The sequence below is a fragment of the Mesoplodon mirus genome, assembly GCF_964341445.2.
Source record: "Mesoplodon mirus genome assembly, chromosome: 7".
In the NCBI taxonomy this organism is placed as follows: domain Eukaryota; kingdom Metazoa; phylum Chordata; class Mammalia; order Artiodactyla; family Ziphiidae; genus Mesoplodon; species Mesoplodon mirus.
Window position 1 is genome coordinate 9,153,351 of NC_138983.1, and position 71,244 is coordinate 9,224,594.

Sequence of the window (71,244 nt, forward strand, 5' to 3'; positions counted from 1 at the left end):
TGATTAAGAATCCGCCTGCCAGTGCAGGGGACACGGGTTTAAGCCCTGGTCCGGGAAGATCCCACATGCCACGGAGCAACTAAGCCCATGCACCACAACTACAGAACCCATGTGCCACAACTACTGAAGCCCACGTGCCTAGAGCCCATGCTCCACAACAAGAGAAGCCACCACAATGAGAAGCCCGCTCACCACAACCAAGAGTAGCCCCCGCTCGCCACAACTAGAGAAAGCCCACATGCAGCAGCAAAGACCCAACGCAGCCAAATAAATAAATAAATAAATAAATAAACCTTTTAAAAAATGCACATCAAACGCAATAGAATGGTTGACTTTGGCAAGGAGGGGATTAGGAGTGGGTAATGATAATAAAAGGAGTAAACAATTAAGGGGGGGAATAAGGGAGCCTTTCAAGGACAAATGATAATAGAGGGTGAGCGTCATGAACTGAGGGTTATGAGTAACTCAACCCTCAGCCTCTGAGGTCCAAAAAAAAGTAGAAAAAGAGGGCTTCCCTGGTGGCGCAGTGGTTGAGAGTCCACCTGCCGATGCAGGGGGCGCGGGTTCGTGCCCCGGTCCGGGAGGACCCCATATGCCGCGGAGCGGCTGGGCCCGTGAGCCATTGTCGCTGAGCCTGCACGTCCGGAGCCTGTGCTCTGCAACGAGAGAGGCCACAACAGTGAGAGGCCCACGTACTGCAAAAAAAAAAAAAAAAAAAAAAAAGTAGAAAAAGAGAGTGACTGTGTAGCTTTAGATAAGATGATCAGGGTAGGTCTCCTTGGTAAAGATCAAAGGCAAACACTAAGGAATAAATGAGGAAACAAAGGGATAGGGCACAAGATAAGAATTTGGTAGGCAGGGAGCAATCATGTAGGGATTTAGAAGGAGGTCAGATTTTATTCTAGCATGATGAGATATCACAGGATGTTTTTAAGCAGAGGGTGAAAATATCTGAGTTACAGTTTTAAAGATCACTTTGGCTTCCTCATGGAGAATAGGCTGGGGATAGAAGGGCCAAGAGTGAAAATGGGCAAACCAGTCAGGAGGCTACTGCAATAGTACTGTCAAGAGGTGAAAATGGGGACTTCCCTGGCAGTCCAATGGTTAATACTTCACCTTCCAATGCAGGGAGTGCGGGTTCGATCCCTAATCGGGGAGCTAAGATCCCACATGCCTCGTGGCCAGAAACAAAACAAAACATAGACCAGAAACAATATTGTAACAAATTCAATAAAAGACTTTAAAAAGGGTCCACATACGGGTGTCCCTGGTGTCCCTGGTGGCACAGTGGTTAAGAATCCGCCTGCCAACGCAGGGAGCACGGGTTCGAGCCCTGGTCTGGGAAGGTCTCACGTGCTGAGGAGCAACTAAGCCCGTGCGTTACAACTACTGAGCCTGGACTCTGGAGCCCGCGAACCACAACTACTGAAGCCCGCGCGCCTAGAGCCCGTGCTCCGCGACAAGAGAAGCCACCGCAATGAGAAGCCCACACACTGCAACGAAGAATAGCTCTGCTCGCCGCAACCAGAGAAAGCCCACGACCAGCAACAAAGACCCAACGCAGCCAAAAATAAATAAAAATTAAAAAAATAATTTTTTTTAAAAAATGGTCCACATCCAAAAAAAATCTTAAAAAAAAAAAAAGAGGTGAAAATGGCTTCGCATGAACTGGTTGGCAGTGGTTGTAGAGATGGAGAAAAGGAACTGATTCTGAATGTGTTCTGGAAGAAGAGCCAACCAAATTCATATTTTGGATGTGGGGAAATAAGGGAACAGGAGGTATCAGGGATAATTACAGATACTTGAGCTTGAGCAACTGGGTGGTTAGAAGTGCCCTGTGCCAGGATGGGGAAATCTGAGCAAAGAGCAGACTTGGAGGTAGAAACAAAAAGTTCTTGGCCATATAAAATTTGAGGGGCCTTTTGGACATCCAAATTAAGATATTAAGTAGGAAGTTAGATATAGCATCTGGAGCTTGGGGAAGAGGTTGGTTGGGAACTTGTTCAGTTATACAGCAGGTTCAAACTGGACCTGGAACCCAGGCTTCCTGGTTCCAAAACCATTTGCTTCCAACTTTCCTTTTAGCCAAGGTAAGTGCAAGCATTTGGCCCTGTACGGAATGTGAAAAAAGAAAACACCATTGGCAAGCAGAGTTAGGGCACCCACAAGCCTCACCGGCCTCCCCAAGGTGCTCTTCCTCTCCACAGGCAGAGAGGTCCGAGTGTGACAACCACCTTGGCCAACATAGGCAGCATTCTGAGCCCACTGGTGGGCATGACCTCTGAGCTCTACCCTTCCCTGCCTCTCTTCATCTATGGAGCAGTCCTTGTGGCTGCCTGCCCCAACACTGTTCTCCTGCCAGAGGCTCTGGGGCTGCCACTGCCCAACACACTGTAGGACCTGGAGAGAAGGTACGCTGCCCCCTCCCCTATCCTCCCTACACTCAGAGCTATCAGGCCCTCACAAATCCTTGATCCAGCCCCATTTAACAAAAAAAGGCCAGACCCAGGGGAGAGCAGGGACTTACCTGGGGTCATTCAGCTGGACTCTGGTGGAGCCAAAGCCAGAATCCAGGCCTCCTGCTTCCTTTGGCTCCTGGTCCTGTCCTCAGAGATAGGCTGAGTCCCCTAGAATCCTTTCTGGGACTCTTAGAAACAGTGGGAGATCTGGACATAAAACGGGACAGCTGAGCACAAACACCTAAAAAGGATCCGCCATCTCTACTCCCACACCCTGCTTCTCCTTCCCCCGTAGGTGGAAAGAGAAATCGGGGCACAAGCAGCAGAGCAGCAGATGGTCCCACTCCAGTCCTCCTGAGAACTGAGAAGGGGCAGAGAGTGGACGGAGCCCCTGCATCTCCCGTACGTCCACACCGAGTGGAGGAATGGAGAACTGGCAGCCAGCGGAAGATGGGCGGGACCTCTACTGGACCTGTGGTTCCAGAGAATACTTCCCCTGGGCCCCCCACTCCTAGCCAGACGCACCCTACCATTTCACTAAAAGTAGCTATGTTGGGCTTCCCTGGTGGCGCAGTGGTTGAGAGTCCGCCTGCCGATGCAGGGGACACGGGTTCGTGCCCCGGTCCGGGAAGATCCCACATGCTGCGGAGGGGCTGGGCCCGTGAGCCGTGGCCGCTGAGCCTGCGTGTCCGGAGCCTGTGCTCCACACGGGAGAGGCCACAACAGTGAGAGGCCCGCGTACCGCAAAAAAAAAAAAAAAAAAAAAAGTAGCTATGCACTGTTCCCACAGAGGCTGCTCCACTTCAGCTAACTCTCTGTCCAAAAACTCATGCAGCGATCGTCTATGTAGAAAATCCAATGGAATCTACACAAATGCTACCACAATGAAAACAAATTTAGCAAGATTGTGGGCTATCAGATCAATATTTTTAAAGAACTGTATTTCTAGGACTTCCCTGGTGGCACAGTGGTTAAGAATCCGCCTGCCAGTGCAGGGGACATGGGTTCAAGCCTTGGCCCTGGAAGATGCCACATGCCGGGGAGCAACTAAGCCCGTGCGCCACAACTACCGAGCCTGTGCTCTAGAGCCCGCAAGCCACAACTTCTGAGCTCGCGTGCCACAACTACTGAAGCCCGCGCTCCTAGAGCCTGTGCTCCGCAACAAGAGAAGCCACTGCAATGAGAAGTCCGCGCACCGCAACGAAGAGTAGCCCCCGCTCACCGTAACTAGAGAAAAGCCTGTGCTCAGCAGCAAAGATCCAATGCAGCCAAACATAAATAAATAAATTCATTTTTTTAAAAAAGAATTGTATTTCTATATACTAGCAATAAACAACTGGAATTTGAAATTTTAAAAAGAATACCATTTACAGTAGCATCAAAAATGTGAAATCTGGGGCTTCCCTGGTGGCACAGTGGTTAAGAGTCTGCCTGCCGCTGTGGGGGATGCGGGTTCGTGCCCCGGTCCGGGAAGATCTCACATGCCGCAGAGCAGCTGGGCCCGTGAGCCATGGCCGCTGAGCCTGTGCATCCGGAGCCTGTGCTCCGCAACAGGAGAGACCACAGCAGTGAGAGGCCCGCGTACCGCAAAAAAAAAAAAAAAAAGTGAAATCTATGAAGACAGTAAAAACATCAGTGGTTGCTCAAGGCTCAGAGGGAGGGAAGGATGAATAGGAGGGACACGGGGGATTTTTAGGGCAGGAAAACTATCCTATATGACACTATGATGTCATTATATGTGCCACAATGCTTGATAAGCTACAAGGTAAGTAGTAATATTATCCTTAGGCTGAGGAAGGTCGTGAGACACAGCTAAGAAACAACAGAGTCTCCACTTGAACTCAGTTGACTTGACAGCAGAATTCATGTATGTGTACACACACACACGCGCGCGCACACACACATGCGCGCACACACACACACACAGACGCACACTGCTCCCACGTTTCTCGCCAGTTTTCTCTGCTCCCTTCACGGCTTTCTTTTAGTTACACTGAAAACCTTTATGCATCTTGCTCCCCCACCTCCCTATTCAGTCTTTCCTGGAAGCAGAGAAGGGACTAAAATGAACGCAGCCAATCAGGAGGCTGTGAAACTCTTCCCCCTCCCTGAGGCAGATGCTAACATCTGGAAACAAAGGAGAAAAGAAGAAAGGGGAGAAGAATGCTGAAGCAGGCTAGTCTCAGCCCTCCAGGCCGATCCGGGCTGCTGGAGCAGTGTGCCACTTACACCTGGGCTCTTGTCCAGGAAGTTCAGCCTCCCAACTAATCCAAGCTTTCCTGCTGGACTCCAGGCTCTTCTCCTCTGCTTCTCCGCCTCCAGTGAGCCTTGGGTTGGCACTGATGAGGCCCAAGAAGGCAAAACACAGCAAGAGGAGTCACTGAGATCTGGTCTCATCCCTCCATCCCTCAGGACCTTCCTCCTCCTCAGCCTCTGCCTGCCTCTCCCGGGATGGCAGGAACCAGTACTGATGGCACTGGGAAGACCACGTGAAAGACGGATGGAGGATGGCATGATCTGCAGTCCAGAAGAGAACCCAGGATTCCTGGTCCTTGTACCCGTTCTGGGCTGGGGGTGGAGGTGATGAGGGGCTCTGGCAGCAGCTGCAGAGAGACAGGAGCGGGTGGACACAAGCTGTGGCTGCCCAGCCCGGAAAGCTAACAGTTAATCCATGCTCAGCTGCCTACCCAAGTCCTGCTCTGGCTCCTTCCTGAGCTAATGGGATTCTACACTGGCCCAGGAAGCCTGCCTCCTGCCGCATCCACAGACAGGCACCTATTGCCCCAGCCCCAGGGAGGGGCGGAGGAGGGCCCGTGCGACCTGTACCTGGCTCTGAAGCTGCTGGCGCAAGTGTGCAACCGCGCATCGAAACCGCAGGTACCCGCCAGAATCCCACTGGTCCTGGTCTCTGATTCTACAGACCCTTAGCCTTGGCCCTGCCCCGACCCTGGCTTCTGGCTCCGCCCCCTCATCCTACCAACCCAGCCTTCAGAGCCTCAGCTGCGTCTCTGAGCCTGGCCCGGCTCTCGGTCTTGGCGCTGCCCCTGAGACCTGGCCCCGGGTTCGAGCTTGAGGCCTCATCACCTGGTCCCACCTCTCAGGACTTTCACCTGCTGCACTCCTCCTTTCCTGGCCGGATGACTGGTTCGGGACCGTCCTCACCTGAGTGAGCCAGGTGAGTGCCCCTTCCCCCACGCAGCCCCGCCCCTGTGCCATGCCCCACCCCTCTCTGGCCTTTACCTGCCTCCCAACCCAACCTGCACCACCAGGAACGCAGGGTTTCTCTCCATTATCTCACTAATCCTACGGGGTTCCTTCGGGACAAGACCTGCTACCCGCATTTTACAAGCCAGGAAAGTCCTGTCCAGTCCCTGGGCCAGGTCTCTGCACCTCTTTTTCTCCCTGGGCCTTCCCAGTGGTATCCATGTCCAGTTCATCCTCCCAGAAGGATTTTGAGTCCAGGGCTGGGACTAGGATGGAAGGCACTTGGACTCACCTCTCCTGCCTCACCCTGCCCCTGTTTTCCCTTCAAAGTTTGCCATTTGGGGACTTCCCTGGTGACACAATGGTTAAGAATCTGCCTGCCAATGCAGGGGACACGGGTTCGAGCCCTGGTCCGGAAAGATCCCACATGCTGTGGAGCAACTAAGCCTGTGCGCCACAACTACTGAGCCTGCACTCTAGAGCCAGTGATCCACAACTACTGAGCCTGCGTGCCACAACTACTGAAGCCCATGCGCCTAGAGCCCGGGCTCCGCAACAAGAGAAGCCACCGCAATGAGAAGCCCACGCACCGTAACAAAGAGTAGCCCCCGCTTGCTGCAACTAGAGAAAGCCCGCGCGCAGCAACAAAGACCCGATGCAGCCAAAAATAAATAATTTTTTTTCAAGTTTGACATTTTGTTCATCGTAGAATTTTTTGCATTAATTTTGATTCTTTTAAATATTACATTAAAATATTACATATTTTGATTACTGAGCGTTTTGGCACCCCTGAGATTTTGCACCTGAGGGGAGTCCAGCCCTGCCCTGCACACACCACCTTCCTTGGCTGCCCACTGCTCGGGAGACATTCAGGGACATTCATGATCTGGCCCCTGCCAAGGTCTCTGGGTTCCCCTCTCTGTGCCCACTGCCCCAAGCCCTAGCCCTTTGTATGATCTCATTATCATCTTTATCTTGCAGAAACTTGATGGTTCGTTCACTATGACCAGGCAAAGGTAACAGTAGTGTGAAGTCATCTAGTAAGGAAAGTGCTTGGCATGTTCTGGGAATAACAAGGCCCATGTGGCTGGAGCAGAGTGGCAAGGAAGCAGTGGAAGGAAATTAGATCAAGGAGGGAGAAGAAGCTGATCACACAGGGGCCTTGCAGGTACTTATAAGGCCTGGAGCTTTACTCTGAAAAAGATAACTTGATAGAGCATCTCAAATGGTGGAGGGATATGATTTGACTTATATGTCAAAGGGAACCTTCTGAATGCTATGTTGAGGACAGACTGTACAATGAGTCAGAGTAGAAGCAGGAAGACCAGTGTGGAGGCAGTTATCCATGTGAGAGATGACGCTGGCCGAGACCACAGTGGCTGCACCCTGGATATATTTAAGGAAGGGACAACAGGATTTTCTAATGAATTAGATTCAGGATGTGAGAGAAAGAGTAAAGTCAAGAATGACTGCAAGGTTTGAGGCTTGAGCTACTGGAAGGGCAGGGTTGCCATCTACTGAGATAAGCAAGGCTGAAGATAGAGCAGTTTTGGGTTAGGGATGAGTCATGTCTGAGATGATTCTAGATATCCAAGTGGAGCTGGCAGGCAGCAGCAATGACAGCGATAACAATGATCATAGCCCCGGCGGTAGTACTGACCGAGGCAGGCACTCTTCCAACGCTTTATATGTCTTAACTCATTTAATCCTCATAACAACCCTGTGACGTTGAGCTATTATTATCCCCATTTTACAGATGAGGAAATACTGGATATACGAGTCTGGTGTTCAGAGGAGAGGCCGGGCTGGAGACATAAATGTGTAAGTTATCAGTGTGTGGGTGGCATGAGTCACCTGTGAAGTGCGTGTGAAGGTCCAAGGACTGAGCCCAGATACTCCAAAGTTGAGGCAGTGGGAGGATGAGGAAGATCAGCAAAGGAGTTTGAGGAACAACAGCCAGGGATGTAGCAGGAGAAAAAATGGGGGGGGGGTGTCCTCAGAGGCTCTGTACAGAAAATATTTCTAGAAGGAGGAAATGATGAAGAGAAAGCACTTTGGAAACTACAAATTGAGATCTCAAGACAAGGAGACAATGTGGGGTTAGTCACTAGCCACTGAATGGTTATATAGCCTACCACAAGTCACAGGGCATCAGCTCCCACATCTGGAAAATGTGGACCTGTGACTGGTCCTTATCCCCAGTCTCATCCCAGGACCACCTGCTGAGTTAGGCTTACCACCCTCATCCCTCTGCATTGACCTTCCCACCATCCCCCCACCCCTTGCCACTTGCCTCACTAGAATGTTCTAGTTCATAATCTATATTTTTGCCTCCAAGGTGTTCCTTCATCTTGAACCAGGCTTATGATGGGGCGAGGAGGGTAATTACTTTAAATGCTTGTAGGGTTCACCTCCCATCCTGCCTCTCCTCTGGGCCCTGGCTCTCCTTTGACCCTGGCTTGGGCCCAAAGACTCAAGAAATGCAGCTAGGGAGAGAGAAAGTGCTGCCTCAACTTCAACTCCTTAGAACCCAAAATCTCAGACATGGCTTTAGAGAGGAAGGCTGGGAGCCATGGGTGGGAAGTGGGACTAGGGCCGGGAGCTGAGGTTCAAGGTGCAGGGGTCTGAGGCTGGGAACCAGGAGACTTGGGGCCAGAGGCCTCATAGGAGGCTGGGGAATAAGGTCTCTTGACTGAGAACTAGAGGCTGGAGGCTGGGTGTGGGAAACTTGAGGCTGGGGCATGGGATTGGGAACCAGGAAAACACAACGTGGGGCCATGGGAAGCCATCACATTGAACCCTGCCAGGAGGGCCCAGACAGCACCCCTCAGGCCTCTGGGGACCAGGAAAGATGAGAGAAGAGGCAGCTGGATGGAGTTTGAGCTCTCCAGGGCTGAGCCAGGGAAAGTCACAGGAGGCCACGCACAAAGAAGGCCACACTAAGGTGAGTAGAACAAGGGCCCAGAGACGGAAGTGCCCAAGAAAGGCTGGGGCAAGGCAACAAGTCCTCAAAGGGCCAGGAGTCCAGGGGACTGAAAGATGGAGGGAATGCCTAAAATGATCACATACTGGGGCTGGAGGGTTTCTAGATAAGCTAGTCCAGAGTGAGTCAAGTATGTTCCTCAGATGCCAGTCCTAAAATATGCTCTACAGAAAAATGGTTCTGTGGTGAAGTACGTTTGGAAAACTGCATGTTCTCTCTGCCTCTCAGAGATTTTTAGTGTACATTTGCCACTTAAAGTTTCTGATAGGTTCCTACAGTAAAGAAAGCCTAATTAATTTTCTATTTTATCATGGAAGTCTTTTTTCTTATAACTTACACCTACTAATGTCCTACAACATAGACTTTGAGGAACAGTAGACTAGCCTCCCATTTGACTTCCAGGAAACCAAAGCTCAGAGGAGAGTACTGTGCCCAAGGTTTCATGACCAGGAGAGGCAGCGCTGAGTAAAACCCCAGGCGTCCCATTTTCAAAGAACATCCGAGCTGGGAAGATCCTCTGGGACCATCTAGTGCATCGAGTCCCTCTTTGCCTTTGCCCTCAGTTCCATTTATGGATAGGTAGACTGAGGCTGGGAGAGGGGCCATGACTATTTCTCTCCCACAAGGTCTAGATTGGGCCCCCAACCTGACTCAGTCTGGTACCCTGACAACTCTGGAACCAGATCATCCTCCCCAGCCAGGCCTACACTCGCCCCACTAGGGCCAGCTCCCACTGACCATCCCTCTACCTTTCTTCACCTTTTTTCCTATTCTTAGGAAGTTCATGGACTCTGATCTGTCCTGGTACCTTTCTCAGGATCATTTTATCTCCTCAGCTCATTCACCAACCCCACGGTTTCTGGGTTCTGGTTTCTCCTGTTCCCTCCCCAGTGTTGAACACAGTGCTGGGCATAGATTCCACACTGTTCCCTCAGGATGGGGCTGCATTATCAATCTGGAGGAAGTAGGATATGTTATAGGCTGCACTGTGTGGTTTTTAAACAGGGACTGCTGGTTGACAGCTCTGGAGGCCTATCCCTGGAATGTAGGGCAAGGGAGCAAAAGATCCCCAGGAGGAGGGCTGAACTGGAGTGGGCTTTTATTCCTGTCTTCCCCCCACCCCAGGTGGTTTTCAGAGTCAGCCCACTGGCTGTTGGCAGCAGGAAAGCTAGAGCAGGCTGAGCATGTGCTCAAGGAAGAGGTTCACATCCCTGGGAGAAAAACACAAAGATAAATACTCACCCCAGAAGTGAGGCAGCTTGCGGCCCAAGCAAGGCTGCTTCCCACCATCCAAAACCCAGACCCAGCCCGGCTTCCTCCCTCCCTCCCTGCACTGCCGCCATTTTCTGTTGGGAGGTCTCCCTTCAGACAAGGGCTTCCTTCCTCTGATATGCACCCGATCCCTCCCTTTCTGAGTCTCTGGTCCTCTGTGGGAAGGGCAAGAAGGGTGGGAAAGTTTGGTCCCCCACCGCTGAGGGCTGTGTGCTCCCTACCCCTGCTGGCTGGGCACATCCCTTTCTCCATCTCCCCAGGGGACTCCAGCTTCAAGCAAACCACCGATGTGCCCGAGGGAAAGGCAGCTCCAGCCAGCAGGCCCCTCCCCCACCCTGGCCTCAGCCCTGGAGCTACGGGCCCTAACTCGATTGTGCACCGTTAATCACAGCGTGTGCCGGCGGTGGAGTAAACAGGCGGCCTCCGAGGTCCACTCAAACTCATCAATCCCTGCCTTGGTCAGGCCTCCTTTGGCGCTGGGGCTGGCAGGAGGCGCCAAGGGGGCGGGGAAGGGGGGCCATGGAACCAGGGTCGTGTTAGACCCTGGCAGAAAGCCTGGTTGCCCCACAGTCCAGGGATATGGGTGAGGAGGAAAGGAGAGATGTGGGTACACCGACATTGACATTTGGGGGATCTTTAGGATAGGGGCAAAAGCAATGATCGGGAATCAACTGCCTAACTCTGGGACTTACTAGCCATTTGACCTTGACAGATTACAGAACCTCTCAGTGCCTCAGTTTCCTCATCTATAAAATGGGGGTAATAATTCTACCTACTTCCTCGGGTTGCTATGAAAATTAAATTAGTGAAAACATGTAAAACACTGAGAACGGTGCCCACACACAGTTGGGACTATGTGTTTGTTAAATAAATGGGACAACGGAATGAATGACTGGGAGAGACACTGGCTTAGCAAGTTCCGGCAATCCTCCTCTGCCTTATAAATGGCCTAAAGAGTTCTCATCTAGTTAGACTGCAAAACCTGCAAACTCTGGAGGAGCCAGGAGGGCAGAATGGGTTAACCTAACCTCTCTGGGCCTCAGTTTTCTGTCAAATGGAGATCATAACTGCGCCTATAGCATGGAGTTGTTACGAGGATTAAATGAGAAAGTTCCTGAAAGCGTTTTCGAATGCGGTAGCCAGTAGCAAGCGCTGCAAGGAAGCCAGCTCCTATTTCTTCCTAGAGCTGGATCTGCACCATCCTTTACCCACCCCTGCCAACGAAAGGCCCGCACTGTAGGCCATGAAGGATGAATATGTACTATCATTTCTCGCCCTGCGAAGGAAAAGGGGCGCTCAGCACCAGGCACACGCCAGCCCCTGGCACCCCGGCCTCTCGCTGCCCCTTTCCCGGGCACAGAGCTGGGCGGGCCGCTAGGGGGCGCTGCGGGAGGTGAGGAGCGTGGTGGGTACCGCTCGAGCGTCCCGGGCAGCCGGCCCTGAGGGGAGGACCCCGAGTCGAGCCTGGGTGGTCCGCGATGCGGCAGGCGGGAAGGGTGAGAGGCAGCCCCCTGCCCACCGACGGACGTGCTGCGCCCGCGCGGGGGCTAGGCTATCGCCGAGAGGTTGGTGGGAGAGTGAGCCGACGTCGTCTCCACTCGCCTGGCTCCGTCCCACTCCTCGCCTTCGTGGGCTTCGAGCTTCGGTCTCCGCCTCGGTGGGGAACTCGAAGACAAAGCGTACACGCCCACGGGAGTCGGAGGGAGGGGTGTTATCAAGAAAAGAAGCAAATTTAGCTGGGTCGGGGGCAGGGGACCCCAAAATCGGTCTGCCTTCCCCTGTCACTCCCTGGGCGCGCGGACTCAGCTACAGAGAGTTTGGGAGAAGCCTTGGGCATCCGGACCTCAGGGCCGGGATCCCGCCTGAAGTTTCCGCCCAAAGCTCCATACGATTTCTCTCCAGCAGCCTCATGTCGTCCTAGTGCTGGGCCAGGGCCCCTATACCATGTGGCGGGAAACATGGGTGCCCAATGTCCACTGACCAAGCGTAGCAAAGTGGACTCTGTTAATCAGATTTTTCGAGCTGTTTTTGGACATTGAGATTTGAGCGAGAAGCACGGGCCTCCACAGTGCGAGGAAAAGTGCGCCTTTCCTCCATCCGGGCTGCACGTCCACATTGCGTCCAACTCCTAGGCGGCAGCAAGTGACCTGGACTCCGAGGTCCTGTCCTCATAGGCAGGACAAAGAATGCTAACCGGCGCCCTGTGGGAACACAGTTCCTCCCCGCGGCCCAGTCCGGCTGGGATCCAGAGATTCGTCCAGGATGCTTTGCCTCGGTTCTCAGCGATCACCAACCACCGTCCGACCCCGGGCGTCCTGTTAACTCAGCCCCACCCACCATAAGGACTAGGCAGACCCCGCAGGTTCAGGCCGCGCGAGGAGCCTCTCTCCGGGCCGCCCGAACCCATCCTTTCTTCGGAAGCTGACCTCGAGGCTTCGGGGCTGGTGGAGCGGGGCTCTTGAGGGCTCTCCACGTGCCCCGAGGCTCCCAGCACAGAGCCAGGCCGGGGAGGTGAAGCGCCCGGGAGGGGAAGGGGAGATTGTTTCTAAGAGGCTTAACTTCGGAACTAGACTCGGAAAACTCCGATTTCCTGTTCAAGATGATGCCTTTGTTGTGGCCACTTTCGTCCCGGCCTTCGGGCAGCAGGGACTGCGGGGGTCCCTTTCTAGGCCTGCTCTATCCGCAGCCCCGCCCTGGATTTTAGTTTCTCCTTTTAAATCTGGGAATTAGTCCCTCCCGGAATCCCCGCCGTCGGGAAGATGAGACCGAGAGGGTAACGACACTGAGGGCCTAAAGCAATGGGGGCTGGGAGGTGGGGGGCGGGATGGGGGCGGATCAAGGAAGGGTGCCCTGAGGACAACGGGCTGCCTCCCTCCTGGGGTCGGAATGGAGGTCACTTCCCATCGCAAGTGAGACCACCAACCCAGGCCCATTCCAGAGGGCACTGTGGACCAACCAGCTCAGCTTCATAGGTCTGGTGGGGGCCAAGAGGATAGCCCACTCCCGCCTCCTTCTCCCAGAACAGAGGAAGCAGCACTGAGAAGCGGCAAGTTTATCTGGGTTTGAGGTCCTAAAGTGAGTTCAAGCCGAGGGGAAGGGTTAAATTGAGGGGCTGCGAGCGCGCAGCATGAGCGCGCTCACTTCCTTTCCCCACCCCCGCGCGGCATTCAGACGGGATCCCCGACCTTTTAAAAATGCGGTCACAGGTTTCTGGCATCCCTGAAACTGCAGCCTCCACGCTCCCACCCCGACCCCAGTCCCAGGATGCCCCCAGGCACACTGACCGCACCCCACACGAAACCCCCGGGGGATGCGCGCCGCTTATACATCTATTCATCTGTAAAATGGGAATAATAATAGAACCTCCCCCAGAGAGCTGTTGTGAGAAACAAACTAGTTAATGAATTAAGAGCCCTTAGCAGCGCCTGGCACGTAGTAAGTGCTCAATACGAGTTATGAATAACGATGATAATGGTTTTCACTTGTAGCAAACGCCAGTGCCAAGTTTAACCTGCAGCTAATGATCAAACAGCGCTGTCAGGAAAGTAGTTCTAAGTGCCGTCACTGATAAAACAGTCGTAGAGAGGGGCACCAACTTGCTCTGAGCGGTTCCACTGGGAAGAGGCAAACCTGGATTCGCACCCAAGGCAGCTTCTCTCTTCCCCCACGTGAGGAAGCTGAGAGAGGGGTCCAGCCATGCGGGGCGACCCCGTGTTCCCTCGGTGGCCTGGAGGAGTGACCCCCTCCGCCCAGCGACCAAAAACAGCAGCCGACAGGAGCCGATGCCCAGGGGTCCTGTACCAACCGGGGTCCCACGCGGCCGGAGAGAAAAGAGAACTGGCTGGGGTCAGGCCGGGCCGCGCGAGGGCGGCTGGGGGGCGCGCGGGGGCGCGGCTGGACCCCCACGTGCGCCGCCTGCCGCTGCTTAGCCGAGCCCTTTGTCGGGAGCAGCCGCGTTCGTGCAGCACTCGGTGGCTTAAAATAAAGACAATGTTCCCAGCCTCCCTGCGGCTAAATCCGGCGCGGGTGCGGGGGCGGTGAGAGAGCCGGGTGGGAGAGCTTCTCCCGGCCCTACCTCCCTTCTCCCTTCCTGCCTCAGTTTCCCCATCTGGTAAGGGGACCCAGCCAAGCCTGGGCCTTCAACAGCCATGCAATCAGGGGTGAGGCGGGGGGCGTCATCCCCCTGCCTCCGCGGCTGCACGGACTTAAAGCGCAAAAACCCTCTTGGGACAAGAGGGGCGCTAAGGAGGAGGCAAGGGAAAGCTGGACACTCTCCTCTCCCGCCTACAAAATAAGTGTTTTTATTTCTAAAGGGACGTGTGCAGAGGCGGTGGGAGAAGAGAAGGGAGACCAAGGAGACTGGGGGGAGGGGGCAAGGAGAGAGCCTGATTCAGACTCGGAAATGGATGTTGAGCGTGGAGGCCTAACACCCACACACTCAGCCACGTGTACGCGCACAAGTACACGCAGCCCCACCGCGCGCACAAGCCGCAGCCGCAAACCGAGCACAACCCAGCAGGGGCAGCGGGAGTCCGCGCCACGGGCAGGGACTGGCCGAGCTCTGACCCACCCCTGACCCGCCAGCTGACTCCGGGGTGGGAGGGGGTTGCTCAGATTCCTCTCCAAGCGGCAGCGTCTCCTGGACTTCAGAAGGGAGGGGTACTGGGCGCTTGCTCTTGCCTCAGCTGGCTTCGAGAAGCAGAGATGCCCCCACATGTACCTGCCACGTGTGCCCACCACTGGCATAATGGCTGCTGGCCACGCCCCAGGGACTCCAGTTTCTGCTCCACCGGACTCCCTTGGCAACTGGGCTCCAGCCTGAGGAAGCCCCAGTTTACCCTCAGGCATCAGGATTAAGAGGGGGTGCTGGGTGGGGGAAAGGGCAGGGGGCAAGTGGTGGGGCAGGTCCCAACTGCCTGACCCACTCCAGAGCCGTGGGCTCAGAGCCAGGGACCTGAGTGCAGACACATGCCAACCACGTTTTAAACACGCCTCTGCTCTTCGGTTTTCTCATCTACATCGTGGGGATAACAGTTGATCCTGGTCCTTCCTACCTTCCATCCCAGGGCTTCAGCATGGCCCAGTGAAGCAAAGGCCCAGCAGCCCAGCGGCAGCCTCCCCATGTCTGCTCCACCGTCAGCTCCCCAGGAGGTCTCAAGGGCCAGGTGAGGGTGGGGCAGGACCCAGGTCTCTATAGCTAAAGGCCCCCAGGGATTCTATCTCTGAGAAGAAATCCGGAGAGATCCAAACTGGACTGGGGGAGAGGGGTGCTGGCCGAGGAGTTGGGCTAAGGGATGTAGAGAGGAAGGGCAGGCTCATCACTTGCCAGGTGCACACCTGTGAGCCCCGAGTGGGAGTCAGGGGAGACAGAGTTTGACAAGCTGGGAGGAGAGCTGTCTGTCTGCCTGTCTGTCTTCCAAGTGGAAGCTGGGGGTGGAACAGGCAGGGTGGTAGAGGCTGCCTCCCTTGTCAGAATTAGCAAGTTCCACAGTTGGGCAACACTCAGACACACACCGAATACAGACACACACACGTCCTGGCTCCAGACCCACAGGGTGACACCTGCATTTACACCGGCTGCGTGATGACATGCGACTCAGGGACACACATGTGCGGGGCACTCAGCAACGCGTGGAGCAGGCATACGGCCCCCCACTCGTCCCCGCAAACCAGACACCCGTGTGCCCTCACACCCAGCTGTGTGGCAGGGACAGAAATCAGCGCACCGCCCGGCACGCGGGCTCATCCGTCCGGCCCCGGGCGGGTGAGCCAGCCCTCTGGGTCTGTTCCAAGTTGGAGCCTCTCACGTGAGGCCCAATGTGTCATATCCAAACAGAAGGAATCTAGCTCCTTCACAGTAGGGAGGAAGAGCAGGGTGTGGGGCTGGGCGGGCGAGCGCGTGGGCATGTGCAGGGGGCAGGGCGTATGTGGAGGGAAACAGGCATGCGAATGCCGGGGTGTGTATGGTGGGGCATGGTGCACGCGGGTTGGGGTCTCTAAGGTTGGGTGGGGGAAGGATCCCGGGAAACAGTATGCCTTTGTGAGGGTGTACGTGTGTGTGTGTGTGTGTGCCGCCGAGTCTGTGTGCATTGGGTGTGGGTGTTTGTCTCCCTGTATCTGCCTTCTCTCCCGTTCTGGACTTTTACCCTTCCTGGGCTCATCTTCCTCATGTTCTACACCCTCCCTCTCAGGGCTCGAATTTGGTGCCCTAGTGGAGAAGGGGGACACGCTCCAGGACCCAGTCCAACCCCGGACGCTGCCTGAGGCTTCCCTCCAGCTCCCCCTCCCTTCCTTTCCTCTCTTTTCTCCCTCCCTCTCTTTCTCTTCCTCCCTCCCCCCCACCCAGGCTGGCGTGCCAGGGGGTGGGACATGCCAATCACTAGCTGTGCTTCTCCGGCTGCCAGCACAGGGCGCAGCTCCCCCCAGGAGCCAGGTGTTTGGGTCCCTGGAGACACCGTCGGCCCCCGGAGAGGCAGTGGAGCTGAGGAACCTTCAGACCTCTCTCCAGCCCCATGGTGAGTACATTTGGGAGGGGCTCCACTGAGGTGGGGGCAGGAGAAGCAGGGTCCTTGAGCAAGGCAGGGACCAGAACCAGAAGGAAATGGGGATGGACCCTAGACAGAGGAGGGGGCCAGGGAGGGCTCTAGAGGCCAAGGGGGCTCTGTAGCTTTGGACACTGGCTGCTCCAAGTACCCCATCTCCTGGCTTTGAGTGGATACACCTAATGTGTTTCTGGGATTCAGCTGGGAAAGGAGATGGAAACCCCCTTAGGAAACTGGACCTGGAGCCCAGAAGGGATTAGGTTGCCACATAGCAGGCAGAACCCCCAAATCCCAGGGACAGAGTGGGGAGGGCAGGGGGCCAGGGGGTAGCCCTTGCCACCAGGATCCTGTGGGAAGTTGACCCCCCCAAACTGGGGTGCCAGTCCCAGAACCTCCTCCTCTCCTCCCTCAGGGAACCCTGAATCCCACCACCCCCATCCACCTTCAACCCCTCCAAGATGGACTGAACCAGGCTGCTGGCCCGATGGACAAGCAGGATACCAAGGTGGGTGCCGGGCCAGAAGCCAGCAGGAGACCAGGTCAAGAGCTCCCGGGCTCTTGGGGGATATGGGCACATGGATGGCCATGCCAGCCAGGGAACATGGTCCTGATGTGTGCAACCACCCAGAGGGCCCTCCCTATGTCCATAGCACCTTGGGCTCCCGCAGGGCCGGTCTCGACCCTAAGTCCAGGTAATGCATAGTTACTACTGGGCACCCATGCCAGGTACCCATCCTAGGACCCCCAGAGTACAATGTGGGGATGGGCTGGAGGCCAGGAGCTCTGATTCTTGCAGAGTGCCAGCTCCTGAGCTGGCAGCTGGGGAGGGCTTGTGCGGCGTTCGTTGGGTCACTCAGACAAATGCTGCCTGGGGGTTATCGGTGCCAGTGGACAGGGGTTCACTGCTTCCCACAAAACATACCTGTGGACTGACACAGGGTCTCCTGCCCAACTGGCCGGAAGCAGCCGGACAGTCTCCTGCCCCTGAGAAATCAGCTGCTCACTGAGCTGTCAGGTGCGAGTTAGTTCTCTGCCCCTTGACCTCAGCCACTAGGCAAGCCATGATCGCCACTGCATTACAGAAGGCAGGGGAGGAAATGACGAAATGGGGCTGCAGAAGATGTGACTCTTGGCTCTTCGGCTGGGGCCTGGAGGTCTGAGAACTAGATTCCCAAGTGCAAAGAGTGTCAAGAAGGGAGTAGGTAGAGGTCACATCAGACTAAAAAGGAGCCTCCCCATTGTACAGATGGAGAGACTGAGGCTGAGGAAGGGGAAGGGACATGCTCATGGTCACAGAAGGGACATTTAGGGGTGCAGCTGGGGCTTGGACCCCATTCTTCTCACCCTCAGCACGGCGCTGAACTCCTACCTCCCTGAGCAGGATGCCAGGGTGGGGGAAGCAGCGAGCTCTGTGAACGGGAGCTTGGGCTCCTGGGCGGGCGGGGGAGAGGTGGGTGAATATCTCCCTAGGTTTCCGTTCTGCTGTGATGCCATGGTGATGCCTAGAAAGATGGAGGAGGGAGGGAGGGAGGGAGAGACAAGAAAGGAAATGGGGAGGGGAGCGCAAGGAGTGAAGAGCATGGGGCATGCGGCGTGTAGAACGAGGGGCAGGGCACTTGTGATGGCACCTGGCAGAGGGAGGTCTAGGGCCCAGCCTGCTAACTGCCAGGCTCCGACGTGGTCTGGCTAAAGTTGGGCAACTGGTTAAGGTCCATCAACAGTGAGAGTATGTGGCACTAATTCTAAGGCTGATGCTCCTCTTCCGGTTCAGCCGTGCGTTTATGAAAATTTAACTGATGGCTGCTGCCCTCCGCAGGGCTAGTTGGCACTCCCAGTGGTGACTGTTGAGCCTGAAAAGGTGATAAATTGTATCAGTTCACCCCTTCCTTTCCAAGGCCAGACATCAGAGGTGGAAGTTTTATGCACCTTTAATGGTGCTACCTTCAGAGAAAAATTAACCCCGGGGGAGAGAGCCACCTCTGACAGGCTGGCTTCAGGGTTAAGGCCCCAGCAGAAGGGACGGGTCCGGAGGCCTGGCCAGAGGAGCACCCTCGATGCACGTGTGCGGTCCCAGGTGCCCAGCCCCACAGCCCTCACCTCGTACCTCCTTCTCCCCAATATTGTCCGTGCTCTCCAGCCAGGGAGGGTTCTGCCGACTTCCACGTCCAGAATCACAAGATGGCTTCACTCCCCCCCTCCTGAATCTCTTCCCCAGCACCCCCTCATTCTCTGCCTCCCCTTCTGCTCTCCTTGGCCAGTGGTAAGATTCAGGAAGCCCTAGTGTTCAGGAATCCCTCTCCCCAGCAATCTCTCCCCTCCCCCTTCCTCTCACCAACCAGATGCCCGGCCCCCGGGGATTGGTCCAGGACGCTGGCGGTCAACAGTCTGGCCTGCTCTGCTAGACGCTCTGAGCTCATCCCTTAACTCTTTGAGCCCAGGCTGATGTTTTCCTCCCCAACGCTGACAGGCGCCATCCCATGCCCGTGCCTGTCCTGTTACCTCACTCGACTTCCCTGCAGCAGGTGAGGCAGGGTTTCCTTGGTCCATTTTACAGATAAGGATGTTCTTGGGTATTTTGCTCTCAAGCCAGGTAGGGCCTCACCGAGGGGACAGGTACCTGGCAGGTGAAGGGATGCAGGAACTGGACAGAGCAGAGAGACCACACTCTGCAGCCAGTTCAAACCGCCATCCCCTCACCCCCGCCACTGCAGGCTCATCCTCATGCGCGAAGTCCTGAAGCCAATCAGAATTCCGTGTACACATTCATGGATTTATTCCACAGACATTTACTGAGCAACTGATGTGTGCCAAGCAAAGAGCTACAGCTGGACCACCCCCTTCCCATAGCACTGTGATCATACATCACCCAGAGAGATGACAGACACTGTCACACACACACACACACACAGACCAGATTCTAAAGGAGGGACTGATTCCTCCCTATTGACTGATTCAAACTAGGGTTTGGCCAATCTAGCTAGTCAAAGTGGGCAAGGAGGCTTTGCACCCCCCAATCCCCACAGCAGTTTAGAGTAGGGGCCCAAGAGGTTAGCCCCAGAGGCAGACTACCCGGGTCCAAATCCTGACTGCATCACTGATGAGCTGTCAGGTTCTTAAGATCTGAAAACCTCATTGCCCCTTTCGCAAATTGAAGATAATAGAACCTACTTCCCAAGGGTTTCTAACAGGTCAATTAAATCATGTATGTAATGCTTAGAGCCATGTCTGGTTATAGTAAGCAGTCTGCAAATATTAGTTGCTGTGAGAATATTAATAATATTATTAAAATCTCCCAACAACCTTCATCAGGAAGCCACAGCCCTGGGCAGAAAAGCACTTCCTGCTTCCTTTCCACCTTCCTGTACCCCAGACACCCTCAGAGGATGAGTCCCAACCCATCCTCACAAAGACTCACCCTCATCATTTCTTATTCTCACTCAGCAATGCACACACCCTCACATACAAACACTCATCCTACAGGAGGGTGACCGGGTCAGGACGATCACTTGCCCAAGGTCACACAGCAAGACAAGAGCAGAGATGGGGCTTGAAGCAGAGGCAGTGCAAGGACTTCCTTGAGGAGTCTCCCGCCCAGGCCCTGCAATCCTCATTTACCAACTCCCCCAACCCCATGGATGTTTTCACAGAATATGCTATGCAAATACAGCTTCCAGCCCCCCTTTTAACCAGATGGCTAACCCTAAGCCCCTCCTTCGTAGAAATTCTGGAGCTGCGGCTGAACCCTGGCACGCTGACTTTCAGCCCAGAGCTCGTCCCCGCAGGGGAATCAGCCACAATCACTGGAAGCCATGTTCCTTCTCAGCCATCAACTCGCTGACCCTTCAGTAGCCTTGAAGAGGCAGAGGACTGTCCCCAGTAAGGAGTTCAGGAGACTCACCCAAGGTCACACAGCAAGGACCAGAGCAGGAACCTTCTCTGGAGCAAATTACTGTCCAAGAGGGGTTTGGGGGAGGACTCCCACTTCTGATGGTGGAGGAAGGGCAGAGTCATTGACAGCCCTGTTCTTGGGCTGAATCTCAGGGGCTCAGAAGGTCCAGGGGGTGGCAAGAACCAGGGTCCAGTTCCCCAGAACTTCTGCCTTTCTCCTTCCCCGAGCTGTCCCCGATGGGAGCCCATAGGTGGGGCAGAGAGGGTCCACCAAGCGGAGAGAGTGCAGGCATTGGAGCCTGCAGGTCCCGGGCTGAGAGAAGCCAAGGGAGGCTTCAGCCTCTGCAGCCTCACCTCTGGGACGTGGCCCATTTCACAGATGAGGGTACTCTTGGCTATTTTTCAAGCTATTTTGAGATCTTGATGCTCTCGAGCCATCTTGAGATCTTGGTTTCAGGAGCCTGTAAAATCTCCCCAGATGTCAGCCTGGTCCAACTCCTCCACTGTACAAATGAGCAGTCTGGGGACCAGAGGGGCTGTGCCTGGGGTCTGGAGGGGAAGAGGGGCAGGTGAGAGTTCGCTGAGCAGTGGATCGGAATGAGGGGATGGGAATAATAACAGAGGCCTCTGACTGAGTGTCATTTCAGTGCCAGGCACTTTGGATACTATTATCCCCAACAGCTCAGGGATGCAGGGCTGCAGGGAAGGAAAGGGTAAGTCGTTGCCGATGATCGCACAGCTAGGAAGGGACAGCTTGGAGATTCAAACCTAGGGCTGTGGCCCGCAATGCAGGAATTAGGGTGAGGCAAGTGAGGTACTCGCCTTGGAGCAAAATTTCAAGGTGGGGGGCTCACAAAAATACCTCACTAGTCAAGATAAATAATATTGTAATGTAATATTTTTAAAAATCAAATAGCAAACTACAGCCCACAGGTGGTCTGCTTTTGTAAATCAAGTTTTGTCAGAACCAGGGCCAGGATTAGTGCGAGGTATGGGTGATAGGGGTGTTTGTGCAAGTGCGGGGTTAGATCCTGTCTTGGCTTAAAATTGTGTTCATGATGGATGTTTTGCATTGATTCCTATTCTTTAAATATTGCATTAAAATGTTATTTTCTTGACTGGCTGAGTTTGGGGCATCTCCTTAAATTTTGCACCCAAGGCAAGTGCCTCACTCCCCCTGCCCTAGTCCTAGCCCTGCTGTGGCATAAGGGCCAAGTACAATGGCAGAACGCTTGGCCACAACATGCCCAGACAGACGGGAGGCCCCTACAGCTGTGGAGGGTACAGCCTCTCACGCCCTCAAGCTCCTCTTCTGACCCAGCCTTTGCACATCTTGGCCCAGGAAGCCACTGGGGGCTACAGAGCTGCTCCAGGGCACCCAGGGGTTGGGGGGTGAGGCAGCACCCAGTCTAGGAGTCAGGAGACCTTGAGCTACACAATGCCTTCTTCCCTGTTTTCTCTGGGCCTCAGTTGCTCGATTTCTGCAATGGGCACAAACAGCACTGAGTCCAGAAGATCAAAGGGACAAGAGTTGTTCAGAGTCACCTTGTCAAGGGTGGTTTCCACCAGCGGCCTCATGGGGAAAAGCCCCAGCGCCCGCAGTCTGATCTCAGCCTCCCGCCCAGCGCCTGACTTTGGTTAAGGGAAGAGGATGCAACAAAACTCAGTAAGCAAGATAAATCATATTTTAATGTAATATTTCTTAGTTCAAATTGGCAAACTATGGCCCCCAGGCCGACCATCAGTTTTTATAAATAAAGTTTCATTGGAACATACTGCTTGGGCTCCAATCCTGGTTCCTACCTTAGCTGTGTGATCTTGTGCATATTCTCATGCTTTTCTCAGCCTCAGTTTCTTCATCTGTAAGATGGAGAGAAAAACAACCCCTAGGTCATAGGTTCCCCATTAAGGTTAAGTGAGATACGGCACATAAGTACTCTGAGCGGCGACTGGCCCTCAGGGACGCTAAATAACAGCAATGACCGGTATTATTAGTTGCTGTTGTCACAGTATTAGATTTTTTTTTTCCAGTATGAGATTTTTTTTTTCTTCTGGCTGTGCCACTCGGCTTGCGGGATCTTAGTTTCCCGACCAGGGATCGAACCCATGCCCCCTGCAGTGGAAGTTCAGAGCCCTAACCACTGGACCGCCAGGGAATTCCCCATAGTATTAGAAATTTTTAATCAAAGAAGCAGACACTTCTAGGCAGGAGGGAGCCCTCGTTACTACCCGTGCTAAGAGTCAATGGGAACTTAGTGCTTACCATGGACCAGGGCTGTTCTAAGTACTTTACATCTATTGACGCTTTAAGCCTCGCAATAATTCCTCGATGTATTAGCTAGAGACTAACATTATCCCCGTTTGTCAGTTGAGGAAACCGAGGCACATAGCAGTTACATCGCTAGCGGAGACCACACACCCAGTACGTGGTGTAGCCTGGATTCGAATGCGGACAGTCTGACTCCAGAGTCTGGGTCCTTCAACCGGGATGCCACCTGTGCCCCCTCACGTGCAAATTGTCCCAGACACACAAGCACTGACAGCCACAGCTTTTCTTGCTTGTTCTGTCACACTCTGAATTCACGCTGAGAGTCGCTGTCACACACACTGACAGTACACCCAAGTCACACACCACCGAGGCATCCATTATGCAGCAGCGACCCCCTCACAGACTCTAGTCTCTCTGTCGCAGGCCAGGTCCCAAGAAACACCAGGGCTTGCTGGGTCCCTGCCCAACGTCTCTCCCTTGGAATTTTTCCAACAATACAGCCCCTGAAGCCACAGCTGCAGGTAGGAGGAGACCCCAATCTCTTCAACAAACAGAAGGATGCCTGAAGCCCAGAACAGGAAGGAAGCAGCCGAAACATACAGCAGCAAGGCCGTGGCTGAGCGGTGGAGGCCTCTGCCCGGCCAGTAGTCACTAAGAGCTGTGGCTTTTCTCTCTTCCCACCCTTAGTGTCTGAGCTGGACTCCAGCTTCAGGAAAAGTCTGGGGCATCTTCTGGTTCCCCTTGCTGCCCTCCACTCAGCTGGGGCCCAGGAACTGAGTGGGGTGGTAGAGGAGTCCTCCCACGCCTCATCTGGGGCCAGACCCCCGCTTGTCTGGCAGCTGATGCCCTTGCCCCTGCTGCCTGCTTTTACTCTTGATTGTCAACCACCGACAAGTGTCCGGGCCCAGCACAACGTCCCCTGCTGCTCCCACAGAGGGTCCGATCCAGCCCCAAACCGCGCACAAGCACACACACGCAGGCGCACACACACAGCACCCCTCTGCTCTCATCTCTTTCCCCTGTCTTCTCTGGAGCCCTCCCCTGCCTTCCCATCTCTCCTTATTTGATGGAAGAATCCCACCAGATCTTCACGTGCTCCGAGAGTGAGCGAGGGAAGTGGGTTCTGATCACACTCACCACCTGTGTCGCCACGGCCAGGTCTTGGAGTTGCTCGGAGCCACGGTTGCCTCAATGAAATGGGGACCATAAGAGACCTCCTCCTACAAATGTTCAACAATTAAATTAGGTAATTCAGTTAAGTGCTTAGCACTGCTTCTGGCATGTAGTAACTACTCAGTAAATGAGAGCTTTAATAAAATTGAGTGAAATGCTTTGAAAATTTGGCAGTCCTGTATACAAAGCGAGTCTTCCCGCTCCTGCCACATGAGCAAGACAAGCATTAGTAGCGATTTCCCGATGAGAAAATTGAGGCTCGGAGTCTGAATGGTGAAGTGGGAACGAGGACTCAGATCTCTGGATTCCAAAGCCATCCCCCTCCCCCTGTGCTGCTGGCAAATCCATTCAAGGCTGGGAAAGTGCATTCTACGTGACCGGGTGTGGGCACCAGTAAGGGCGCTGTGACGCTGTCTGGCCTGCAGCTCTGAGAGGGCAGAGGCTTTGCTCCCAGCACCTTCCACTCTGGACTCTGGGAGATGTCCAGCAGCCCAACCCAAGCCCGTGTCCTCTCTTTTCAGGTGATGATCGCCCCCAAGGAAGGCCTGTACTGTGACTAGAGGAAGGGGCTGCCCCCCATCGACCCCGCCCAGCCACCATGAATACCTCAGCCCCACCCGCCGTCAGCCCCAACATCACCGTCCTAGCACCGGGAAAGGGTCCCTGGCAAGTGGCCTTCATTGGGATCACCACGGGCCTCCTGTCACTGGCCACGGTGACCGGCAACCTGCTGGTACTCATCTCCTTCAAGGTCAACACGGAGCTCAAGACGGTCAACAACTACTTCCTGCTGAGCCTGGCCTGTGCCGACCTCATCATTGGCACCTTCTCCATGAACCTCTACACCACGTATCTGCTCATGGGCCACTGGGCTCTGGGCACACTGGCCTGCGACCTCTGGCTGGCCCTGGACTACGTGGCCAGCAACGCCTCGGTCATGAACCTGCTGCTCATCAGCTTTGACCGCTACTTCTCCGTGACCCGGCCCCTGAGCTACCGTGCCAAGCGCACACCCCGCCGGGCGGCCCTGATGATCGGCCTGGCCTGGCTGGTTTCTTTCGTCCTCTGGGCCCCAGCCATCCTCTTCTGGCAGTACCTGGTAGGGGAGCGGACGGTGCTGGCCGGGCAGTGCTACATCCAGTTCCTCTCCCAGCCCATCATCACCTTTGGCACAGCCATGGCTGCCTTCTACCTCCCTGTCACGGTCATGTGCACGCTCTACTGGCGCATCTACCGGGAGACAGAGAACCGGGCCCGGGAGCTGGCAGCCCTGCAGGGCTCCGAGACGCCGGGGAAGGGGGGCGGCAGCAGCAGCAGCTCAGAGAGGTCCCAGCCAGGGGCTGAGGGCTCCCCGGAGACCCCTCCAGGGCGCTGCTGCCGCTGCTGCCGGGCCCCCCGGCTACTCCAGGCCTACAGCTGGAAAGAGGAGGAGGAGGAGGATGAAGCCTCCATGGAGTCCCTCACGTCCTCGGAGGGTGAGGAGCCCGGCTCTGAGGTGGTGATCAAGATGCCCATGGTGGACCCCGGGGCGCAGGCCCCCGCCAAGCAGCCGCCCCGGAGCTCCCCGAATACGGTCAAGAGGCCGACCCGGAAGGGGCGTGAGCGAGCGGGCAAGGGCCAAAAGCCCCGTGGGAAGGAGCAGCTGGCCAAGCGGAAGACCTTCTCGCTGGTCAAGGAGAAGAAGGCGGCTCGGACCCTGAGCGCCATCCTGCTGGCCTTCATCCTCACCTGGACGCCGTACAACATCATGGTGCTGGTGTCCACTTTCTGCAAGGACTGTGTTCCCGAGACCCTGTGGGAGCTGGGCTACTGGCTATGCTACGTCAACAGCACCATCAACCCCATGTGCTACGCGCTCTGCAACAAAGCCTTCCGGGACACCTTCCGCCTGCTGCTGCTCTGCCGCTGGGACAAGCGTCGCTGGCGCAAGATCCCCAAGCGCCCCGGCTCTGTGCACCGCACCCCCTCCCGCCAATGCTGATGGCCCCTCGCCTGCGTCCCTCCACCCCAGGCCCCGGTGGAAAGCGGGCAGGCGCTGTGACCTCAGACCCAGGGCCCTGCTCAGGCCCCACCAGCCTTCCCAGGCCCCTAGGTCACCTTCCTGCACAGCCCAGGGAGACCCTGCCAACTTTCCAAATTTTGCTGTTCCCAGGCAGGGAGGGGCACCCGGGGAACTGGTTTTTCTGTTCCCTGCTGGGTGGGAATGGGCCCTTCACCAGGAAGAAAGCCCAGGAGGAGGATCCGGGCTTTGGCTTCCTGGTTTGTGTTTAGACAGGAAGTCCGTCCAGGGCCAGCAGTGTGGGCCAGGAGAGAGGAGGTTTAACCGTGCAGTCATCCTTGGCCCGGGGGCTGGCCTGGATTGAGCGGGAGACAGCACCCCCTGCCAGCAGGGAACTGACACCGGCCACTGAGACAGAAGCCTGGCTCAAAGGGAGCATCCCCCGCTCTCCCCGGGGACCCCCTCCCTCCCCAGGCACAGCCCACTCTGCTGGGCCCTAGGCACACTCTCCGGGATTATCCAGCCTCTCTTCACGTGTCCCCAGAGTGTCCCTAGGTGGGTCACCCCCAAGGCAAATGTCCACGCATCAGCAGGACAATGACACCAGAGGGGACCAGCATGGTTAGTCACCCCGCCCAAGTCCCGAGGCAGCAGCAGGACCAGGTGCCAGGTGTCCCGACTGTCCCACTGTGTCATGTCCCTGGGAGTGAGGGGCAGGGGTGCCTGCTGTCCAGCCCCACACCTATACCCCCTGCCCCAGAGAAACCCTCAGTCCCTCCCTCCCTGGCTCACAGACGCCACCTGGATAGATCTGTTCCATCAGATCTAGCCAGGCCTCCCGCATGCTGCCTGCCTCCGGCCCCACCCCACACCGGCCTGGCCCAGCCAACAGGTTCTCTCCTGTGAGCTCCCCAATCCGACCCGTGCATGGCCTCCCAGGCGCCCTTATCTCCAGGCCCAGCCTGGTCCCAAATGTTCTTTCCTCCTGACCTCAGCAAGTGCTGAGTCTGTGAATAAAGCCACATAACCAGCGGGCGCTAAGGGGCCTTCTTCCCTGTGTTGGCTCTTTTTTTTTTTTTTTTTTTTTAATTTGGCCGCACCTCGAAGCTTGCGGGATCTTAGTTCCCCACAGGGATGGAACTCATGCCCCCTGCAGTGGAAGCGAGGAGTCCTAACCACTGGACCACCAGGGAATTCCCTCGAGGACCTGGTCTTAAACCAGGGCAGGATGGGGCAGGCAGGGTCCAAGCACCGTAAGAAATGGGTCACTGCCCTGAGAGTGGTCTCAGGAGGGGCAGCACAGAGTGGCTGGATCTATTGAAACCTGTGGGCCCAGCACCTAGGGCCCCCGGCTCAGGTGAGTAGGGCTGCGGTGGGCAGAGCTGTCTCCCGGAAGCAAAGTTGCTGAGTGGTTATATTTTACTACAGTGAAAGATGCAAATTAGAGTCACCAAAGGATGAAGGTGCACAGGCAGAGTCCAGGAGAGACCAGCTGCAAGCTTCTACTGTCCCCTCCCAGTGGAGTTGTGGGGACAGCACTGAACTCTCCCAGCAGCAACAAGTCACCAACCAGGGAACACAGTTTCCAGCTGCATGAAGTATTGCCAACCAGCAAAGCTGAGCCAAGTCTTGCTGTCCAGTGTTTAATGGAGGCTCCTGACCACCCACATAGCTGACCTTATTAGTCTCCAGCCCCTCCAGAGGCTAAACTGATACCGAGAGGCCCATGGCCCCCAGATAAGCAAAGACACTCTTACCAGGCAAGATATTCCAAGGGTTTAGGGGCTGTCTCCCAGGAGCCAGGCAAGGGCCAAACCTTTCTTTGGAATGTGCGGTGTTTGGACAACTCAGACCTGCTGAGTTAATCCTTCAGTGCACAGTGCTCCTGTCCAGTAGCATCAGTATCACCTGGGAGATCATTAGATGTATAAGTTCTCAGGGTCACCCCAGATTTACTGAATCAGAAACTCTAGGGGTGGATCCGAGCCATCTGTTTCAGCAAGCCGTCCAGGTGATTGTGATGCAGGCTAAAGTTTGAGAAATGCTGGCCTAGAGGAATGAGGTCCCAGGTGGGGCTAAACCCTTACAGAGAGAGAGAGTGAAGATTCACCCCACACACAGCTGTCAGGACTCCCAGAACCCTTTGATAAGGAAGCTTCCGACGCTATGGGCGGGGGTAATCCACTCGAGAGGTGGACAGGACAGCCCAGCCCAGGGCTGCCAGGTACACAGCACTGTGGAGAATGACTGTAGGACACAAAGCCCATCCCCCTCTCCCACAGCACAGCTTCCTGGGTTGTCAGATCAAGACCTTGAGAGGGTCCCTCCCTGGCCACCGCTTAGCCCTGAGCCCCCTTTCATGTTAAATGCCCTGCCCTGTGTTGAAGGCATTGGTCCTGGGACACGGATGAGGGGTTGCAGGGGAGACTGAGGGAGCCAAGCAGTACTGGGAGAGCGGGGGTGTTGGAATCAGACTGGCTTGACCTCTACTGGAGGCCAGGAGTTGCGGGGGGGCGGTCAAAGCTGGTGTTCGGGTGAGGAATGGGGCTAGCAGGTCACGTGTCCCTTGTCCCAGACACAGGCCCGTGCCCCCTCCCTTCAGGCATGTCTCTTACTTTCAGGGTCCTCAGCTCTGAAAGGGGAAGGAGCCCTCCAGGAGCCTTAAGAGGATGAGAGAGACTGTAGGAAAAGCACCTCAGTGGCTTTTACCATAGAACCAGGCTGCTCGCAGGTGAAGGCCAGACACCAAGTCCATTTTCAGGTCCATACCTTTCCCTTCTCCTCCAGCCTGGGCTTCTAAAAGAGTCCAGAGTCCCATCACCCCAGCCCAGGGAGAAGATACAGGGCTTGGAGAAAGGAATAGGGGTGGGGGAGAGTGTGCAATCCAAGAAGGCTTCCCAGAGATGGCGTCTGTGCCCCGAAAGCCTCTGAAGCAAGATTCCTGCAGAGCCAGCGGCCAGAAGTTGGAGGAGATGGCTGGAGCCCGACAGGAGAGGATGGCTGGACATGGCATCGTCCACCCCAAACACTGCACCCCCTCCCGCCTTGAGGGAATACTTATCTGCCCCAGAAACAAGGGCGTTTTGTGCCAGAGTAGGAAGTAGGGAAAGAATGGGGTGGTTTTGTGAATGCCACCTCCTCTGGCCAGCAGGCTGGAGCAGACCTAGAGAAGCGGGCGACTTAGGAGTATTTCTCCTCCCGCCGGCCCCCACCCCTCCATTCCCATCGTGTCGCTTTAGCGCCATCTGCAGGCAGTCAAGGGAATAGCCCTGACAAGAAAGGAGGCACTTAGAACCGGCCTGGACGGCTTCCCAGAGAATAGGAAGGAAAACAGGCCAAATGAGAGAGTAGATGGTCTTGGCCATCTCAGCGCCTACCTCCACACCTCAACAGGAGCCCTAGGTCCCCGAAGGATCAGCTCACTTGGCTGATACTACTCTGAGGCAGGCCCTACTTCTGTCCAGTATGTCAACCTCCCCAGACAACTAGGAGATGGATGAGGAGAGACTGTCATCTACGGACAGCGCCATATTCTGCTGGGCCTCTCCCAGAACTGGTGCTGACCAAACTGTAAATTCTCCCAGGTAGCTGCTCACACCTTTTTTTTTTTTTTTTTTAATTATTTTTGGCTGCATGGGGTCTTCGTTGTTACGCACGGGTTTTCTCTAGTTGTGGAGAGCGGGGGCTACTCTTCGTTGCAGTGCACAGGCGTCTCATTGTGGTGGCTTCTCTTGTTGTGGAGCATGGGCTCTAGGCGCATGGACTTCAGTAGTTGTGGCGTGCAGGCTCAGTAGTTGTGGCCCTCGGGCTCTAGAGCGCAGGCTCAGTAGTTGTGGCGCCCGGGCTTAGTTGCTCCGTGGCATGTGGGATCTCCCCGGACCAGGGCTTGAACCCGTGTCCCCTGCACTGGCAGGCGGATTCTTAACCACTGCACCACCAGGGAAGTCCCCTGCTCACCTTTACAGCACAAAAGCCTTTTGAATGCCAGGTGCCCCACGCCGGCCTCCAGCCTCTAAAGAGTTTGAGGTGATGCTTTTGTTCTCAGCATCTTTGGTGACACACACAAACTGTAACTCCAGGAATCAGACTCTCACACAAAGTCGGCCTGAAAACGGTTCTCACTCTTCTCTCCTGGCCCCGTACTTCTTCTGCCCCCCAGTTCCACTCCTCATCTTGGTATTTCTGGCCTGACTAGCACCACCATTCATGCAGTGTTCAACCCAGAAATCTGAATATTTCCCAAATTCATTCAGTTTTCTCCATCCCCCCGCTCCCCTCTGTCACTATCCTAATGCAGGCCTCTTGCCTGAAATGCTAATAATCACTTAATTCAGGGGTGAGCAAATTTTTTCCATAAAAGGCCAGATAGTAAGTATTTGAGGGTCTGTGAGCCAAGAGGCAAAATGAAGCATATTTTTTTAGGTACTTGTATATTATACAGTCTCTGTCACAACTCTGCCATTAGGGTCAAAAGCAGCCATGAACAACACATAAGTAAATGAACATGGCTGTGTTCCAGTAAAACTTGATTTGAATTTCACTGAGATTTGAATTTCATATAGTTTTCCTATGACACAAAATATTACTATTCTTTTGATTTGCTTTTCAACTATTTAAAAATGCAAAATCCATTCTTAGCTCACAGGGGATACAGACCCACAGGCCATAGTTTGCCTACCCCTGCCTAAGTCGGTCCCACCCCCATCCATTCGCCATGCTTCAGCCAAAGGGCTTTTGCCAACACACAGATCTGACGCTGTCAATTCCTTGCTAACAGCTAGCCAATAACAGCTTGAGATTTTGTTTGTTTGTTTGTTTGTTTTTTGGCTTCGTTGGGTCTTCATTGCTGCGCATGGGCTTCCTCTAGTTGCGGCCAGCAGGGGCTACTCTTTGTTGTGTTGTGCGTGCTTCTCATTGTGGTGGCTTCTCTTGTTGCGGAGCACGGGCTCTAGGCATGTGGGCTTCAGTAGTTGTGGCACACGGGCTCACTAGTTGTGGCTCACAGGCTCTAGAGCGCAGGCTCAGTAGTTGTGGCGCACAGGCTTAGTTGCTCTGTGGCATATGGGATCTTCCTGGACCAGAGCTCAAACCCATGTCCCCTCCATTAGCAGGTGGATTCTTAACCACTATGCCACCAAGGAAGTCCCAACAGCTTGAGATTAAAAAGCAAGCTCCTTAGCCTCCAACAACCTTCACATTAAGACCTGCTTCCTTCTTCAGCCTCTTCTGTCTGGACACCTCACCACACAGACCCTACTCCCAGCCTCTGAAATTCTCCTGGTCCTCACACAGGCCTCAAGCTCATTCCATGTGTTTACTCCTCTGCTTGGAGTATTCTCACCCTAAAAAGGAAAAGTTCTGTTTCCTTTACACTCTACTCACAAACCTTCTGACACTAAATATGTGGGGTTTTTTTTCCCACACCAACCAATTCTCCAACATGAGCCAGGGGTGTCCTACGATTCAATTCCGAAAATATCTACCTGAAATTTACATCAGATCCTACATGTTAAGGACTCAGTCCCACAAGACAGCCCATGCTTCAAACGCCAGTCCCAATTAGTGAGTCCCAAGGTTACCCACACTTCTCTCTGCTTTGGCTATAAATCGGAGGTTCCATGACCCCACTTCAGGTTTAATAATTTGCTGTGCTGTTCACAGAACTCAGGGAAACACTTACATTTACCAGTTATATAATAAAGGATATGATAAAGGATACAGATGAACAGCCAGATGAAGAGTTACAAAGGGCGAGGTCCAAAGGGTCCCAAGTGTGGGAGCATCTGTATCTGTGGAGTTGGGATGCACCACCCTCCCAGCACATGGATGTGTTCACCAACCCAGAAGCTCTCTAAACCCCAAATTTTAGGGATTTTTATGGAGGCTTCACCATGTAGGTGTGATCGATTGTTAATTAACTCAATCTCTAGCCCCTCTCCCCTCCCTGGAGGATGAGGCGTGGGGCTGAAAGTTCCAAGCATCTAATCACGGCTTGGTCTTTCTGTTGAGCAGGCCCCTTCCTAGAGCCAGCCAGGACTTGTCTAGAGTCACCTCAATAGAACAAAAGACATTCCTCCTTATCACCCAGGAAGCTCTAAGGGATTTAGGAGTTCTGTGTCAGGAACCAGGATCAAAAACCAAATACTAGAACAAAAGATGCTCCTAGGGCTTCCCTGGTGGCGCAGTGGTTGAGAGTCCATCTGCCGATGCAGGGGACACCGGTTCGTGCCCCGGTCCGGGAAGATCCAACGTGCCGCGGAGCGGCTGGGCCTGTGAGCCGTGCTCCGCAACGGGAGAGGCCACAACAGTGAGAGGCCCGCGTACCGCAAAAAAAAAAAAAAAAAAAAAAAAAAAAAAAAAAAAAGATGCTCCTAGCACCCCTATCACTCAGGAAATTACAAGGCAAGAGTTTGGGAGCCAGAGTTTGTGAACTTGGACAAATCGCTTTATTATTCCAATCCCCTCCTCATCTGTAAAAGATGTATACTCATGCTGGGCCTGTCACATATGAAACACTCAGAAAGCATTGGCTTTCTCCCCACGTCTGCAGTGGGTGAAAGCATTTCACTTTCCCTTTCTCATGCTCCTCTGCCTCTGCCCAGCCAACTGGCGGGGGGCGGGGGAGGGGGTGCGGGGCAGGGGGACACACATTACACCACAGCCCTCAGGATCAGTAAAGTACTGGACACATTGTCTGTGACACAGTAGACAATAAATGATCATTAGTATATTATATTTTTGCTTATTATTATATTTTGCCTTAGACAACTGGGAACCAGACAGGAAGCCCATAGGTTTCTCTGACTCCTATTAGCATTCTTCCCCTCTGACATGTGAACAAACTCTCTTTTTGAATCTTTTTTTTTTTTTTTTTTTTTTGGCTGCTCTGGGTCTTTGTTGCGGCACGTGGGCTTCTCTAGTTGTGGCGCGCAGGCTTAGTTGCTCCGCGACACGTGGGATCTTAGTCCCCCAACCGGGGATCAAACCCGCATCCCCTGCACTGGAAGGCAGATTCTTAACCACTGGACCACCAGGGAAGTCCCTCTTATTGAATTGAACCCGTGTCCCCTGCATTGGAAGGCAGATTCTTAATCACTGGACCACCAGGGAAGGAATATGTATTTGGTCTTCGTCCCCAGTTCCTGACACAGAGCTTCTAAAACCCTTGGAATTTCCTGAGCGATAGAAGTGAGAGGAGTGTCTTTGCTTATTCACAATGAGCCCATTTCAACCTTTCCTGAGTTTGTGTTAATGAGGGCATTCGAGGGGCGGGGAGCTAGATAGCTTCAGGATGGGGGCTGGTTACCAGAGGAATCCACTATGTGAATAGAGGGTTGGAATTTTCAGCCACATCACTGACCTCCGGGGAGACTGAGTTGATAACTAATGGGCAATGATGTCTTCAATCACGCCTATGCAATGGAACCTCCGTAAAAGCCGCTGAACAGCAGAGTTCAGAGAGCTTCCAAGTCGGTGTACACAGCAAGGTGCTGGAGGGTGACTCACACAGGGAGGGCATAGAAGCTCCGCACACCTTCCCTCCCCCATACCTTGCCCCATGCATCTCTTCTGTTTGGCTGTTCCTGAGTTGTATCCTCTCTAATAAACTGGTAGTACTAAGTAAAGCACTTTCCTGAGTTGAGCTGTCCTGGTTGTCTCTAGTTGTCCTAAAGAATAACTGGACCTGAGGAGGGAGTTGTGGGAACACTCTGAATTTATAGTGCCCGTGACAACCTGGGACCTGCAACTGGCACCTCAAATGGGGACAAGTCTTGGGGGAACAAGCCCTTAACTCGTGGTATCTGTGCTAACTCCTGGTAGCTAGTGTCAGAGTTGAATTGAATTGTAGGACTCCCAGTTAGTGTCCAGAGAATTGGTTGGAGTGAGGGGGAAAAAACAACACATAAACACACACAAACACACGCGCGTGGTGTCAGAAGTGTTGTGTAAAACCAGTTCAGACTGTATCACAAATGAGGAAACTGAGGTTAAGATGTTTCATCTGGATAGAGCAGGAGTCCATCCCCCAGATGACCTTCAAAGCCATGCTCTCCTCCTCTTAACCCTGACGGCCACCTCACCTGGGTGACTCACTCATCTTATCAGTGCTGTTGGCATGACCTCCTCAGCCCCAGGGACCTCACTCTCCACTTCACGTCAGCCACACCCAGTCCTCAGCTGCCCCCTCTTCCAGAGCTTACCCTCCAGCGTCCTAACTCCTGCTCCCCGCCCCCGCCCCCGCCAGGCCCTGTCCTTTTTGTCCCAGTCCTTCAACCCTCTCCCCTGCCATGGCTTTTCCTTGAACCGGGCCCTCTTTCATCAAATATCCACGATCCCCCAGCCCCTGGCTTTCCACTGCAAACTCACCACCCTGGACCAATGCCACCAGCCATCCATCTTCCCTTGTCCTACACAGGGGCAGTCAGTCAAGCACTGCTGGGAAAAAAGTCCTGCCACCTTGCAGATTGGCACCAGAATCAATGCAGGGTTCCTGACCTCAGCCAATGGGCTTCATGGTGCCATCTAACCACCCCGGTACTTGTCCTCAGTCAGCTCCCTTGCCTTATTCCCAAAGGTGTTCTCAGCTTTCCCCTTCTCTCCTCATTCTCCTCTCCTCTTTCCCTACCCTCCGTGCTCACAAGTGACCTTGCCTCCTTTGTGTTCACTTAAATGAGCTAACACTCAAACTCTGTTTAAGAAATCTTGCAGTCACTGCAGCAATTATTCTACCTCCCACTCGTGGGAGAATAGGCATGTGCCCGTGCCCCCCTTCTGGCTTCACAAAAAACTCACAGGTATTTATACCTTTTACAAAACAGAGATGTGAATTTAAATATTATTGCCAGGGCAACACATCATTAAGGAAGACAAGCAATCAGAATTACAAGCTTTTTAAAAGTTAAAGGTTACTTTCACAGGACAAAGCAACAGCCTCTTAAATTTCATTGTTTGACAAGACTCCCTTGTTAGAATTAACATTTGCAAGGTTGGTCTTATGATTCAGGAAAGAATCTACTTTTATTTCTGCTGCTTCAGAAGAAGACGGAGGAACATCTTCTCCTTATCATACTGAGATTTTTTTTTATTTTCTTTTCTTTTTTGGCCACCATGTTAAGGGGCCTGGAGTTTTCAAGGCCAAGCGCTGAAATTCCACTAGTTAGCATCAAGAGAAACAAAGTCAGGTCTGAAGCAGACTGTTCACACTGCCTGGCAATCCATCTACATTTCCCTCAGACGGTGGCATTCCACTCCGTCAGGGCTGGTCCAACTCCAGTGTGCATGAGTCATCTGGCACTAAAATGCAGATTCCGATTCCGATTCAAGAGGTCTGGGGTAGGGGAGTTGTCTGATGGTGTAGTGGTTAGGATCCCAGGCTTTCACTGCCGTGGCCTGGGCTCAATCCCTGGCCAGGGAACTGAGATCCCACAAGCTGAATGGTGTAGCCAAAAACAAAAAAAGAGGTCGGCGTGGGCCTGAGATTCTGCATTTCCAACAAGTAGATGATGTACTTAGTCCCAAACAGACACTGTGAATTATGTCCTGGATATTTATTCATACTTCCTCCCCCTCCTCAAATCTCCAACACTTAGGAGGCCCCAATCTGAACTCTCAGCTATTGACCATGTTTCCTGTTTGGCTGAGAAAACAAAAGCAATGTGCGGTGGAATTCCACAAATTCCACCCCACCCCACCCCACCCCTCCCCCATCTACCCACCAATTCTAAACTCGCTACTCCACCTTCTCTGTGACCAGCTCCCAGTAAAGGCCAGCCCCACCCCATCCCCACACTAGATCCCACCCGCTCTCCAGACCTCAAAGGCATCCATCCAGCAAGGCTCCTCTCTCCAGCATTTTCCCCTCTCCACTGAAGCACATATGCTGTGATTGCACCCATCTTAAATAAATAAATAAAAAGCCTTGTGTTGCATATTTGAAAGTTGCTAAGAAACTACATCTTAAAAGTTCCCATCACTGGGCTTCCCTGGTGGCGCAGTGGTTGAGAGTCCGCCTGCCGATGCAGGGGACGCGGGTTCGTGCCCCAGTCCGCGAAGATCCCACATGCCGCTCCCGTGAGCCACGGCCACTGAGCCAGCGTGTCCGGAGCCTGTGCTCCGCAACGGGAGAGGCCACGACAGTGAGAGGCCCGCGTACCGCAAAAAAAAAAAAAAAAAGTTCTCATCACAAGAAAAAAAAAACTCTTAACTATGTATGATGAGAGATGTTAACTAGACTAATTGTGATGATCACTGCCCAATATATACAAAAAATATCAAATTGGTATGTTTTATGTCAATTATATCTCAATTAAAAGATAAAGTAAAAATTAAGCACATATGGTTACCTTATCTTTGATAAAGGAGGCAAGAATATACAATGGAGAAAGGACAGCCTCTTCAATAAGTGGTGCTGGGAAAACTGGACTGCTACATGTAAAAGAATGAAATTAGAACACTCCCTAACACCATACACAAAAATAAACTCAAAATGGATTAAAGACCTAAATGTAAGGCCAGACACTATAAAACTCTTAGAGGAAAACATAGAACATTCTATGACATAAATCACAGCAGGTCCTTTTGTACCCACCTCCTAGAGAAATGGAAATAAAACCAAAAATAAACAAATGGGACCTAATGAAACTTCAAAGCTTTTGCACAGCAAAGGAAACCATAAACAAGACCAAAAGACAACCCTCAGAATGGGAGAAAATATTTGCTAATGAAGCAACTGACAAAGGATTAATCTCCAAAATTTACAAGCAGCTCATGCAGCTCAATATCAAAAAAACAAACAACCCAATTCAAAAATGGGCAGAAGACCTAAATAGACATTTCTCTAAAGAAGATATACAGATTGCCAACAAACACATGAAAGAATGCTCAACATCATTAATCATTAGAGAAATGCAAATCAAAACTACAATGAGATATCATCCCACACCAGTCAGAATGGCCATCATCAAAAAATCTACAAACAGTAAATGCTGGAGAGGGTGTGGAGAAGAGGGAACTCTCTTGCACTGCTGGTGGGAATGTAAATTGATACAGCCACTATGGAGAACAGTATGGAGGTTCCTTAGAAAACTAAAAACAGAACTACCATACAACCCAGCAATCCCACTACTGGGCATATACCCTGAGAAATCTATAATTCAAAAAGAGTCATGTACCACAATGTTCATTGCAGCTCTATTTACAATAGCCAGGACATGGAAGTGTCCATCGACAGATGAATGGATAAAGAAGATATGGCACATATATACAATGGAATATTACTCAGCCATAAAAAGAAATGAAATTGAGTTATTTGTAGTGAGGTGGATGGACCTAGAGTCTGTCATACAGAGTGAAGTAAGTCAGAAAGAGAAAAACAAATATCATATGCTAACACATATATATGGAATCTAAGAAACAAACAAACAAAAATGGTCATGAAGAACCTAGGGGCAAGACGGGAGTAAAGACACAGACCTACTAGAGAATGGACTTGAGGATATGGGGAGGGGGAAGGGTAAGATGGGACAAAGTGAGAGAGTGGCATGGACATATATACACTACCAAACGTAAGGTAGATAGCTAGTGGGAAGCAGCTGCATAGCACAGGGAGATCAGCTCGTGCTTTGTGACTGCCTGGAAGGGTGGGATAGGGAGGGTGGGAGGGAGGGAGACGCAAGAGGGAAGAGATATGGGAACATATGTATACATATAACTGATTCACTTTGTTATAAAGCAGAAACTAACACACCATTGTAAAGCAGTTATACTCCAATAAAGATGTTAAAAAGAAATTAAATAGTGAAATAATTTTTAAAAGCCTTTGGCCCTCTTCTTCCTCCAGCTAGTGCCACATTTCTATCTTCCTTAACAGCTACACTGTCTAGTCACTGACTCCAAATTCCCTCCTCTGATCCTTCTAAACCCCTTCCAGTTGGCTTTTGCCCTAACCTCAGCCAAAACTGCTCTTGTCAAGGTCACCAAAGACCTCACCCTGATCAACACTATGGCCAAGGCTCTGTCCCCTTACTTGGTCCCCGGAAGCATTTGACGTTTCCTCCTTGCTTTGTCCCGAGGCCACACTCTCCTACCTACCTCACTGGCCCTCTTTCTCAGCCTCTGCTGCTGACTCCTCCTCCTCTCTCCCCTCTGAAGGGCTTGGCCCTCAGTCCTTGGTCCTCTTCTCTTCCCTTCCTACACTCACTCCCCTGGTCATCTCCTGTCGTTTCGTGGCTTTAAATGCCAGCCATGCGCATGACGCCCAAATCCCCCTCTCCAGCCCAGAACGCCATGAACACCAGAGCAGCACGTCCGACGAACATCCTGACGCTTCCATTTAGATGTCTGCTAGATCTCAAAAGCATCAGGGCCCAAACTGAGCTGCCAGTTCCCTTTTAAATCCCATTTCTCCGACCATCTTCCCCACCTCAGTAAGTGGCAAATCCAATCTTCTAGCTCCTCAGGCCGAAAACCTTAAAAGCATCCTTGACTCTTCTATAGCTAGGCACCCCCCGCTCCTCCAGGCTCACCAGCACCCTTATGTGAACTAGAAGAGGGCGGCCCTTCAGTGCAGACACAGTACCACGTGGGTGACTTGTCAACCAGACGGAGCCCTTTGTGAGAAGGAGAAGGTGATCCCCCTGCATCCCGGACTCAGGACCACTGCAGGTGGAGCACGTTCTGCCCTTCAGCAACGCCCGCGTCTGGTGACTCTGTGCCCAACCTCACACGCATTGGCAGCATGTCCCCAGTGGCAGCCTCCCAGGCAGTTCCAGTTAGAAGACAATTGTACTTCCTGCTGCTTGGCGCCCGCTTCCTGCCCATTTTCCAAATCTGGTCCTGCCTCCTCCTGGCAGGTCCGGACGGCCTTTCAATGGGTTCGTTTGCTGCTTAAGAAAACCAGGAACTCTGACAGATACTATCTCGAAACTTTTACCAATACCTCCCACCCTTAACATTAGAAAAATCCGTTTCTGCACCCTCCCCTGGAAGGGCTCTGGAGAAGACCACCAATGATCTCCTTGTCACCAAACTGCAGGCCACCAGGGACAGCTCTGCTCTGACCCTGACCTGGCCTCTTTCTCCTGCCTTCCCATCCCCCCACCCCAGGGCTCTGTTCTCTCCTCTTCCTCCTCCTCCGCGGGTCCCTCTTCCACTGTCCCGTGAATGTTGCCAGTTCTCAGGGCTCCAGCCTCTCCTTTCTGCCCTTCTCACCCTGCACACTCACCATCACATCATTCACACCCACCGTAGGTACCCCCACCTCTACCACTCTGCTGAGCTGTAGACCCTCCTCCACTGGAAACCTCCACCTGCCAAGTCCAAGGGCACCTAAACCCAGCACATGTGCATGGAGTTGATCACCTTCCCGCCCACAGCTGCTTCTCTTCCTGCCTCCCCCGCTTAGCTCCATGGCCCCAGCCTGCTCCTCCAGCCTCCTAAGCTAGAAACTCAGGAGTCACCACACAGCAACCTCCCCTCACATCAAGTCTATCCCTCCTAGACTATCACAAAATCCTGGAGCTTCGTCTCCCAAAACATCTGTCCAAGCCATCCCCTCCTCTGCAACCCCACAGCCACAGCCTCTGCCTCTCTCTTCCAAAGCTTCCACCAGCCTCCTAAACGGCACCCAGTCCTGACCACTCTCAGCTTCTTCCAGCAGCCGAGCCAGAGTGAGCTTCCCAGAACTCAGTCCTGAACTTGTCACTCCCTACCAAGCACATCTCAGGGGTTTCCTTTCTCATTCTTTTTTTTTTTTTTTTTTTTTTTTTTTTTGCGGTACGCGGGCCTCTCACTGTTGCGGCCTCTCCCGTTGCGGAGCACAGGCTCCGGACGCACAGGCCCAGCGGTCATGGCTCACGGGCCCAGCCGCTCTGCGGCATGTGGGATCTTCCCGGATTGGGGCACGAACCCGTGTCCCCTACATCGGCAGGCGGACTCTCAACCACTGCGCCACCAGGGAAGCCCTCCTTTCTCATTCTTATCTGAGCTTCTTATAGACTCTCGTGTTTTATCCCAGACCTTCTGAAACAGAATATTCAGGAGAAAAACCAGGACTTTTCTTTCTAATCATCATCCTTGGGCATAACTAAGCAAGGCAAACGTTGCACTAGTGATTCCCAAACTGCTGTGGGAATCTTTTAAGAAAATTAAGTAAAAATAGACTCCCAGGGCCTCCCTGGTGGCGCAGTGGTTGAGAGTCCGCCTGCCGATGCAGGGGACACGGGTTCATGCCCCGGTCCGGGAGGATCCCACATGCCGCGGAGCGGCTGGGCCCGTGAGCCATGGCCGCTGAGCCTGCGCGTCCGGAGCCTGTGCTCCGCAACGGGAGGGGCCACAGCAGTGGGAGGCCCGCGTACGGCAAAAAAAAAAAAAAAAAAAAATAGACTCCCAGGCTCACTCCCTTGGAGATTCCAATTCAGTGAATGTTGAATGGGAGAGACTTTTCCAGAGGATTCTGCATAACCAGGGTGGGAACCACTAATCTACAAACAGGCAAAGTATAGCTAATTTGAGCATGGCTGTTAAAGGCCTTGGTGCTTCAGCCTCCGGTTGGCTGTCACCACTCTCCCAAGCTAGTGTGGTCCAAAACCACACTCACCATGGTGTCTCAACTGAGTGGCTAGACATAATGTCCCCTCTAGCTGGGTGGCCCTGTCCTCTACGTGCATCGCACGATTGCCTGCTTGTGCCTCAGTCCCAACTCAAATGAAGGCTCCAAGAGGCTTTCCCTGATCTCTCCTTGGTTAAACACTCTGTCTGCACTCCACAGGGCCCAGTTTACAGCTGCCCCACAGCCTTTACCTCAGAACTGTGATTATTTGCACATCTGCTTCCACTCCAATCAGTGAGGCCCAGAACAGTGGCAGTCTTTTAGTCCCCTTTATGCCCCAAGGCATAGCACATTGATTGGTACTGAGACGAATGGAAAATGTCAGTTCCCTCCCCGACCCGCAGGTAACTGGCTAGAGGCCCTGGGGAGAGACCGAGTCTGGTGGCACGGGGGCTTGACTATGGGGTTAAGGCCTGGGTCTACATGGCAGCTCCACTGCTGTGTCCAAGAACAGAGGTCCCTTACCCTATAAACAAGGTCCCCACAATCCTCATAGATGTATCACAATGACTGAAAAAGGAAAAATAAAAAAGTGAAATCTTATTTAACCGATTATCTCATTTAAACACAAGTGTGCTTAACCCTTAAGAGGTGGCTCCAGTGCTTAGGAGGCCAAGCATGTGGTCCTTTGGAGACTAGAAACCGTATTCTTGTTCACCCTGAATCCAGAAATGAGGATGGTACCAGGAACAGAGCAGTAACTCAAAAACTGTTTGTTGAGTGAATGAACAGCAGAGGCGCCTTTCTGTGGAAGCCACCTGCCCTTGGCCCTCTGCCTCCATTTCAGGGGAGTCTTGCTGTCAGCTCCGACTGCCCTGGCGAGAGGCATTCTGGCCACTTTCCTCATCTGTGATAAGGGTGAGAATTCCTTCATCACAGGGTAGCTGCAGGGCTGACGAGACAGCTCCTATGACTGCATCTGGCTCTCTTTCCTTCTGTCCTTAACGTGGGCAGTCAGGGAGAAATACGTAATGGTACAGTTCTTGCAGATCTCAGAGGGCCTGCAAGTTCATGTTCTCACTTGTTCCTCCACAGCACAGAGGTCAGAGTATTACCAGGATTACTCAGCACCACTGGAAATTTGAATGTCTTCATTTAATTTTTTGTTTATTCATTTTATTAAAAACAAAGAATATGGGGGGAGTTATTGTTTAATGGACAGTCTCAGTTTGGTGTGATGAAAAAGTTCTGCAGATGGATGGTGGCGATGGTTGCACAACACTGTGAAGTACTTTACGCCACTGAACTGTGTGCCTAAAAATGGTTAAAATGGTAAATTTTATGCTATGTATATTTTACCACAATTTTTTTTAAGGGTTAAGCCCACAGTAAGTTGCAAAACACACAATCATGATGAGGCTCCATCTGTAGTGACCCCATGATACAAACTGTGGATCAGAGGGGAGGCCAGGAGGCCGAGGGAGAGGGGGAAAGGGAGGGCTGGAGCTGGGACCCTGGGAAAGGACCAAGGAGGGAAGGGGCAGGGAGCCTTAGGAAGAGGAGAGGCCCAGATTAGATGTGGGCCAGAAGGGGGAGGGGCCGTGAGGAGGGGAAGGCAAATTCTAGGCAGAAGAGAGCTCAGGTCCAACTGGCAGGCTGCAGGGTATGTCTTCTCAGGAACAGAAGTCTCAGAGTACATGCCCTATGCACGCCTTCCCTCACAGCCCTCAGGCCAAGGGTCAGCAGACAAGGACTGGACCTTAATTTGGGGCCTCTAATCCTTTTGATCTGTCCCTTACATCAAGACACCCTTCAGACACCCAGTCCCGACCGAAGCCCCATCCTACAGGAACGAGTGTTCTTTTCCCTAAGAGGGCCAAGCTCAACCTGAGGCTGTGAGGCCAACCTAAAAATCATTATGACTGCAAATCCTGTGGCTCTACCTGCAAAATAAATGCAGGTTCCCAACACTTCTTACCACCACCAAAGTCTGGCCTTTGCCCTCAGTTACTGGGAGGTGATATCTAGGTGCCTGGAATGTCCTGCCTGATAAGAGTGTCTTTGTTAGTCTGGGGCCTTCAGACATCAGAGAGTCTAATGATGTGATTTTTTTTTTTTTTAATAAATTTATTTATTTATTTATTTTGGCTGCGTCAGGTCTTTGTTGCTGCACGCGGGCTTTCTCTAGTTGCGGTGAGTGTGGGTTACTCTTCATCGCAGCGCGCGGGCTTCTCATTGCAGTAGCTTCTCTTGTTGCAGAGCACGGGCTGTAGGCACTCGGGCTCTAGAGCGCAGGCTCAGTAGTTGTGGCGCATGGGCTTAGCCGCTCCGCGGCACGCGGTATCTTCCCGCGCCAGGGCTCGAACCCATGTCCCCTGCATTGGCAGGCTGATTCTTAACCACTGCCACCAGGTTAGTCCCTAATGATGTGATTTATGATGAGGGCGTTGGGACACAGGGCATCTGGAGGGGCTGGAGACTAAAGCTATTAGCCGGAACCTCCGGGAGGGGCTGGAGAATAAACGTCAGCCACGTGGGCAGATGTGATTAAGCCTCAAGAAAAACTCTGGACACCAAAGGTTTAGGCAAGCTTCCCTGCTTGGCCACACTCTGTGGGTTATAGTCAGGAGGTCTGTGACAGGACTCCACTCCACTGGGAAAGGATCATCAGACGCTTCATGCTGGGACCCCTCCCAATCCCAGATGGGTCCTGTGCTTCCGTCCTTGGTTTTTGAATGTGTATCCTTTCTCTATAATAAAACCATAATCTTAGTGCTTTCCTGCATTCTGTGAGCCTCTCTAGCAAAATAACCCACTGATGGTCATGGGGACCCAGAACTTGCAGCTGGTGTCTGAAATGAGGGGTCTTTTGGGGACCGTGCCTTCCAACGGTGCAGTTTGCCAACTGTTCGTCCCCCCCCCCGCCACGCCCCTACTATGTGCCTTACTATACCCTTCACCACCTGCCCACCCCTTGCCAACCAGACCTCATCCCTGGGCCTCTCCACCTTGCCCCCACCTCATTCCTCACAAGAGTCAGATGTGCTCCCACCCAGGGCCCTGGAAAGCTCCTTCCCAGACATCTAGCAAGTTAACTCCCTCCTTTCTTTCAGACATTTTATTCAAATGTCACCTCCTTCGTGAGGCCTCCTCTAGCCCTCACCCCGAACTCCCCCCATGCCACACACCTACCTCTTTCCCTGCTCTACTTTTTCCTCTTGAACACTACCACCGTGTCCACCATACGCTTAATTTTATACATCTTTCTTCTCCATCTCCTCACGAGAATATAAGCCCCAAGGAGACAGGGATCTTTGTACTCTGTTCCTGTGACCCCAGGACTAGAACAGCTCCTGGTACATGCTGAGCACACAATAAATTCTTGTTGAATGAAGAATCTGCAGCATCTTTTAGAAGTAACTTTTAGAAAACAGGCCACCCCGCTCCCACTTTTTCTCCCAGAAAGGTGAAGTCTGCAAAACAGGCAAAGTGACCACGCTTGGCTGAAGACCACTGCTGAGGAGGTAAAGGAAAGTCAGCCGGAGCCGAGACCTCCGGGCTGGGTGGGAGGCGGGGTGCTAGTTCATCCTGACACCACCTTGCTGTTGTGACCTCGACATGCCCCTTCCTCTCTGGTCCTGATCACTTGGTGGGGTCCAGTGGGGGAGAGGGGATGAAGGGGAGAGAATTTCCTGCCGTTGACAGCGGGTACAGGGAAGGCGAGGCCATACCAGGTAGGGGTGACTTTTATTTGAAACCAGAAAACACCCTATTTGGGGGTTCATCTGTAACAGTTAAAAAAAAAAAAAAGAAGAAGAGAGAGAGAGAGAAACCAGAACTCAAAGGGCCTGGGGAGGGGAGGGGGAAGGGTAGTGGGCCCAGGTCAGGCCAGGTAGGGGAAGCGGAGCAGCAGCCCCTCATGGGGCTCCAGGTTCAGGTGCTCCAGCTCAAGAGGGGCGCCCTCCTTGCGGCCTGGCTGGGTGCTGAGCAGCAGATCCACACTGGCTGGCAGGCTGGTGCCGGCAGGCAGGCCGGAGGCCCCCAGCCTGGCGGGCTGGCCCACATCCCCGAAGTTGAGCACTACAAGGAAGCGCTCGTTCTGGTCCCACTGGCGGATGTAGGCGAAGAGGTCAGGCCCCAAGGAGAGCGCGTGGAAGTCTCCGTGCAGCAGGGAGCGCTCTTTGCCCCGCTGATCACTCAGCCATCGGAACAGGGAGAGGAGGGAGCCAGGGTCTTCGCTCTGGCCCTGCACATGGTATAAAGTGATAAAGATACAGCAGAAGGGGGTGAAGGGCTCCCCGGGGCGTGAGCTCCCCCCGGCCACCTGCCCTCACCCCTTGCTGATCAGGCCCTGCCCATCTGAAACCCTTACCTTCACAGTCATGGTGGTGTTTACAGGTCCTGAAGTGTTGGGAAAGCTGGATTCATCCCACAGCATGACCGGGGCCTTCACAGGCTAAAAGGCAGGGGAAACAGGGCTTGATAAGACCTGGGCCGCTCTCCAACTCCTTGTCCTGCTTCCAGCCCCACAGAAGTGTAACCTCCCCTACCTCAGGGCCTCACACATACTGTCCCCTAGCCTAGAGGGCGCTTCTCCCAGACAGCCACAAGCTAGCCCCTCACTGCCCTCTGATCCCTGCTCAGGTGCCTCCATCGGGTTTCCCGTGGCCATTTGATATAAAACCGCCCACGTCCCCTACTCTCTAGGCCCCTTACCCTGCTTTCTTGCACATAGCAGCACCTGGCATCTTTATCAATATGTGCTTACTATCTAATTTCACCACCTCCAGCTCTTTGGTGCACCGCTGTATTTTTGTTTCCTCCACGCCTAGCATGTAGGAATTACTGCATAAAGCTTTGTGGAATAAGTGAATGACAGGGTCTATAAATATCAGCTTAGGGCTTCCCTGGTGGTGCAGTGGTTGAGAGTCCGCCTGCCGATGCAGGGGACGCAGGATCGTGCCCCGATCCGGGAAGATCCCACATGCCGCGGAGCGGCTGGGCCCGTGAGCCATGGCCGCTGAGCCTGTGTGTCTGGAGCCTGTGCTCCGCAACGGGAGAGACCACAACAGTGAGAGGCCCACGGACCGCAAACTAAATAAATAAATAAATAATCCGCTTAGGTGTCAACCTCCAACCCTGTGGCTAAAGCTAACCGGGTGCCTTCATGGTCTTACCCCACCAAGGCACTTGCTGCGTGTACTTCTCTTACTCATCTGGTTCCCCCACACAACTCTGAGTCCCTGGAGAGCACAGCCTAATGCAGAGCACCCGCTGTCCAGTGAACGAACAAATTACCGAGGGATAGCTACCATGCTGAACTCCTACCAGGAGCCAGGTACTGCATTTTAAAATACGCCCTCATTCAGTCCTAACTACCCTATAAAAAAGGTAGTATCACGGCAGAGATGACCAAGAGTCAGAGAAGTGAAATAACCTGCCAAGGCCGCACAGCGACTGACCAGCTGGCTGACTAGCAATCCAGCGCAGGCTCCTCCCCAAGGCCCTTGCCTGTCCACCGCCAGCCACAGAACCACCGTGACGGACGAATGCAGCCTCCCCCACTGTGCTGGGCAGGCAGCAAGTGGTACCTGTCCAGGAAGGGCAGCTTCCTCTAGGCCAATCTCGTCTCCGTAGCTGAAAACTGGGGTCCCTGGCAGGGTGAAGAGCATCAGCTGGTAGAGTCGGAGGAGCTGAGGTGGCACGAAGGAAGTCAGGAGCCCCGACTGAGACAACTGCAGGAATGGAAGCACTGGTGAGCCCCAAGGCCCGCCTCTGCCTCCACCCGCCAACACTCCTTTTTTCCAAAAGGCCACCTGCTCCCTCTCCTACCACGGTGGTACTCACACTCCAGCTGCACCAGCGGCTGCCAAAGGCATCCAAATACTGGGTGACCAGGAAATTTGTATGCTTCCCAGTGAAACTGGAGGTTGACAGGTAAGAGCTGGTCAACAACAGGTCCTCGGTGGATTCGAGCAGGCTGAGGATCTGCTGAAGGTCGGAGGAGTCTGTGCCTGCAATCAAGAGCCTGCACAGAGCAGAGCAGGAGTCAAGGTTAGTACCGGACAAGAAAGGAAGAAGGTGTTTTGGACTAGGAACACTCTGCTTCCTGGGGCTAGTACTCCACTGAGGGGTTCCCACAAAGGAGCTGAGTTAGGGAAGCCGGGGTCTGGGACCCACCTGTCTTCACTGAAGCTCTTAGTGATGTTCCGCCACTCAGCCAAGAATGAAGACGCATCCTAGAAGGAAAAGAGCAGAGGCAAGAAGCAGGGAACACTGTCAGGCCCTGGCGGGTGCTTCTGTTCTCACCCAGGCTCTGCTTCTCGCATGGAAAGGGTACTCACTGTCAGATTCCCCACATCCCGGACCTGGAACCCATCCACACCAGCCTGCAGCCAAAACCTCAGAGCTTCCTATAGGAGGGAGGCAAAAGAACAGAGGAAAGATATCAACGCTCTGATGCAAAGGCTCAGCCCACACTAAATCTTGCCTACCACGCACTCTCCCGTGGCCTCTGGAGAGTCACTTGCCTTGAACGGTCTCACTTTCTTGCCTCTATTATAAACCTGTAGGTAGCCTTTAGTTCCCTTCCATTCTAACCTATCATTGATCTTCTTAGTGATACAGCGCTCTACTTCTCTACTCCTCCTCATGGTGAATCACAAAGCTTTACCTTTGACCCCTACAGAAAAGACCTATGAGGAAAGTGTGTTCATGTTCATACATGTAACTTCATTTAACACTTAGCATGTATGGAATGCTGGTATACTCATTTTACAGATAAGGAAACAATGTCAGAGAAGCAAGGAGGCGTGCCCAAGGCCACAATCAGACAGCAGCAGAGATGGGACCTAAAATGCTAACCAAGATCCCAAAAAGAGTATACTTACTCCTCTCCCAGTTTCCTGGAGCCTTCGGAGGGTGTAAGTAAAAGAGCTAGTCAGAGCCAAGACCAAAGATAAAAAAGTGAAATTCAAAGCACAGCCCCAGGGCAGTTTAGCCAAAGATTTGAAAAGAGAAGCCAGCTCTGCAGAACAGGCCCAGGCCTGAAGCCCTGGCATTCATGGGGCACATGACATAGAACCCCAATCCTGCTGCCCCTCTCTTCCTCTTTCTCTCTCTGATCCATGTGTTCTCTCCTCTAGTCTCCATCTTCATCTGAGGCTACCACACCTCATGCCACACCATCTGAAAACATTCCTTCTCAGTAACTTTTAAAGGGTCTTCCAGCAAGTAGCAAGGAGTGAACCGAATGACCCCAAGAGTCAACTGAAATCAGTCAACTGGGACTACAGAATTCTACCTCAGAATCACAGCTGCCAGCAAAGTGTCAGAGTCTGCCTCCATTTTTGTTCTACCCTTTCTGAACTGGTCAGTTTCCTAGAACCCAGGCATTAGGGGCTGGGATGACATTCAAAGCCCCACTCCCAGCTTGCAGGGTACAGAGTTTGAGCCTAGGCCTTCAGAGTAGGCAGGTTAGAGAGATAAGACTAGTTGGAACATCAAATCCCAGGGCACATTAAAGACCTGTGAACCTCAGCTTCCTCATTTACAGATTAGGGATACTGACAGGGACCTTGTTTGGTTATACAGGGGATTAAAGAAGGTATATAAAGTACTCAGCATACTTCCAGACACATAGGAAGACCCCAATGCTTACAATTTCAGACTGGGCTCCACTCCGAAACACATCAAATAAGAAAAGGGAAACCAGACAGGACAGAATTCCCATAGAGAAAGGGCTTCCTCTCCCAAAAGGAAGAAAATTCACATCTGAGAAATTCCCTTCCTGGCACTGTCACCCTCAGAGTCAGGGAAACAAGGAAAATGAGTGGTCAGAAAAGGAACAAACAGGGGCTTCCCTGGTGGCTCAGTGGTTGAGAATCTGCCTGCCAATGCAGGGCACACGGGTTCGAGCCCTGGTCTGGGAAGATCCCACATGCCGCGGAGCAACTGGGCCCCTGAGCCACAACTACTGAGCCTGCGCGTCTGGAGCCTGTGCTCCGCAACAAGAGAGGCCGCGACAGTGAGAGGCCCGCGCACCGCGATGAAGAGTGGCCCCCACTTGCCGCAACTAGAGAAAGCCCGAGTGCAGCAACGAAGACCCAACGCAGCCAAAAATAAATAAATAAATAAATGAAATTAATTTAAAAAAAGAAAAAAGAAAAAAAGAAAAGGAACAAACAAAAATGAGGGTGCAATGCTTGCCTATCCTTCTGCCTGTGGGAGGAGCATGCCTGCTTGGCTCCAAGGAGCAAGGGGCCCCTTGGCTGGCACCGGGCTACGTTTATAGAACTTGCTATGAAAGGACCAAACAGCCCCAGCATCCCGCTCCCACATGCCACAAGCACCAACACACTCACCTTCACTTTGGTGGCCACAGTGTCAATCTGAGTGGAGTGGAACCACAAGTTCTGGCCCTTGTAGTTGGGAGTGAGGTCTAGGATGACCCGGATGCCTAGAACAATGGAGGAGGAGGCAGTTGATAGAAAGACTCTGGGGGGAGGGGAAAGGAGGAAATCAACAAATATAAGTCGGCAGAGTATTTCCTACATATTGGTACAAAAACTTAAGATTTGAACCCTGGCAAAACTCATTCCATTGAAACAGAGATATGAGCAAGTGGCAGGGTGGGAGGCGGGGGGAGGGTAGTGTAACAGAGAAGGCTGAGCTTATGAGGCCCTGGGCCCCTCACCCCCAAAGCAAACCCTGTTCAATGTAAGAAAAGACGTTACTTGGGTTTTTTTTCAAAAGGACCCACTCTTTTACAAGTTTTAAAACCACTGATTTAGCAAAAACCTACATTTTGCAAATAAGGGCACTGAAGCCCAGAAGTTAAATAACTGCACGTCCAAGTATAGAAAGTCTCTGAACCACCTGACAAGTCTATTTTAGGCTGAAGCCTAACAAACCTCACCTGTACCCGCCCTAGGAAAACTCTGAGCCACTCAGCAATAAACCAGACAATAAAGCTATCCGGCCTTTCCTCTGGCCAGAAGGCCAAGCCCTTCCTAGCCAAGCCCTTCCGAGCTCTAGGACACCCACTCTTTTTCTTGGCCGATTGCAGGAGACTGTCAAAATCTTCCTTGGAGCCAAAAGTGGGGTCGATCTGTTCCAAGTTGGTCCCTGTGAGGTCATCCTTCTGGTTCTCGTGAATTGGGCCCAACACAAAACCTTTTACCTTCAGAGTGCTCAAGTAATCAAGCCGCCCCTTCAGGCCTGAAATGGAGAAGCAGAGTTTAAAGTGACGCCTCCCTGAGGCCCCTGATCGCCCCTATTCTCCCCGAGACGAAGTGGGGGGGGGCGGTTTGGCTGGATCACGAGAGAAGCTGTTGTAAGGAGACTAGCACATTGCTTCAGAAACCTGCAGCGATAGGCTACTGGCGCCGGGAGGGGAAAGGGAGGATGCTGAGTCAGCCACCCTCAGGAAAGAGGGAGTGGGGGGCGGTTTCCTTCGAAGAAAGAAGGAGGGGCTACGTCCCAGGGGGCGGTCACCAGTACCAGGAAGGGTGGAGAACCAGCTGGGTCAATCTGGGCACAGGGGTCGAAGCCGGTGACCAGTTAAACCGGGGGAGCGCGGGGTGGGGGTGGGGGAGCCCCGGACTCACCCACTAGGTCGCCTGCGTCGCGGCCCTGGAAGGCCTGAAGGTCGCCAATGCGGTAGAGGGCGCCCTTGTGCCACCAGCTCATTGCGGGCAGCTCGCGGCAGCGCGGCGCCCGAACGATGATGACCACGGCGCCCGCCAGCATGCCCAGCCAGCCGAGCCAGAAGAGCAGCAGCAGCGCCCAGCGGGTGCGTACCCAGCCGGGCCTGCCTGCCACCTTCAGCAGCTCCTCTTTAGACAGGCCTGTGAACTTGGCCGCGGCCGCCGCGTCCGCCTCGTCGTCGGCCACCTTGATTTTCACCAGACCATTCTTCTCGGTGCCGCCCGCCACGGCCACAGCCACAGCCGCCCCCGACGCCGCGTTCATCGGCTGCTTCTCGGGTTCCAGCTCGTTCAGCTCCACTTCCTTCATGTCCACCTCGGCGTCCTGGCTCATGGTGCCTGCGAAACCGGCAACACGACGCAGCCTGCGGTCAGCTGGTGGCTGGACAGCTGCCCGGACCTCCCGGCCCCTGAACACTCTCCCAGGTTTCCGTGTCTCCGCTCAGCTTCCGCGACCGCGTCTGCGGCCGGGCGGGCGCGGTCTCTGGGACTGGGCACGGAAGCCCCGCCCCGGCCCGCCCCTTAAAGTGGAACATCCTGGATTGCTCTTCCAGGGACTGAAAAGGTGGGCGGCGGCCGAGGGAATAATGGTGGGAACTCGCTTCCGACGGCCGTGTGGTCCAATTCCTCACCTCGAACAGTCTAGCCCTAAGGTTCGGACACAAAGAAGGCTGAGCACGGAGCCACCTTTAGGTGGGCGGGGGTCTGTGCTTTGTCCCGCCTCAGGTCCCCGCTGGTCCCTCGCGCTGCCGGAAAGTGGGAGTAAAGGGGATATCCAGCACTGCGGGGGGGGGGGGGTCCCGAGGCCCTTCTTTGCCCACTCCGAAGGTTTGTGACTTCCCTGGACACCACCCTCCATTTGCCCCTGGCCCAGGGCTCAGGCCACCGCCTGGTCTTCCCAACTTCGCATGGCCACTTGTCCTCTCAGAGCCAATCAAACTCAACTCAGCCCTTTCCCCCACCAGACCTTGTCTTCTCAGGCCTCTGGGACTTGGCGCTAGACCTCCGATTCCCCGCAGGGCTACTCCCACTCTTTCAAGATATCTTGAATTTAGTTCAATTAATTCATCATGCGGCAACTATTTACTGAGTGCCCACTACAGTACTGTGCTTTATTAACTTTAGTGAATCAACCCTAATCTAGTCTTCCCCATGATATTTTATGATAAATCTGTTTGGACAGGACAGTTGCTGACACTCCCCATCTTACCCTACCCCACCCCCACTTTCTGGCCCCAGCATGTCGGGCAGCTAGGAATCTGACATCCAGAAGAGACAGATGGACAACCTCGGGGCTGACAACATTCTGGGGCTGGGCCTCAGTTAGAGGCACCCACCTTTTCCTTACACCAGATCAGAAGATTGCCATGGCCAGAATCTCCCCCACCTTGCAGGGCCTCCCACACATTAGCCCAATCTCCCCAGGGTGCCATGGTTCCCTTACCTCCCTTACCCCTTCACTATGCTAGGCCTTGGAGGCAGCTGGTACTGCAGAGGCCTTGAAAACCACCCAACTTCTCCCCACAGAGGTCCTTGGATTGAGAGTGAGACAATTCACGGTAGGGACTGCCAGACATCAACACCATGAGGTGCCAACACTCTCAGGAACTTCTTGTTCCTGAGCAGTGCCAGCTGGGTTATTTTCAGAGAGGCGCTGAAGGAAATAAGTTCTTTCTCCCTCTCCCACCTGGGCTGGAAGCCAAGATAGCTGTGTATATGGAAGAAAGCAGAAGCCAAGATCTGAAGAAATAGAAAAGGTACCAAAGGAGAGCCAAGAGAGTGAAAAGGCTCATCCCGTGCCATTCCCCTTGCCTTCTTCATACCAGAGCCCATCCCCATCCCTCACCCCAGGCAAGCGGGCAGAGGTTGGAGTTCAGACCTGTGCTCAATGATGATAAGAAGTCCAGGGTGCCCTGGGCATGCCCAGTAAGTGGCAAGGCTGTGAAAAGACTTTATCACCAGCATGAAAGCTCAAAGTTAAGAACTGTGGGGTCAGACACTCTCCTTGAGATAGTCCAACATAACACCCCCATACATACACATAGTGTCTCACTCACAGCCCCCCATGGCTCCAGAAAGATGAAATAAATCCCTCCTGCATGCGGTAAATAAGCTAACAACTTACCTCCCCAAGTTTATCACCCACCACACCTGCCACAGTGACCACCCTCCAGCAACATCAGCCTTCAAACACCTGTCAGTCCCACAACACACCCAGCTTTGTCAGGCCTCTGCGTCTTTGTACGTGCCATTCCCTGTGTTCTGCCACTCTGCCTCATAAGCCCCAATTCCTTCCAGACCTAGCTCAAATGATAGCTTTTCTCAACTCCCCCGAAAGGATTACTTTCCATCCACCGTGCACCTATCTCTTCTACAATTCATGTCTCATTTGTTCATTACATTTCCTTGTCTGAGTGTCGGCACTTCAAGACAAGTGGCAGGGGCCTTGTGCTATTTGTTGATGGACGTGCCTGCTCAGGGGTAGCACATAGCAGGCACTTTATAAGTGTTTGGTAAACGAGTGGATGAACTGTTATCAATCAAACCCAAAGTGCTCCCTTCTTAGAAACAATTCAACAGAAGTAGCATGTATTTGAAAAGAAATGTGCACCTCATTGTTCATAGCAGCATTATTTACAATTGCAAAGATATGGAAGCAACCTAAGTGTCATCAACAGATAAATGGATAAAGAAGATGTGATATATATGTATATACACACATATACATATACACACATAATGGAATACTACTCAGCCATAAGAAAGAAGGAAATTTTGCCATTTGCAGCAACGTGGATGGAACTTGGAGGGCATTATGCTACGTGAAATAAGTCAGAAAAAGAAAAATACTGTATGATATCACTTATATGTGGAATCTAAAATATATAACAAACTAGTAAATATTATACAACAAAAAAGAAGCAGACTGACAGATATAGAAAACAAACGTGGTTACCAGTGGCGGGGAGGGGCAATATAGGGGTGAGGGAGCAGGAGATACAAACTACTGGGCATAAGATAGGCTCCAGGATGTACTATACAACATGGGGAATATAGCCAATATTTTGTAATAACCAAAATGGAAAGTAACCTTTAAACTTGTATTAAAAATTTTTAATTAAAAAAATAAAATGCAGAAACAAAAGTAGCATGTGAAGGTAAAGGGATAAAAGTGAAAAGGAATTGAAACAACACTGTATGGTATCAAGATGAAGCTGTTTATGTAGGAAAACAAACCAAAACTTGTAACTGTTCAACCAAATAAAACAAAGAATAAATCTGGGTGAAGGAGAAGACAGAAAAGCAACAGGGCAAGACTGCAGAGAAAGAGGGCTGAAGGTGACTAGAGATCCTCAGATCCTACAATGTATGTTGCTAAATATAAATCTTAGTATTTACTACAGAATTCAAAGTATATAATGTGTTCAAGAAGAATTTAGCCTTCAAGAGAAGGCTGGGACAAAGCAAAGAAAAAAGCAGTTCAAGAGTCCAGAGGCCAATAAGGACAAATAATGAGGCCACAAGTCTTCAGGACTTTACACTCACTCAGAAGATGGGGGTGGGGCCCTGAAGTTCAGAGGGCCAAGTGTACAGAGAAAGTTCCTTTCTAATCCCCTGCTGAAAAAATTCATGTCACCTGTTTCCCAACAAGCAAGGATTACTTGATCTTAGCCAAAAGATATGGAAGTTTTTTCCCCTCAGTGTGTAAAAAAAAGAATTCCAAAGACAGAGCAAAGATGGGAGGATAGTTCGAAACTTAGGAGACTGTCCAACAGACACGGCAACACTGCCAAAGCTGAAGGCATAATTCCAAAAAACCCAGAAAAAAAGCATTCAGGCTCTGCCTCTAAACTACCCATCAGCCTTAAGTTTAGCCATTTGAAAAATGGATGACGGCTGAAGTTAAGGAACCAAGAATTTGGAAGCCAAAGTGCAGCTGAGATGAAAGCAGAGAAGGAGGCTTACCCCAACCAAAGGGGCCCACTTGGCAGCTGTTATTAGAAGAAGCGATGTTGAAGTATTACTTTACTACAAATCCTGCAGAAGGGACACTGGCTGCTGAAGAGAACTGTCAGAGCTGTCTTAGTGAAGGGTGAGGAGCGTGAGGGGGGATAAAAGCCAGAAAGAGTAAAGGAAACGCAACCAAAGCCTTCTCTTAGAAGAAGAGAAATGAAAACATCTGAAAAGTATCTCATACTCACAATGGACAAATGAACAACACTGCAGCAAGCCATTCTCTCTAATGCAACCAAGTATTAAAAGAGAAACACCAGAGATACAGCAGATCAAGTTATGGAAGAGTTAGAGAAGTACTTTTAACATATTACCCTTGGATAGATGACATCATATATTCAATTGATCAGGACTTCCCTGATCAGTTTCTTAACCACTGGTGGCGCAGTGGTTAAGAATCTGCCTGACAATGCAGGGGACGCGGGTTCCAGCCCTGGTCCAGGAAGATCCCACATGCCGTGGAGCAACTAAGCCTGGCGCCACAACTACTGAGCCTGCGCTCTAGAGCCCACGAGCCACAACTACTGAAGCCCGCGCTCCTAGAGCCCGTGCTCCGCAACAAGAGAAGCCACCACAATGAGAAGCCCGTGCACCGCAACAAAGAGTAGCCCCCGCCCGCCGCAACTAGAGAAAGCCCACACGCAGCAACAAAGACCCAACGCAGCCAAAAAACAAACAAAAAAACAAATTCAACTTAAAAAAAAAATAAATCTCAACTTAAAAAAAAAAAGATATTCAACTGATCAGAGACAGAATACTGATCTCATCAAAAGGCTAATTGGTAATAAGAGATTAAATGATTCCTTAAATGATCACCAAAGTACTCCAATGTCAGCTCCTTCTGCAGTCCTAGTCACACAATACTGGTGGGTATTGTCATCTTCCCCATCTCCAGTGCTCCTCAAAACTTTCTACCATCACATTCTTTGGAAGAAAGACACTAAGTGTAGCCACACTCAAGAGGTATGAAGTTAAGCTCTGCCTCCCAGAGCTGGGAGTATCTTCATAAATTATCTTGGATTTTTCTATATGGAAGATTTATCTATTTTCCCTCATTTATTTATTTATCTATTCATTTATTTATATCAGTATAAGTCAACATATGTATGTATTCTTGGATACTTATTTTATACTTTGGGTTAGAATCCAACACCATATTGCTTTGCTGCTCAAATTATCCCAGCTTTGGCCACTGTGAGCTCTTTCAGTCTGGCCACTGTGTCCTTTTAATACATTCCCCCTTCCCCGCCCCCCCTTTTTTGTAGCACTTCTCTGCTTTCTGGCACTGCAAGATGCTCCAGGTTCATCTTGTATATTCTCTAGGGCCCCAGCCCTAGAATCAGCCATTTCTCCAAGGAGCCCTGGTCCCTTTTATTGGAGAATGGTATTAGAAATCATGATATGGGCACTCAGGTGTCTTTTTTTTTTTTAAATAAATTTATTTATTTATTTATTTATTGGCTGCGTTGGGTCTTCGTTGCGGCGCATGTGGGATCTTCTGGGACCAGGGCTCAAACCGTATCCCCTGCATGGCAGGCAGATTCTTAACCACTGCGCCACCACGGAAGTCCCTCAGGTGTCCTTTGATGAACAAAAGTTATCCATCAAAAATATATCAGTCTCGGTAATCCGCCTGCCAATGCAGGGGACACAGGTTCAAGCCCTGGTCCCAGAAGATCCCACATGCCACGAAGCAACTAAGCCCGTGTGCCACAACTACTGAGCCTGTGCTCTAGAGCCTGCGAGCCACAACTACTGAGCCCACGAGCCACAACTTCTGAGGCCCACACGCCTAGAGCCCGTGCTCCACAACGAGAGGCCACGGCAATGAGAAGCCCCTGCACTGCAACGAAGAGTAGCCCCCACTTGCCGCAACCAGAGAAAGCCTGTGTGTAGCAATGAAGACCCAACACAGCCAAAAATAAATCAATAAAATAAAATAAAATTTAAAAATATATATATATCAGTCTTGGGACTTACCTGGTGATCCAGTGGTTAAGACTCCACACTCCCAATGCAGGGGGCCCAGGTTCGATCCCCGCTCAGTGAACTAGATCCTGCGTGCCACAACTAAAGATCCCGCATGCCGCAACTAAAAGATCCCACATGCCACAACTAAAGATCCCACATGCCGCAACTAAAGATCCTGCATGCTGCAACTAAAAGATCCCGCATGCTGCAACTAAAAGATCCCGCATGCCACAAATAAAAGATCCCACATGCCACAACTAAGACCCGGAGCAGCCAAATAAATAAATAAATAAAATATTAAAAAAGCAAATAAATAAAAGGCCTGTATTATTTAATAAATATATGTATATATTAAATATATATATATATCAGTCATATATTTATATATTATTAAATATATACATATATATCAGTCTTGGGAATTCCCTGGCAGTCCAGTGGTTAGGACTCTGCACTTTCACTGCTGACGGTGTGAGTGTGATCCCTAGTCAAGGAACTAAGACCCCACAAGATACGCAGTGCAGCCAAAAAAAAATTTTTTTTTAAAATATATATATATATATCAGTCTTTTCTTGTATACTCTGGTTTTGGGGGGTTTTAGTGTCCTTTTTTTTTAAAACATCTTTATTGGAGTATAATTGCTTTACATTGTTGTGTTAGTTTCTGCTGTATAACCAAGTGAATCAGCTACATGTATACTTATATCCCCATATCCCCTCCCTCTTGCATCTCCCTCCCACCCTCCCTACCCCACCCCTCTAGGTGGTCACAAAGCACCGAGCTGATCTCCCTGTGCTATGAGGCTGCTTCCCACTAGCTATATTACACTTGGTAGTGTATATATATCAATGCCACACTCTCACTTCGTCCCAGCTTACCCTTCCCCCTCCCCGTGTCCTCAAGTCCATTCTCTACGTCTGCGTCTTTACTCCTGTCCTCCCCCTACGTTCTTTTTTTTTTTTTTTTTTTGCGGTATGCGGGCCTCTCACTGTTGTGGCCTCTCCCACTGCGGAGCACAGGCTCCGGACGCGCAGGCTCAGCGGCCATGGCTCACGGGCCCAGCCGCTCCATGGCATGTGGGATCTTCCCGTACCAGGGCGCGAACCCGTGTCCCCTGCATCGGCAGGCGGACTCTCAACCACTGCGCCACCAAGGAAGCCCCCCCTAGGTTCTTCAGAACCATTTTTTTTTTTTAGATTCCATATATATGTGTTAGCATACGGTATTTGTTTTTCTCTTTCTGACTTACTTCACTCTGTATGACAGATTCTAGGTCCAGCCACCTCACTACAAATAACTCAATTTCGTTTCTTTTTATGGCTGAGTAATATTCTATTGTATATATGTGCCATATCTTCTTTATCCATTCATCTGTCGATGGACTTTAATGTCCTATTTTTTAAATCTTTCCTTACTTCAAGGCCTGAAAAATACTCATCTATATTTTCTACACACAAAAAAGGAAGATTTTATTTTTGACATTGCAATCCTTAATCAATCTTTAGTTTATGTTTACTTATGGCATAAGGTAGAGAGGCTATCTCATTTTTTTTCCACATGGATAACTGTAACACAATTAAAACACATATATATATTCGATCTTTGTCCCTAGTTCCTAACAGAGAGCTCCTAAATCCCTTAGAATCTCGTGGGTGATAGGAATGTCTTTTGTTTTAATGAGGCCACTCTTGGTGGATTTCTAGAAAGCTTGAGGATGGGAGTTGGTTATCATAAAGGCATGATTGGAAGGTTGGAACTTTCAGTCACACCCCCCAACCTCTGGGAAGGGGAGAGGGGCTAGAGATTGGGTTAATCACCAATGGCAATGACTTAATCACTCATACCTGCATAATGAAACCTCCATTAAAAACCCCTAAATGACAGGGTTCACAGTTTCCGAGTTGGTGAACACATCAGGGTGCGGGTGAGGTGGCACAAACACCCCCACTCCTTGCCCTGTGCATTCTTCCATTTGCCTGTTCCTGAGTTGTATCCTTTATAATAAACTGGTAATAGTAAAACGCTGTACATGTCCTCAGTCCCTCAAGGACCCCATTTATTCTCAAATCTACTAACTGACCCCCAAATCTTTGTTCATCTTTAGTTAGTTCTATATTTCTACTTATTCAAAATTAATCTTATCTTGCCATTCCCACAATCCCCTATAGCCTCTCCTCCTCAACCCCCCTGCTCAGTATCACAGTTCAGTGAGTGACACTGGCATTCTTCCAGTTTTCTAGGCCAGAAGCACTTGGGCAATTTTCTTAGCTCTTACATCTCCCTATCCTCCCTGTCCAGCTAGATGCTGGTATAAACTCTGTAGCCTGATTCATATAATTACAGTATCTCCACTTAAAGAAAAACAGAAACTTCTGCTGCCTGCTAGCACACAATTCTCTAAACAAGTTGGAAATGGTTCCAAGTCCCCATCCAGACTTCAAATGTGCCAGTTCTTGCTCCTGCATTTAGTATTTCAAATCCTGTCTTATAAATGTATTCATACAAATAAATACATTTGTATTTAATATAAGACAATGTATTAATATATTTGCATAAGCAAATGTATTAATAAATAAATGAAGCTCTCAAGCCCTTTTGATTTTCACAGGCATTCAAAATGGCTAAATGTTACCAGAGCTTTCCAAAAATACAATCCTAAAGACACACAATGAGACATTGGGATCTTAGATTTCAATACGCACTTCCTGAACATAAACTCTTCCTTCATTCCCTCAAGGCAAGTGACTCGGTATTTGAATAGCTCTGCCCACATCTGCCCCTGCTCCTACCTATGTTCCTTTTTGGGTCAATTATAGGAAAAATCCTCTTAGGGCTCCATGCAGGGAAATAGATGCCTGACTACATTTAAAAACAAATTTTTATATTCAGTAAGGTGAAAAGGGGGTATATAGTTTTGAGAAGTAGACATTTAGGGACAAGTATGGAATATAATAGAAACTAAAATTTGAAATAACCACTCACTCTGGACCTAAAGTGGTTAATTTCAACAACTCTGTAAAATAATTTGGACTACAGATAAACTAAAGACAAATTAAAAAAAATTAAAATACATCACTAAGAAGAGAAACCCTCTTTTCTATTTCAAAATAGAAACTGTTACACTAATGAAATGCTAACTAGAATGTAACCAATCTAAAAAAGGAAATAAACTTTTTCCTTACAATCAGTGATTACCACAGCCTGATTTTCACAGCTTCTTTTGAACCATTGTAAGTCCCCAATAACACATGTTCCCAGAGGTGCTGCAATACCAGGCTGTGATATTGCGATATAAGAAATATGTATTTGGGACTTCCCGGGTGGTCCAGTGGTTATGACTCCGCACTTCCCCTTCAGGGAGCACAGGTTCAATCCCCTCGTCAGGGAACTAAGAACCCATATACGGTGCGGCCAACAGAAGGAAGGAAGGAAGGAAGGAATTTGGTCTTCATCCCTCTTTCCTGGCACAAGAGCTTCTAAAACCTTTGGAATCTCTAGAGTAAAGAGTGTCATTTTGTATGTTAACAAGGTGACCTGGGCGGGGGTGGGTGGGTTCCAGGATGAAGACTTGTTGCCAGAAGAACCTGAGTAATTAGGAGTTTGGAACTTTCAGTGCCACCCCTCGGCCTCCAGAGGGGAGAGGAGCTGAAGGCTGAGTAATCACCAATGGCCAGTGACCATGCCTATATAATGGAAACTCCATACAAATCCTAATCAACAGGGTTTGGAGAGCTTCCAGGCTGATGAACACATCCATTTGCCAAGCAGATGTCACACCTCAAGTCCACAGGGTCATAAGACCCTGCGCTTGGAACCTCACCCTACATACCTCTTCATCTGGCTGTTCATTTGTATCCTTTATAATATCCTTTATAATGAACTGATAATAGTATGTAAAGTATTTCCCTGAGTTCTATGAGCTGTTATTGCAAATTCAAACCTGAGGAGGGGGTTGTGGGAACCCCCAATCTTTAGCCAACTCAGAAGTGTGGGTAACTTGCGGATCCACTACTTGAGATTGTTGTGTGAAGTGGGGGACAGTCTGTGAGACTGAGCCCTTACTTAACCTGTGGGGTCTGTGCAACCCCAGGTAGTTCTAGAACTGAATGAAATTGTAGGACATCCAGTTGGTGTCCCCACAGCACTGGAGAATTGCTTGGTGGAAAACCCACACATTGTGTCAGAAGTACTCTGTGCAGAAAACATCATGGTAGTTAGCAGTAAACAGGCCATTAAAGCAGATTCTTTTCACAGACCCTTGCACTCAAATCTGGAAATGTTATTTAAGGAAGCTTTTTTCTTACTCATTTCACTCAACAGAAAAGGTACAAAATATCTACGGAAATGTAGACATTTAGAGAGTTATTTTTAAATAGCAGAAATCTAGATTCTGGTTATCACACTTCCATGAAAAGAGTAAATGATCTCAAACAAAAATTTGTACTATTGGGCTTCCCTGGTGGTGCAGTGGTTGAGTCTGCCTGCCGATGCAGGGGACGTGGGTTCGTGCCCCAGTCCGGGAAGATCCTACATGCCGCAGAGCGGCTGGGCCCATGAGCCATGGCCACTGAGCCTGAACGTCCGGAGCCTGTGCTCCGCAACGGGAGAGGCCACAACAGTGAAAGGCCCACGTACCACAAAAAAAAAAAAAAGAAAAAAAGAAAAAAAATTGTACTATTAAAGGTGCTGACTAGAGAGAAAATTAAAACTCAAAAGTCTAAGAAAAATGGATCTTATAGCAAGTTTGGAAAGGGGAGTCCTTTTTCATCCTCAACTTAGAAAGCAGCATTAGAATTGAATTACCATATAGCAAGTTTCTTTAAAATAGTAATATCAATAATTTAGGGCTTCCCTGGTGGCGCAGCAGTTGAGAGTCCGCCTGCCAATGCAGGGAACACGGGTTCGTGTCCCGTTCTGGGAAGATCCCACATGCCGCGGAGCGACTAGGCCCGTGAGCCATGGCCACTGAGCCTGCGCGTCTGGAGCCTGTGCTCCACAACGGGAGAGGCCACAACAGTGAGAGGCCTGCATACCACAAAAAAAAAAAAAAAAAAAAATTTACAAAACACTGGTATAGGTAACTAAAATTTGATTTGGGGAATAAAACTGATACCTAAATGTTTTTCTTACTTATAGAAAATAAAATTCTGTACAGAAAAATCAAACTGAATCTAGACAAATTATTAGAATAAGAGTTCAATAAAATACTAGACATAAAATAATATACAAAAAACAATTCTGTTCTGTAAACCAGTAGCAAACAACTAGAAAATGTCTTTTTTTTTTAAGTTGCCATATACACTAGCAATGAAAACTAAGAGCTAAGATAAAATCTAACAGTAAATAGATAGCTTCTTTATGAAGGAAAAGATAATATCCTACAGAAACACATTCACACAAAGAACACTGAGTACCTACTATGTGCCAGGCACTTTTCTATGAGCTGGGGTGGTAGCGAGGAAAGTGACCCTGCTTTCATGAAGCTTAATTCCACTGAGTGAAATAAAGACAATTAAAAAATATTCAAACATACATAATACGTCAAATGATTACAAGTGCTTTGAAAAGATAGAGGAGGGTGAGAAGGAGACTACTTTATTCAAGGAAATCATCTCTGATGAGGTGACATTTGAGCAAAGACCCAAGGAGGTAAAGGAACAAGGGAGCTTTCTAAATGAAAGTTTTCTAGGTGAGGGAATAGCAAGTGTAAAGACCAAAAGGAGAAATGTCACATATTCATGAATAGAAAGATTTGATGTCATAAAGAAATTAATGCTCCCTGATGAAATAAAATTAAGTCAAGATAAGAAAAATTTAACATAAAATTTTTCTCTGCAGTTTGAGCCACTACCCTGCCCTTTTAGTGTGCATTGTGCATCTGCATTATGCATTAACTAGGTCCCCTTAGAACACACAGCAATGCCTACTTGCAAAAAGAAACAAAAAACAAACAAACAAAGCAATTTCCTCCTGGCACCAGGAAGGTAACTCCTTAGAAGATAACATTCCTTTCTCAATTCTGTAAGGGGTCACAATAACTCACAACTCGCCTTGTTGGACTGTGTTACTTTGATATATGACCCTTTGTCTCAAAAACTTATAAAACTGTGCTTTGACCTCTAACAGAGGAATAGTCCTCAGAGCTTTCTGAAAGACTGTCTCCTGGGTTATAATCCTCAGGTTGGCTTAAATAAAATTTTCCAGTTCTTTCTTAGATCGACTATTGGTTAATTTTTTCACTGACATCCCCAAACAATCTGTCTATCCACTGCAATTCCAATACAAATATGAATATCTGTTCTTGGGAACTTTATGATTCTATAACACATGTAAGAGAAAAGGGCCAAAAACAGTAAAGATATTTTTTTAAGTAATATTTTTGAAGACAAATCCTACCATATACCAAGCATGTTATATTCTTAAGTAATAATAATAGCATGCTAAAGTAATAATAATAGCATGCTATAGCCACAGGGATGGACAAACGGACCAACAGAACAGAATATGAAATCTAAAAGAAACTCATGCATATTTGAAACCTTAATATATGCAGAGATAATATTACAACCACTGGAGGAAGGAATAGCTATTCACCAAATGGTGCTGAAAAAAATAAAATTAGGTCACTATTTAAAAGTAAACACAATAATATATTCCAAGTGATTAAAAGACCTAAGTATGAAAAGCAAATATTTAAAATTTTTAGAAAAAAAATTAGAATATCTTTCTGACTTCAAGGTAAGGAAGGGGTTCTTAAACAAGACACAAAAGCACAAAACGTTAAGAAAAGAACTGATAAATTCTGCAAGAAAAATCTGTGCATCACGAGACCATAACAAACTGAAAAGACAAGCCACAAATGGGAGAAGACATAGTATCTGAAACTAATAAAACAACAGAGTCTTGCATAAAACATATAAATCACTGAAAACCAGTAAGGAAAAGGCCAACAACCTGGTAGGAAAAAAAAAAAATTTACAGACTACGAACAGTCATTTCACAAAACTGGATACACAAAAGAATGGCCAGTGAACTCTTGACACATTACATAACCTTAGTAGTAATCAAGAAAATGCAAATTAAAATCACAACAGAATATAATTTTATGTCCATCAGATTGGCAATATTAAAACATCTGACTGAACCAAGTGATGACAAGAACATGAAATTGTATAAGTGACAACATTAACTGGTACAATCTCTCTAGATGAACAATTTGCAAAAGCCTGTAGAATTGAAAATACTCATAGCTATTACCCAGAACTGTCATTCCTGGATTCATAACCCAGAGAAACTCTCATCCACATGCACAAAGCAATATACAAAGGATTTCACTGCAGCACTGGTTAAGTAGTAAAAACTTGGAAATCTGAAAAAGGGTTTATCACTAGGGGACAAAATAATTTGTAGAAAATGTCTAACTAGAGTACTACAACTAAATCTTAAAGAGCTAGGGCACAAAAAGACAGAAAAAATGCATCAAAACTATAATGTTAAAGAAAAAGGGGAAATAGCAGGTTTCACCTTAAAATTTTTTCCAAAAACTAAATGATACATAGAACACCAGCAGTCTGCATTTTCTTTTTAATAAACAAATAAATAAATTTGTTTGTTTGTTTGTTTGTTTGTTTATGGCTGCATTGGGTCTTCGTTGCTGCGCGGCCTTTCTCTATCTGTGGCAAGTGGGGGCTACTCTTTGTTGCAGTGCGTGGGCTTCGCAGTGCGTGGGCTTCTCATTGCGGTGCCTTCTCTTGTTGCGAAGCACGGGTCTCTAGGCATGTGGGTTTCAACAGTTGTTGCACACGGGCTCAGTAGTTGTGGCTCGCGGGCTCTAGAGCGCAGGCTCAGAGTTGCGGTGCACGGGCTTAGCTGCTCTGTGGCATGTGGGATCTTCCTGGACCAGGGCTCAAACCCGTGTCCCTTGCACTGGCAGGCGTATTCTTAACCACTGTGCCACCAGGGAAGTCCAACAGTCTGCACTTTGACATCTATCCCAAAAGGGAGAACCACACCATTCATGGAGGAACTGAGACATCAGACTGATTTGTGGAATGGATGGAGCAAGCCTCTGGTTCATCTCCCTGTTCCAAAATTCCACTTAATAAAGTATCCTCAGGGCTTCCCTGGTGGTGTATTGGTTAAGAATCTGCCTGCCAATGCAGGGGACATGGCTTCGAGCCCTGGTTTGGGAAGATCCCACATGCCACAGAGCAACTAAGCCCATGTGCCATACCTACTGAGCCTGCACTCTAGAGCCCACGAGCCACAACTACTGAAGCCCAGGTGCCTAGAGCCCATGCTCCACAACAAGAGAAGACACTGCAATGAGGAGCCCATGCACCACAATGAGGAGTAGCCCTCGCTCGCCGCAACTAGAGAAAGCCCGCGCACAGCAACGAACACCCAAAGCAGCCAAAAATAAAATAAATTATTTTTTAAAATAAAATAAAATAAAATAAATAAAGTATCCTCAGGTAGAGGATTTATGAGATGTTAAATGATAAGAACAAATACTAACCTTGATCTTGGGCCAAAAACCAAAGAAACAACCTATAATTAAGATTCCCTAACCAACAACTGGTCCCTAACACCAGGACCTACCATATAGCACAGGGAACTATACTCAATATTTTGTAATAACCTATAAGGGAAAAAATCTGAAAAGAATGTATCTACGCATATGTGTGTGTGTGTGTGTGATATGTGTGTGTGTATATATATAGGGGTGTGTGTGTGTGTATACATGTAGCTGAATCACTGTGCTGTGCACCTGAAACTGACACAACACTGTAAATCAACTACATTTCAATTAAAAAAGAGAAAAGTTCTCATCAGGCTTTGCTTCCCAAACTTTCACGCAAGGCCACAGAAGCAGCCTTAAAGTTGTTTCTTTTAAAATCCCACATATTTGGCTCTTCCAAAAACCAGTCTAATCCTTCCCTGGGAGAGCTTCCCACTGTCACACTCCTCCACGGTTCAGGAAATAAGGAAATTCTGTTCTCAGATTGAATTTTTGCCCTACAGGTGAACATCCTATCCTGCCCCTTGCAGAGCACCGCTCATTTGCTCATTCCTACTCCTCTACTAGTAGAGGCAGTGCCTCTTGCTGCCAGGAGAGGGCAGACCAATTCCCTGGAGCAGCTGCCATCCTCCCAGAAAGATTCCTGTTAGAGGAACCTGTTTATAGTTCAAAAGTATTTCTTCTAACAACCTCTTCAGGAGCTTACTTCATAGCACGGAGCAGGTAATCAATGAATTCTAGTGACATGCCTTGTTATACATGATGGGGATAAAGTAATAAATTATTAAGACAAGATTTCTGACCTCAGGGAATATATGCCAGAAAGGGGTCAGGTAGAGCGACGGGGAGGGAAGGAGTGGTGTCATTGAAACTGAAAAGGGAAACTGGGCCTTGCTGGCTCTGTTGGTAGTGAGACAGGAAGACAAGAGTACAGCCATTTCGGAAAAGAACCGAGGAACGGCCTTGGGCAAAACAGGCCTTCAAGCTAAAAGAACAAAGGCCCTGGGGGCCTGAGTCCCAGAGACAAAAACCAGGCTCGCATGAATAAAAGATTAACTTTATCTCTGTTACACTAACCTAGCTGTCACAAGAGAAGAAGCTCAACTATAAATTTTAATCTTATCTGTTCCTGTGCTTTCTTGCAGAAAATTCTCATGCATTTCTTTCCCCTCCCAGAAGCACTCCCTATTCCTGACAGCCAACCTGGAGTCACCTGCTGCTGATCAAAGAGCTTTGATGATTTCTGGAAATTATCAGTCATCATGAGACAAACCCTCCCTTTTGTTATAAAAGCAACTCACCCCTTCTACTCAAGGAGCTGGCTCTTTTTTTTTTTTTCCTGCCTTCTCCCTTGTGCACAAGCTATCTCTTTTAATAAAAAGCTTTGCTTGCCTGAGAGTCTTGTAGAAGCGATATTCATTTCTACAGTATTGCTGTCCAAGAGTCTGGAAAGGGCCTGGTAACAGTAGGAACAGACTTTAAGAGCAAAGGAGGAGGATTTTGAGCTGAGATCAGCTTTTTTATTTGGAAAGATCACTCTGGCTATCATGTGGATTAGAAGGGGGTAGAGCCAGAGCCAGGGAACCTGGTTAGGAATCTCTAGCAGAAATTCAGGGGTGAAGGGCTTGAACTAGGGTACTGAGAAAGAGAAAAGTAGCTGCTAATGTCCAGAAGCTGGCCTGGCCCTCACTGCTAGGTCTTGGTGTTCTCACGTTGAACATAACATCAGACAAGGCTACTCTGTGGTCATGGTGGATGAAGAAAAAACCAGAACAAGATCATTCACATAATCATGTCTAAACACAAATGAAAACGTAAACACTGTCCAAATCACAAAAGTCCAAACATCTCTCTATCCTGACTAATATGAGTGACTGCTGCTACTTTACCAATTACAGATTTAGCCTCATTGTAGTCTTCCCTCTTTCTAGATAAGACTTATTAAGATATCCAATGATAAAATGATCCCACTTCCTGAAAACACCCAGAGTAAAGCCCCACGAGGTTTTTTGTTTTTTATTTTTGCGGGACACGGGCCTCTCACTGTTGTGGCCTCTCCCGTTGCGGAGCACAGGCTCCGGACGTGCAGACTCAGCGGCCATGGCTCATGGGCCCAGCCGCTCCGTGGCATGTGGGATCTTCCCGGACCGGGGCACGAACCCGTGTCCCCTGCATCGGCAGGCAGACTCTCAACCACTGCGCCACCAGGGAAGCCCAAGCCCCACAAGCTTAAACCCTCACCCAAATCATCTAACACCAGCCCAAATCCTGTAAGTGTTTCTAACACCCTCCCCCCCCATGGTGTGTGTTCTTCCTCCTGTAACAAGTAATAAATCCAAGCTGCTCTGATACAAGGATGTTCCTGATAGTCTTCAGCTGGAGGGTATTTACAGTATGGAGGCAGTGGGGATAATGTCTGTCTTGGACAACTGAGTAAAAGAGGGCACACTGGAGAAGGAACAGATTTGTGGGGAAAGATGATGAATTCAGTTTTGGACAAGTTGAGCCAGATGTTGATGAACTATCCCAGTAAACATGTCTGGCAGTCAGATGCAAGGGTCTGCAGCTCAGGAGATCCTGGATTGAGATGAAGTTTGGGAGATGGCGGAATATGTATAGTTAATGAAGTCACAGTAATGGATAAATTGGTCTAGGCAGAGTGAGAAAACAAGTGGATCCAGGACAGAACCCTGAGTGCAATGGGTTGAAGAGAGAATGGGAAGGAAGGAAGTCGCTGGAGTGGGGACTGAGCAGTTTCAAAGATTTCTACTTTGTCTTTCCCAGGCCAAAGACTCAATGTGGGGGTTACTCCAACTCCAAGTATATCAATCCCATTAAGCACTTGGGAACCAGGGATATGATCACTGGTTAAGAATCCAAGGATTTCAGGGAACTTTCTTGGGACCCAGGACTCAACCCCTAGCAAGGATTCCAGTGGGTGGGGCAAAATCATTGCTATGGTGGCTCGTAGAAGCTTTGAAAAAGCAAAGGCCTATGCTGAGTGAAATAGATATGCCTGACTTGCCCTAGTAGGTCGTAGAGGAAGGAATACAGAGGCTGAAGAAAGCAGGCATGCCAGAATGGATGTATTAGGTGAGGCCAGAAGACCCACCAGAGAATTGTGTTCCAAGAAAGGGCCCAGAGGACACAATATTCACCAAGGCCACCTATTGAGAGGGGTATCAGCATCACTAAGAAGTTCAGGGGTGGTTCTCCTCTATGGTGGAGGAGAGGAAGTCACAGAGTTGAGCTACTTAAGATGAGATGTATGGGGATGGTACTCCCTGCCCACCCCCATCAAGTAAAACAGAAGAGGTTTAACAGAAGCACTGCTTAACTGCCAGAAGTCAGAAAGCTGTAATTACCATAAGAATGGCAAGATTGGAGGGTTAGCCTTGGGGCCTTCACCCATCAGAGACAGTTGTAGATATAATAAACAATGGTATCCCTAGGGGGAAAATAGATGGGAAGCCAAGGAAGCCAAGAATGCTGCTGAACATCTACAACCTGAAGAAAGAAAGAAGAAAGGAGCAGAAGGCTAAATACAGTCACCACAATAAATAGTAGCCAAGAGGAAGCTTGCACAACCCTCTTAGCCTCATCCACCAGTAAGAAGAACTACAGTTCTGCAGCCTGTGGAAGGAAAACCACATTCACAGAAAGATAGACAAAATGAAAAGGCAGAGGACTCTGTACCAGATGAAGGAACAAGATAAAACCCCAGAAAAACAACTAAATGAAGTGGAGATAGGCAACCTTCCAGAAAAACAATTCAGAATGATAGTGAAGATGATCCAGGACCTCGGAAAAAGAATGGAGGCAAAGATCAAGAAGATGCAAGAAATGTTTAAAGAAGACCTAGAAGAATTAAAGAACAAACACCTAGACGAATTAAAGAACAAACAAAAAAAGATGAACAATACAATAACTGAAATGAAAAATATACTAGAGGGAATCAATAGCAGAATAACTAAGGCAGAAGAACGGATAAGTGACCTGGAAGACAGAATGGTGGAATTCACTGCCGTGGAACAGAATAAAGAAAAAAGAATGAAAAGAAATGAAGATGGCCTAAGAGACCTCTGGGACAACATTAAATGCAACAACATTTGCATTATAGGGGCCCCAGGAGGAGAAGAGAGAGAGAAAGGACCCGAGAAAATATTTGAAGAGATTATAGTTGAAAACTTCCCTAACATGGGAAAGGAAAGAGCCACCAAACTCCAGGAAGTGCAGAGAGTCCCAGGCAGGATAAACCCAAGGAGAAACACACCAAGACACACAGTAATCAAACTGACAAAAATTAAGGACAAAGAAAAATCATTGAAAGCAACAAGGAAAAAATGACAAATAACATACAAGGGAACTCCCATAATGTTAACAGCTGATTTCTCAGCAGAAACTCTACAAGACAGAAGGTAGTGGCATGATATATTTAAAGTGATGAAAGGGAAGAACCTACAGCCAAGATTACTCTACCGGGCAAGGATCTCATTCAGATTCGATGGAGAAATCAAAAGCTTTACAGACAAGCAAAAGCTAAGAGAATTCAGCACCACCAAACCAGCTCTACAACAAATGCTAAAGGAACTTCTCTAAGTGGAAAACACAAGAGAAGAAAAGAACCTACAAAAACAAACCCATAACACTTAAGAAAATGGTAATAGGAACACACATATCAATAATTACCTTAAATGTGAATGGATTAAATGCTCCAACCAAAAGACACAGGCTTGCTGAATGGATACAAAAACAAGACCCATATATATGCTGTCTACAGGAGACCCACTTCAGACCTAGGGACACATACAGACTGAAAGTGAGGGGATGGAAAAAGATATCCCATGCAAATGGAAATCAAAAGAAAGCTGGAGTAGCAATTCTCATATAAGATAAAATAGACTTTAAAATAAAGAATGTTACAAGAGACAAGGAAGGACGCTACATAATGATCAACGGACCAATCCAAGAAGAAGATATAACAATTATAAATATATATGCACCCAACATAGGAGCACCTCAATACATAAGGCAACTGCTAACAGCCATAAAAGAGGAAATCAACAGTAACACAATAATAGTGGAGGACTTTAACAGCTCACTTACACCAATGGACAGATCTTCCAGACAGAAAATTAATAAGAAAACACAAGCTTTAAATGACACAATAGACCAGAGAGATTTAATTGATATTTATAGGACATTCCATCCAAAAACAGCAGATTACACTTTCTTCTCAAGTGCACATGGAACATTCTCCAGGATAGATCACATCTTGGGTCACAAATCAAGCCTTGGTAAATTTAAGAAAATTGAAATCATATCAAGCATCTTTTCTGACCACAACACTATGAGATTAGAAATCAATTACAGGGAAAAAAACATAAAAAACACAAACACATGGATGCTAAACAGTATGTTACCAAACAACCAAGAGATCACTGAAGAAATCAAAGAGGAAATCAAAAAATACCTAGAGACAAATGACTATGAAAACACAACAATTCAAAACCTACGGGATGCAGCAAAAGCAGTTCTAAGAGGAAGTTTATAGCAATACAAGACTACCTCAAGAAACAAGAAAAATCTCAAATAAACAATCTAACCTTACACCTAAAGGAACTAGAGAAAGAAGAACAAACAAATCCCAAAGTTAGAAGAAGGAAAGAAATCATAAAGATCAGACCAGAAATAAATGAAATAGAAACAAAGAAAACAGCAAAGATGAATAAAACTAAAAGCTGGTTCTTTGAGAAGATAAACAAAATTGATAAACCATTAGCCAGACTCATCAAGAAAAAGAGGGAGAGGACTCAAATCAATAAAATTAGAAATGAAAAAGGAGAAGTTAAAACGGACACCGCAGAAATACAAAGCATCATAAGAGACTACTACAAGCAACTCTATGCCAATAAAATGAACAACCTGGAAGAAATGGACAAATTCTTAAAAAGGTATAACCTTCCAAGACTGAAGCAGGAAGAAATAGAAAATATGAACAGACCAATCACAAGTAATGAAATTGAAACTGTGGTTAAAAATCTTCCAACAAACAAAAGTCCAGGACCAGATGGCTTCACAGGTGAATTCTATCAAACATTTAGAGAAGAGCTAACACCCATCCTTCTCAAACTCGTCCAAAAAATTTCAGAGGAAGGAACACTCCCAAACTCATTCTATGAGGCCACCATCACCCTGATACCAAAACCAGACAAAGATACCACAAAAAAAAGAAAATTATAAACCAATATCACTGATGAATGTAGATGCAAAAATCCTCAACAAAATACTAGCAAACAGAATCCAACAACACATTAAAAGGATCATACAGGGCTTCCCTGGTGGCGCAGTGGTTGAGAGTCCGCCTGCCGATGCAGGGGACACGGGTTCGTGCCCCGGTCTGGGAGGATCCCACATGCCGCGGAGCAGATGGGCTTGTGAGCCATGGCCACGGAGCCTGCACATCCAGAGCCTGTGCTCCGCAACGGGAGAGGCCACAACGGTGAGAGGCCTGCGTACCGCAAAAAAAAAAAAAAAAAAAAAAAAAAAGGATCATACACCATGATCAAGTGGGGTTTATCCCAGGAATGCAAGGATTCTTCAATATACGCAAATCAATCACTGTGATACACCATATTAACAAACTGAAGGAGAAAAACCATATGATCATCTCAATAGATGCAGAAAAAGCTT

General features: G+C 50.1%; 2 protein-coding genes across 2 annotated transcripts; one reads left to right on the forward strand and one right to left on the reverse strand.

The window, feature by feature from the left end:
• Window positions 1–16,257: 16,257 nt before the first annotated feature.
• Window positions 16,258–25,771, forward strand: CHRM1 (cholinergic receptor muscarinic 1; the record flags this gene model as incomplete). The annotated part of the gene is made up of 2 exons (XM_082627424.1): window positions 16,258–16,433; window positions 24,312–25,771. The coding sequence occupies exon 2, from the start codon at window positions 24,389–24,391 to the stop codon at window positions 25,769–25,771; it is 1,383 nt and encodes a 460-aa protein (XP_082483550.1). The 5' UTR covers window positions 16,258–16,433; window positions 24,312–24,388.
• An 18,296-nt stretch (window positions 25,772–44,067) lies between these two features.
• SLC3A2 (solute carrier family 3 member 2) lies at window positions 44,068–50,516 on the reverse strand. Its single transcript, XM_082627214.1, has 9 exons — window positions 49,946–50,516; window positions 49,383–49,556; window positions 48,701–48,795; window positions 46,682–46,750; window positions 46,518–46,576; window positions 46,185–46,365; window positions 45,929–46,072; window positions 44,710–44,793; window positions 44,068–44,583 (listed from the first exon to the last, which is right to left on the reverse strand). The coding sequence occupies exons 1-9, from the start codon at window positions 50,376–50,378 to the stop codon at window positions 44,221–44,223; spliced, it is 1,602 nt and encodes a 533-aa protein (XP_082483340.1). The 5' UTR covers window positions 50,379–50,516; the 3' UTR covers window positions 44,068–44,220.
• Window positions 50,517–71,244: the final 20,728 nt, after the last annotated feature.

Excerpts from the sequence above, each read along its gene's own strand:
- SLC3A2 (XM_082627214.1), bottom strand. The coding sequence starts at position 50,378 with ATGAGCCAGGACGCCGAGGTGGACATGAAGGAAGTGGAGCTGAACGAG. Across the intron at positions 46,577-46,681 it reads GGGATGTGGGGAATCTGACA|GATGCGTCTTCATTCTTGGC; the intron begins GTGAGTACCCTT and ends TTTTCCTTCTAG. Across the intron at positions 44,584-44,709 it reads ACACCACCATGACTGTGAAG|GGCCAGAGCGAAGACCCTGG; the intron begins GTAAGGGTTTCA and ends TACCATGTGCAG.